At 39.1% G+C, this 72,089-nt stretch overlaps 1 protein-coding gene across 1 annotated transcript; it reads right to left on the reverse strand.

Annotated features, from left to right (window-relative positions):
- Positions 1–47,069: 47,069 nt before the first annotated feature.
- Positions 47,070–60,396, reverse strand: RBM46 (RNA binding motif protein 46). The gene is made up of 6 exons (XM_030947969.1): positions 60,366–60,396; positions 57,919–58,080; positions 53,887–54,354; positions 51,942–52,727; positions 48,422–48,481; positions 47,070–47,095 (listed from the first exon to the last, which is right to left on the reverse strand). The coding sequence occupies exons 1-6, from the start codon at positions 60,394–60,396 to the stop codon at positions 47,070–47,072; spliced, it is 1,533 nt and encodes a 510-aa protein (XP_030803829.1).
- Positions 60,397–72,089: the final 11,693 nt, after the last annotated feature.

Consider the following 72,089-nt stretch of genomic DNA (forward strand, 5'->3'; position numbering starts at 1 on the left):
TGTGTAAGCCAAATCTTCTCCATTGCAATTAAAGACCAACATGTCTTGTTCTACCCTTAGCAGAGACAAGACTAAAACTTGTTAGTAAAACCTAGTTAGTCTCTTCTTATTTACTGCAACCCCTCATATACTGAAAGATGGTTTTCACATCTTTTTTTCTCTTTTCCCTTCCATTCAGTTACTCCTGACAAAAATACACCCTCTAAGACACTGAGCCTCATCCCTCAGAGACTTTGCCTCAGCTTTGTACAACTCATATGTTTCTTACATTTGGACATTCAGCAATGAGCACCCTTGTTCACTAAAAGCGCAGTGTGTGCTGAATAGAGTAGGATTCTTCCACATCTCCATAGATTATACCCTCAGCTATCCATTACCTTGTGGTGCTTGCCTTGCTCACTGCAACACAACGTTGGTGAGCCATAGTTGATGTGAGAGTCAGAGTAAGTTGCAGATCTTTTCTCTAGACAAAAGGCATTTCATTAAAGCAGTGAATGGAACTGCCCTTTCACAGCAAAATCTAAAGTAATGATAAACTTAAAATTACCTCTTCTTAGACCTACAATTTTGCACATGGAATTTTGTATGCAAAACCAGAAGAAAGAGTAGAAACCCCTGCATGTTTTTATTGAGTTTTGAATGGGAGTGTTTCTGAAAAACACTACTGCTTGAAGTTTTGCTTTTACAGGACTACAATCTATGTTAAGGCAAACAGCCTTAACAATCAAAAGTCCAAATTTCAACACTGAAAGTCTTGCCTAGCAAGTACCAAGTCACAAACTTTGCCATTTCAAAACTGATCCACAAGGAACGAAGCTGACACATTAGGGGTGTATGAAGGCAGGGAGAAAAAGACAGGGAGTTAGAAATTATTAAATGGGTTTCAGTTTGAATGAAGTTCTTACTAAAAGGAAACAAAAAATAAATATGCTGAAGGCTTGGAAAAGGATCGTGTGCAACTCTTCAGCTCATCTCTCTTGTGTCAGCAGTTTTCTCTTTTGGAGAGGTCTGCTCATCCTGCTGCCAGAAGGTGCCTTGTAGATACTGCCAAGATGTGCAAATCACATCAAGCCACTTGAGTCAAAGCATTCTGACAGCCCCACTGCTTCAGCAAGGGAGCTGAGCAGGGTGAAGAATGAGGGGCTCTGCTCTCAATTGCAAACACACTTTGCTTACAAGCTATGTGCTCTTTCCTGATCTGGGCCCAAATAAATTCCCCATTGGCTCTCTGATGGAAATTTTAACCAACTTGCAAAATTTTATGCTGATTTTCACTTGTTTGTCTTTATTACTTTAGTAATAAAGTAATAAACACAGGAGGTTTATTCCTAGGGTCATCTCAGCAAAAAGTGTGTAGGTCTGTTCCTAGAATCTATTTTTTCATTCACTTCAGGTACCTCTAGGAATAAAAAGTTGAAAACAGACTTCAAAAAAATTAAATAAGAAACTTAGTAGTAGTTCCTGGAAGAACTTCAGTGGCTGATAGAAACAATTCCTGAGCAATCAATTAATTAATCATATTTCAGAAAGGGAGTGTGATTTTTTTTTTCTGATGCTTGCAGAAATGATAAATAAATAATCCAAGGACTAAAGTCAAAAGATGAAGAGTTGTTTATCTGAGCAGTGACAGCAGCAGTGGGAATACATAAACAATTCTAATAAGACCCCTGACTGCAGAACGGCTGTCATAGTGTTCCATAAATATACCATAACTGTAAAAATTCCTTAAGAATAGTCTCTTCTACTAAAAATTTTCCCCAGCATTAAAATCGCGCTTTTTTTGTGGGGCTTACCAAGAGGCATAAAGCCCTCTAATTCAGTTCTAGCATTACCAAAAATCTGGCACACAAAAGTTTGAAAAATGTGTTCAATAGTCACGTTTTCAGGGCTGAGCTGTGCAGAGTCTGAGACAGTGAAATCCCTGATAGTTTTAGGAAATACAGGAGAATAGAATTTGAATTTTCAGAAGAGATCCAGCTCAGGACAGGCTTTCTGAACTCATTGGGGCAGTCAGATTGCAGGAGCAAGCTGGCAGTCCGTCTTCTGTCACCCTGGGCTGCCAGGCATCCATCTGCCCCAGCTCTGCTCTGTGCCAGCTCTGCTCCCTATGTCTGCTTGTGCCAGTGGGTGGGTGTTGCAGGCTACAGCCCACAGACAGGCCCAGACACCCAAAGGGGCACATGGCCATGTGTGCAAAAACATGTAGCTTGTGATTAAATCTGTCTGTAGTTACAATAAAGGCACTGGCCAGACCACCAAGGATAAGTGAGTTTCTGTGGGTCTCACCAAATTCAGTGCAACAGGCCACAGAGTGAAGCTGTACGGTCACAATTGCTGAGACTTGATGGTAAGGAGAAGATAAGTTAGCAGATTAATGGGTCTGCCTTCTTCCCAGTTACATCAGTAGGTGTCTTTAATGCTCTTTAATAACCAAGGCTTCTGCTCTAGGAAATCACAGAGGGTGCATTTGAAGAACGATTTCAATCTAGAACTGCTCTGAAAAGTCAGGACAGGTCCTAAAGCTTTAAGGTGTCTTCTTAATCCACTAAAGAAAGAAGAAAAACTCCTAAGTGCTTTCTAGACAAGGAAGAAATATTAAATTACTAAAGGTCTGTGTTACAAGATTTTACACATCACTATGTTGTAGCAGCTCTGGATTTATGAGACCATATCATGGACAGTATTGGCATTAAAGCATACATTTTCTTTCTTGTGTCCATCTGATTCTTCTTCTAGATCCATAATAATAGTAGTAGCAATGGTAATAATAATAGTAAAAATAATTCTTAAATCATTATTAGAAAGAGGATGAGCAGCCTATCCATTTGGGATCAGGACATGAATAGTGATGGGAGGCTTTATAAAACATTTCCTGTTGTTATTGCACCCACTCAAGCTCCAAGGAAAATTATCTCCAATATTGTGTACTGAACAATTATTGGTTGCTTTGAGGACATTGCTGTTTAAATTTTTTAACTACAAAATTACAAATAATTGAAGATCAAAAGAATTATATTAGCATGTAGATTTTTCCTTACTGATAAAATTAATAATAGCAAAGATAATTGACCTGCTTATGAAAGATAGTTGCCTCTGAAGAAGAACAGCTAATGCTATATTTATTAAATAGAGAGACTAAGCACACATAAGGATTTGTAGGGTAATAAGCCATATATGAACTGGTATTGTGAGAAAGTCACATAAACATGCTGTGTTCATTTTTAAGATTTCATTTTTAAGATTTCCAGATTTCTGTAATTGAAAAAAATTTAAATGCATGTTTGTATAATAGTTTGAGCATATTTTATTGGATCTTTCATATTTGTACAACACTTTTATTTATTAATAATAATCTTAAATAATTTGTTCTAAAATCAGAGTTTTGTCTTCATCAAGGAAGTTCAATTATCTTCCACTTGATCTTGCTGGAAGGAAGGAAAACTGGTTCTCTTGAAAAAAAGAGAAAGAACTTAGGTTAGGAAATCCATCCCATAGGCGAAAACCGCAGTAAGAAAAAAAAGAAAAAACAACTTCTAGTGTGCACCTTGAAAAGAAAGCCTATTATTGTAATGAAAAGCAAGAAAAAATTAGCAAATGTCTGTTCTTCCAGAGCTCATTTCCAGCCTTGCCAAGCTCGCCATCCCCGCTGTAACCCTCTGACCGCACGCAGCAGGCAGAGCTGCTAGGGAGAGCGGCAGTGTAAAATGAGGATAAATGGCTTACATGCAGCCACACTGGAAAGCATTTCCTGCCAGCAACCATTTACAAAGGACAGGGCTGGAAATGGGCAGAAGGCATGTGCTTTTGGGAGGAGTTCTGTAAAGCACTGCCACACAGCTGAGGGCAAATTGAGAGCACCTGGTGCTGGGCCTAGCAGGGAGTTCATAGGACAGCCACCATCTTGCTCAAAGCATGACATGACTATGAAGCTAAAACTGACACATTTCCAGGGCTTAAGATGGAGCTGTGTCTGTGGGGCCCTCGGCACCATGCCTGGCTGTGAGTCCCAGTGAGGGGAAGCTGTGTCTCAGCCCTTCACTCCGGCACTCGGGCCTCCTGCCACAGCACAGCCCTCAGCTGGCTTCTGTCAGCCTTTCCACGCAGACAAAAGCACCATCTTCCTTCTGAGGACAGCGAGCACAGCTCCTGGCATGCAGCTGTCTGTCTGTCCAGGTGTGCAACTGTGCGCAGTCAGGGGATCTTCCAGCAGGGAGCACAGGCCCCTGTTAGAGGAGCCAAAGAGGTTCCTGAAGGAGAGCTCTGTCTCTAGGGAAGCTCATGCATGGCTCCTTGCACCTGAAGCTGGAGATGTCTTGCCTCACCAGTCTGTTTAGAGGTCTTCTAAAATGGGTTCTCCAGAAGTGGCATACCTGCCATGTATGGTGCAGCCAGCAGAAGGGAACTGCTAAGCACACTGTTTTTCCTGGTTTCCAAAAGTCTTGTGACTGTCACCCTTTCAGTCCAGCTCACCGGGAGAGGAAAGGACAAGACCTTATGTGCAGTTTCCTGGTGTCTCATTCCAGCCCTTTAACCCCGTGTCCAAGTATCTCCTGTTATTACTTCAAATACAATCTCTTTTACCCTCACAAAACCTTTCTGATCTTCTTCCCATCCAACCTCACACTCCTCATTTGGTGCTGTGCTGCTGGCTGCTACCTCTGAGCAGCCCCTGGCACGATCCCATCTCCAGCATCTCCTGTTATACTTCAATAAAAGCATTTTCATGCCTTTCCTCATGCTGCTTCTCACTTCAGGAAGGCCACAGACACAGCTATGTTTTCTCCTTTAACTCCCTATTTAAAATTTTTCTTTGTCTAGAAGCTAACGAAGCAATTAGCCACAGTTACGGTACAAGGATGCTGTTGGCTGTCAGGATGGCTGATCTGATAACATTTTTACTTATATAATTTCTCTCTTTTTTCCATTCTCTATCTCCCTCAAGCACATCATGCATTGTCAGCTGTTGTAGATTTCAAGCATAAGTCACTTTTTAAAGTCCTGCTTTCTTTAGGTTTTGTTCAGTGCTTAGTCAGGCCTCTAGTGGTAGCCCGCTCTCCTTTACTACTAAAATACAAATTATTCTATTTGGAGAAATGTTAAAATACACCTAATATTGAAATAATTCAATAATACAGTAATTAGCAGATCTCCTTCTCCTTTCAGATTAGTTATATTATTTCTCAGGAGCCTGATAAGAGATGCTGATGAGGTACGACAGAAGGTAAACCCATCAATACTTAACCCACACAACAACACTGTAAGGGAGACTTGTCAGAATACCAAATATTTCTGTGCTGTGGGAATTTAATTATGCCTTGCCTGCTTCATGGGAACAGTAACCTAGATACAGAGCACAACTGATAAACACAACTCAATATTTGGCATGTTCTGAACAACTGTATTTCAGAGGAAATTATTTGAATTCATTTTTATAGATCATAAGCTTGAAACTAAATTATAGCCACAGATTTTGGCACAGCAGAGTTCTCTGAACTGTAACAGCAAAGTCTGAGATAGGGTCTGGGGTTTTTAGCCTTCTAGAAAATAGAATGAAACTTCCTTTTCTTCTTATAACATCATCCCAACCACTGTATGTTTCACCCGATAGCAACATTTTTAATGATAAATGCTATTTTTCCATAAATTTGGACTAGGTGAAAAAGTGCTCCAGGTTTAAAGGAATTGCTACAGGTTGGGAACAAATGATAAACAGTTTTATTCAGTTATTTTATTTGTCTACAGGAAAAAGAAGAGATTCAGACTGATTTAATGGGAATATGTCCACTGCATAAAGATTAAATGTGACTGCTTCACACTTTGTTTCCAACCACTCGAGATTTTCTGATGAACATTAAACTCCAATTTTCATGAGCAAATACAACTGGTAACTCGAATTGTAAAAGCATACCTTCCTTTTTTTTCATCATTCTTGCAAGGAAAGTATCTTCAAGCCTCTATGATTGATAAATTAATAACAAATTTAGCTCACTGTGACTCAGCAAAGGAAAATACACAATGTGAAAATCTCAAAAGTAGTACTAGATTGTCAAATCAAATATAACCAAGACAGTTTCCCACATACAGATGCTGTAGATTAGCACTTGGGCCACATACTTATCTTGAGTATTTACAACTTCACAAGCAAAATAGTAAAAAAGCAATCTAGATTTGAAACTGTTTTTATCAATCATTTCTTATGCAGAATTACAGCACCACAGGAAAAAGGGACTACACCACAGAGGCACAAACTAGTGCAGAAAATCTGTGCTGCATTGCTTAAAGTTTTGACAGTCTGGCACAATCTTATTTTTATTTCTAAAGGTTTGTGGACTTCTGTGTGCCACTGTACCAATAAAACCCACTTTATTCTTAACTGATAATTAAATTATTTTAAAATTTAACACACTTCCTTTATCAAATTCCTAAATTCAGCTGCGCTGCACTCAACACTGGGCTTGCATGGAATCAGAAGAGAAAAATTGGTTTTGTTGTTTCACCTTTGCTGTGTCTCTGAGAGTTGCAAAAGTGTCTTTCAGAGCCCACTCATTTCAAGGTGCTTCAGATTTCAGCTGTAACATGTTTGTTTATCCCCAGTAATTATACACTTATCAGGCTGACTAAAAAATTCAAAGAAAAACTTTGTTCCACTCTATTAATGAGTTTTCAGCATATCTGATACAAGTTATGTAGTGATAAAAGCCATATAATCATGCAATTAATTATTTTCTTTTCTTCCATAAATGATGCATAAAGTTTTATTACCAAGAGAAAGCAGTAGTACGTAGTCACTGAAACATTAAAACTATTAGGCATTTAGGTGAGAAAATGTGTACTTAATTAGGATTACCACTTGAACTTACAAAATACAAGATATTCCAATAGTTAGTATCTACTATAACCCATCTGCAATTTTTTTTCTTGTCTGATCAAGCCCAAAATAATGCTATTATTAACTTTTCATTTCTGGCCTTTATTGCTTTTTATATGCAAAGGTAGTATGCCTTGTTTAGCTTTAGAATGAAACTTTACATAGTCACTTGTCATCTTTCTCCACATTTTTGCTTTTTTTTCAAATGACAGGTCTTAAGACTGCCAGGCTTACACCTGGGAGAGGGTGGTGAGTGAAAGCTGAAATTTCTTAGGGGTGGTTACCCCATGCCACCCAGCCTGGAAAGGCACAGTAGTGCTGGCTGCAAGGTAGAAAGCTGTGTGGGCCTGTGGGACTGCAAAGTTGTACTGTAGGCTAGAAATCAATTCTTGTGCTGGTATCTACTCACAAAAATTCACCCTCTCTTAAAGAATCCTCCATTTTAGTGTTTTACTACTTTGACACCACATTTGGTAAGATTTTATGTATCCTTGTCCCAGTGTCTTGCCTAAGGAGCCTAAAACAAAACATCTGGAAAGAAAGGTAACTGCCCAGAGTTCTTCAATGAGCACAGAAGCACACTTTGCTTCCTACTTCACAAGACACTGCATTGCTTTTGCTGCAGCAGAATCTCATTATTTTGTACCTCATTATTTAATATATTGGGTAAGCCTCACAAAAGCCATGAGAAAGTTTTCTTCCCACATCCAGTAAAACAGCTCAAAAGCAGATGCTGAAGGGATGCTTTAATTGTTGCTTTTGCAGAAAGTAAATCATTACTTTTGCTGAAAGAAAAGTCAAGGCTTTCACTTGTCTGCTAATAATTAAAATTAAAACTGAATTGCCACTGTTAATTAAAGCTAAATCACAGATTACACTTTATTTCAAGATAACTGTACAGTTACATTCCTCAAGACTGCACTTTCTTTTCAGAGAAGCAAGAGCTAGAATGCTGCCAAATAAATTTCTTCACCTTCCATGGAGAAGTATGTAAACAGTGAAATGGAAAATGTTATATAAAAAGAAATTAATCAGCAGGAAAGATTTTTTTTTTAATTCATCAGCATGAAATTATACTAATTTGGAATCTAATCAAGTCTGTGCTACGAGCAGAATTAAGGGTCAACACAGTATCTCCTTCAAGTTGGATACATTTTGAGTGTTTTCTGTTTAAATAATTCATTCCATTCATAGGATCCAAGGTCAGCATAAAACAACTTTTCTGAGTAATAACTAAGCAGAAATAAATCATATATTGCAGAAACAATCTTTAATCAAAGATATAAACATTTATCCAGATATGTAACTCAGGTTCTGAAGAACTGTTTTGAGTTGGTTTTTGTTAATTCATTTGAAATTCAGAGCAGCCTTAGCCTAGACTAAAAATGCCAAATTGAGAATTAAACTAACATTATAGAAAGTAACAGATGGGAAAAGGAGAGGTTTAAACACAAAGCTAAATGCCACTGCTGGAAATCAAGCTGCACCAGAAAGAACAAAAAGCAATTTATTCAAAGGATAAAGTCCAGCAACTGAATGGCAAGAAACTCATAAATCCTTCAGTACAACATTAAAAATTAAAACATCTGCTTTACTACAATTATTACAAACATCCAGGTTTAGTGCCAGTCATTCTTTTTATGTATAAGGCCATCTCTCTAATCAACACAGAAGCAGCTCTGCAGATGTGGTATCCACTCCAAAGGTTTTGTGCAGTTTGAAATCTTGCAGAATTTTCACATACTTGATTTTAGTTGTTAATGAATATTTGGGCTGTTGCTTTTCATCCAACTTCTCTCTGTGGCCATGCTTTCATATAGGAGGTTTAGTGTCAAATTAAGGTCAAATTTTTAGTCTTGCAACAAAGCCAAAGACAGAGGCAGAAAGAAGATACCAAATTTAGGAAATTTTTTTGTTATGGCTTGTTTTGGTATTTTTTAAGTGAGTGGCTGAGCTGTCATCACTCAGGAGTAAAACAGGTCTTCCTAGAGAAAGAAACTCCCTGCTGCATGATGGGCACCATCCCGCCTACCCTGGGAAAGGGAACAAGCTTCAGCTCAGTGATCTGTTCCAGTGGCCCTTGCCTGTCCTAGCAAAGAGCAGAAACAAACACCCAGCACAGCTGGTAACTCCCAAGCACTGTTCTCTGCCCCAGGGTAGAGCAGACCCTCCCTCACTGCAAGAATCAATTTTAGGAAAGTGTAGCAGTATTAAAGAGGACTCACACAAAAGCCATCAGTCCAGTGTCACTTCTGTGTGCTTTACACTTTTCTGTCCTTATTTTGATATATACCAGATGGACATTTTGACTTGCACTAATCAATTATGACATCATAAATTAGAATTAAAAATAAAGTGCAAAACATAAATTATAATCTTGCCTACAACTGGCTAAATAGGGGAACATGATCTGGAAAAACTGCATGGAGGAAATCAAAGGAAAACTGGTGATTCAGAGTGAACCTAATTTATCATAGGGATGTGTGCAATCGTCTACAGTTCTAGCATTTAATTAGGACTCTTGTCCTCAGGAAAATAAATTGAAAAATATTCTTAAGCCTTCCCTTTAGTAGACAGGAAAATAAATGTAAAAATATCTTTCAATTTTTTAACATTCAACTTTAATGTATAATTTAGTAGGGCAAATAAGGCAATTTACATTGAAATTTTGCTATACATAATAATTTAAGAAAAAATAATTATGGTATTAACATTGTTGCTATTTAACATTGTCAAATAAATTTATTATGTAGTTAGCTACCACCAGCCAGTTTTCTATCTGATTGGGATTTCTTTGAACATATCAAAATTAAAATATATAACACAACTGGGACGATAAACTTTCAAAGGCTTTCCTTAGTCTGGAATATATCAGGAAAAGTACCAGGAGAGTTTCTCATCACCAAAAGTCATTCAATACCTTTTAATCCAATCAAAGGACGATGAGACTATTCTGAAAAAAAAATAGCTTTTTGAGTGTTTTTTTTCAAAGAAGGATTTTAAATTGTCCTTGTTTAAACCTATTTGCCTAAGCCAAATTAAATACCTTTTCAGCTGTCTTAAAAATCTCAAGTCCCTCTTCAAACCTTTTCACTGTTTTTCTTTCATCCCCTGCATTAGATTTTATCTCTGTGGATGAATTCCCGTTCCATACACACACACATGCAAGTGCTCTCTTCAGTGTCAAGAATTCAGCTTTAGCTCAGTCTGGGTGGTTTAATCCTTTCCACAGAACATTTACTACCAACATATAAGTCCTACTTATGTTCTTCTCCTAGCTTGCATCTGCTGACCATACCCAACCCTCTCTTTCCAGTTTATTATTTATTTAAATATGCTTTCCTTCTCTCTGAAGAAATAAAACAATAAGGTCTATAACAAAACAATGAAGGTCTATAATAATCACTTTTATTAGAACCACTATTGTTTATATGGTTACACCTACTCTTTCCAGCTCTTTAGTCCACAAAACCCCTAAGAGCCACAACTCAGCCAGGAGCCATTGGTTGCATTCTCAGGCTATGAGATAGCCTTGGGTACTGCTGATCCAGTCACCCATCAAAGGCCCAATTCCTGTTGGCATCAGCCACAACTTCTTGACTTTGCACAGTGGATTTACATCAAAGCATTATCTCTAAATCAATGCTTCATACTTTCTATGGCAGGAACTTGGTGAACATTTTGACATGGAAAACAGATGCTGGACCTCATTAAAACAGTAATTGCATTTAGGAACAGTGCATTCATACATTCCCACACTCCAGATAATTGGTAGGTCTGTCAGAAGTCTTCAGACTCAGTGTGACAGGCACATGCTACTTTGTCAATGTATGTGAATTTCCCTTACTACTATGCTCCAACTTACTTGTGTGGTATGCAAGGCGCATGAACGCTGGCTGCTCTGTACTTACCACAGCATTAATAAGGCTCTTTCCAGACTTGGATCCAAAGATTGGAGGCTGAGCAGCGATTCCATTGCAATGAACCAATTTCTGTCACTGGGTCTGCCACTACTGTTCCAGGTAAAGACATTTGCATGAGGGCAAATGTGCTCATGTCTTGCCTGATACCAAAACTGGTTCCTGGAGGCAAAGGACTGTATCAATTATCTATTTATTTTAGCAGATGGATAGTGTTCTAGTCTATCTTAGTATTCAAAGCAGGTTTACTTTGCTTGCTTCACAGTTAACTCAGAAAATGTGTGCTGGTGGGTGATTTATTCTTGCATGTGACTGAATAACCGAATCCTTCATTTGAAAGAGGTTTTAGGCTGTTAATAGGGAATATGTTTTCTATATAGTCAGAAATAACACCTTTTTTCTCTTTCATACTTGGGCTTCAGCTTACAGTGCATTGTGTTTCTTGATTGCATCTTGTTGTATGTTGGTATTTGTGAGACTTCACAAATGAAACCTCTTGCTGTGAGGTGAGTCGCTGTTCAATTACCGAAAAACAGTTTTGCTAAGTAATATAAACCTTTCCTATTGTTTAGCTTTTTAAATTCAATAGTTAAATTCTACATCAAAACATCACAATCCTCTGTGATGTGTCATATTTGTTCCTCTCGAATTCAGTGCACATTCTTAACCCTTTCACTCATAAATATTTTCCACAGCCACAGACTCCTTGTTCACACTGGCTGAGATTCTGCTGACTTTCCTTGTGAGAGCACTGTAGGCAGGGTAGCAGCATGCAGTGTGTAGACCCTGCTCAGCTTTGTAGAGGACCTTTGTTCTTTCAAGAGTGTGCAGGTTTTCTTCCAAGGCTTCATCGCACACCCAGTGTCCCTTGGGAAGCTGCTGCAGGGACTCCCAGAAGTTTTCCCCTAGGTGGACTCCTTGCTGTCCATTTTGTTTCCTGGTGTGATTTCTAAAAGGTAGCCATTGCATTATCCATGACATTGAATGTGGGTCAGTTTAAAACAAATTTTTGTAACAACCAAATTGAAATGTAGTCAGCATTTAAAGGAAGGGGAAAAAACCCCAAAAGCAACCCAAATTCATTTCCCTTCATTACTTCACACACCTGTGTCCCCTAAAACCAAAACCAAAACCCCAAATAACCAAAACCAAACAACCACAAACAAACATGTAAGAAGATGTGTAGGTCCATGGTCCATCTATGCCAGGGGTGGGTGGCAGGTGAAGATTGTGGGGAAATGAAAAGTGGTAGATGGCTTGGATGAGGGAGTCCATTTTCATTTATTGAATGAAAGTCCCTGCAGCTGAACAAGGTCTGTCCTTGAAAGTATTTCTGTGTCCAGTAAAATATGAGAAAAATGTATCTGTCTGTGCTATTCCGGTTCCCACACTGACCTTCTAAAATGAGATTTTCAAAATATCACACTTCTAAATGAGAATAAGATGTAGCAGCATAAAAAGGCTTTCTCTGAGACAGAGGGAGAAATGTAATGCATAAGAATTTATGAGTGTAAATTGGCAGTCTAAAATAAAATATAGCACAGATATTTGAATTTCTAACACAGGAAAGATTAAAACCCAAAATACCACCAACTTTTTCTAATAAACAGTTTTTATTTGCTATTCAGACTGCCTTTTAGGAATCTTCAGAACTGTCGGAGATAAGCAGTTATTTCCATTGGCAAGTACCTTGCAAACATATATTCACTACAAACTGTGAAAATAACTAATCCAAGTGACATCTACCTCCCATTTTTGTCAAGCACCCAGATTGGCAACTTTCATAAAGATCAAGGAGCCAGACAATGTTTAAGATTTTTGTTTCTGTGTGTGCACATATTTTCCTCTTTGGTCCAACACATTTCCTACAAATCTCAACCTTAAATCACTTCTGTTAATGAACCATAGGGTGAAACTCCCCTACCAATCCTACAGCTAGGAAGCAACAAACCCAGTCTGGCACAGTGAATCATAATACTTAGGATAACTAAAAAGAGAGATGTAAAAGTCAGAATCACATTTATAGACATTTCCTTCTCCTGCTTCTCCAACTGCACCAAGTGCGAAAGGATTTAAGGTCAAATCCTCAGCAGGCAAAGCAGTGTATGCTAGTGCAGCATGAAACCACCATCCTTATTATCACAGAACTCACAGTGAAAAAATGAAAAATTTTAGTAAGCACAGCTTTATCAGAAAAAGAGCAACTAATTCTAAGAACATTCACGGCTGAGTGGTGCTGCTCTAAAGATGATAACAATGCCTCCACAGAAGCAATGACTCCTTGGATCAGTTCATTGTCTCCCTTATCTGTTACTTCGAATATCTTGTTATTTACTGTCAAATATTACCATTTACTTTCAGCCAACCAAAAATTAACTGAAGAGTAGGTCTTGTAACCAGTAAGTATGCTCACAAATGAAAAGTTTAGCAATAAAACTCTCAAAAATGTGGAAGTCATCATTATTCTGAGGGTATACAAAGGAAATTTTTTTTTACCATACTCTTAGCCATTATGGATTCACTGGCTTTTTTTTTTTTTTCCCTCTGAACTCTTTGCTCTCAATCCTTCTGGGCTTTGAGGGATCTGTGTGGATGTGAAGAGCATGCACACCCCTGGCTGAGTGCTTACATACACTAGCAGTACACATGAAGGAAGCAATGAACTATGCCCATCAGCTTCTCCAGACCCTGTTGCAGAAGTCTTTTTTTTTTTTTTTTTATGTCAGCAGAAAATGGTGGTTTGGGCAGAATAATAAATTCTTCAACTTTGTGACTTAGGACTGAAGCATGCTTTATGAAGAACTTGGTCTATGTTTGAGATTTATACTCAATTTTTTTCTACTCCAATTTTCTAAAACTTTGGTGTTTGAGAACAAAATTCAGGTCCCCTCCAGATCTAATATTAATTATTCATAACTGGTTGGAGTGCTCTAGAAGGAGCCTGGGCATTGTTGCACCTCTGTCTATGCCAAGAGCTGAGGAGAGGGGTTCTGGCTCTGACATTTCCTGGCAAAAGATGACAAACATCTGCCAGCTCTACCAGTTGGAAATGTGCTGGAACAGGTTGCCTGTTTGCTTCTCCAAGCTGTTGTCCGGCCACCTCACACACATCAGCATTGGGATACCTAGCTGCTGTGTCAGCTGGGGCACCCAAGGGGGCTGACACACACCCCCAAGCCTAGGACCTTCACTTACACTCTCCAAGAACCATGAACTGTTTCCAGACCTGTGGATTAGCATCTCTAAATTGTAGAAGGAAATAAAGTGTCTGAGTGAAGCTCAGACTCTGCAAACTCAAGATAGACAGTGGAGGTTCCAGGATGTTTCAAAGGATCTGCTGCTTCAAATTCTCTCCTTTCTTGCTATGATCCACACCTCACGGTAAGAATGAGCAGCAGTAACATCCTCAGTTCAATCACTACTCATTCAGGGGAATGGCCTTGTGAAAAATTTATTTTTGCCACAATATGCAAAATTATTGTAAATTATATTCAATAAAGAAACAGTGTAATTGAAACAAAAAGAGTGGTGTGATGCTTCCGTGATTAAATAAGGCTGTATCATTTGGAGTTAATCCATTTGCCCTAGAACACCTTTTCAAAGCTAACAGCTGGATTTCCACATTCAGAAGTTTATTATTCTTTATATGATCAGTGGATTGTGGTGGTTTTATTTGATTGTTAGCTTTATAAGTGAGAATTCAGGGTATTTAAATAAAACATGACATTTTATCTATGGGAAGAATGATGTTGCTTTAAAGATTAACCTGAAACGCTTTCCTACTCTTTCATTTTTGTGGAGGGGTCAGAGAGTCAGGCTCATTTGAAAAATAATCCTGGACAAAAGAGGAATCCTAGAGGTTTAATTCAGTCTCTCCTTAACTTCACTGGTACCAAGCCCTGTCCTAGATGAGCCATGGAAGCAGATCCTCTTTCCATTCTTGTGCCTCCAACAAAAGCCTTAATACAAGAGATCAGCATCAGAGTGTCCCAGCACTAGTTTGAGGACAGAGAAATCCTGCATGCTGCTGGTGATATCTATAGGCACAAAAGATGTAATAAAGTTAGGGACTGTTGTGCAATGCACCTACAGGGACTTGTCTTTCCATGAATGCTGTTTATGTGGTTCATGCAGTGATATTCATTAAATGTTCTGAAGGCTATGAAAGGGTCAAAATTTTTCCTGTTGTTTTATCTTGCTTTCACATGATTAATTACTGCCTACCTGTTAGAGTGTTGGAGTGGCAGCAGCTCCCAAGGGAAGCCAGCCTTGACTGGTTGAATAAGCACTTTCCCAGACTCTAGCAAAGTGGCAGCAAATTGCCTCTGCAGCAGAAGTGCCTTCTGACATACCGGCCGCCTTCAGACTGAAGAATTTTGCCTGCTTCCTCCTCCTGAAGTGTCAGGCTGCCCCTTCAGAAAATGTAGGTAATAATTAGGGCAAAACCTAAGCAGAAATGGTCCTGTTCTGAGTCAATACCACTCCACTCTGAAATCCTTGTAGCCACCCCTGTACCTCACCTCAAAGGCTTCTCACAAGGTTGACACGAGAGGCTGCCCAGATTTCTCCTTATGGGCTCAGCTCCTTGATCTAACATGGGAGAGGAATGCAGCAAGGGCAGTAAAATGACTTATGCTGACACGGTAGCATTGCTAATAATATCTGAACATGGGTGTATGGTTTTCAAGAGAAAAAAAGAAAGAGTGCCTTTGGAGGCTAGAAATACTTCACAGGTTCTGCTAATTTCCTTTAGAATTACACAGTAATCACAGCACCTTTTTATTGCTTTGAAGATATTTATCTTAATACTACTAATTCTTGCATAATGATTTTTTTATTGAACAAGTGTTTGTCTAAGTTAGAATCAACACCATGTATTAGTAAACACTAATGCTACTCAACTTTTAATTACAATACTGCATTGAATAAATTAACTCATTGATTTTTTTTTTCTTAGTGTTTATATCTAGGATCTCAGCCCTCCTTGTTGCTACATTTTTAAACAGTTACTAAACCACATATGTGTATATGTGCACATGTATTTTTACATGTAACAATTAATTGATTAGAATTGCTGCAATTAACAGCCTACAGTGATGGCCCACACGGAGGAGACAAACATCACTTCCACATCATAAAAGTAGTCACTTAAAATAACAGTAAATGAAGGACAGGTCAACTGCTGACCAAATTAAACACCTCAGAATGATCAATGCAGACAAATCAGTGACACAAACTATCCCTAATGCAGTCTTGGAAGAGGTCAGACAAGCCAGAGCAAAAGCCACTCCTTTGAAACATTTCATAAATATCAACACTCCCCTAAGAAAAAAGAAACCAACAAGACAGCAACAACTGGCTGAACACTATGTTTTCTAGAGGCAACTTAATTATATAAACTTTGGATTAATGTCAGGAATAACAACATTGACAGTATCAATCATTGCTCCAGCTTCTTTTGTGCATTTTGCATCAAGAATAGGCTTTCTAGCATTAACCTCAGTGAGAGCTTGCTGCTGAAATCCATGTTCCCAGTTAAAAAAATGTCAGGTGTGAGAAGAGGAGAATAAAATGCTTACAATACCCTCGTGTCTCTCCTGATGGAGAAACACATTACAGACCCCAGTGGCAGACGATTTCTGCCTGAGGATTTTTGCTGACAGCCAGTGCGTTTATTGATTACCACCACATGAAGCTCAACAAAAGATTTGATAACAGACTACTCAACACAAAGCCTGGGGACCTATCTGGATGCTTAAAAATCTAGCACAGGTATTTGGAAAGGATTTTTCAGGGCTCTTGGCTGCTTCTGGTGCTGTGGGGCCAAGTTCTGCCATGGTGGCGATGCCTGGCCCTGCCTGCCCTGGCTTGACCTTGTTGCTGCCCTCTCCTCCCAGCTTGCCTTCCCCTGGGGAGGAGCCCAGATTTTGCTGCACCCCTACAGAGTTGTGTAGGAGATGATTTTAGAATATCTCTTCTAAATGTCAAACCACTTTCTCCAGCTGAACGTGTTACATGGTAATGGGTTATTTCTTGGCCCTTGGTTCAAGGCCAGACCATACATTTTATGCTCAGTGTGGGAAAAGGAGGGAAATTTTTTCCTGCCTTTTTTCCGTTCTGTTCTATAAGCAGAGCAATTACAGTCATACACCAAAAAAAGGCTTTCCAGCTGTGGAAAGTCCCACAGGAGAAATTTTGAGGAAAAAATTGCCTCTGGAGTATTTTGCTAGAGGGTTGATCTTTGCTTAGTGCACTGCCAATGCAGATAACTGATCCTCTGTGGAAAGCACTACCAGACAGAACTCCAGATGTGACAGCTGGGGAGGATATAACAACATTGGTGACATTCACATGCCATCAAACACCTGACCCTCAGGAATATCACCTGTCCCTGGATCTCCAGGGGAAACATGATACCAGGTCTGGCCACTCCCCAGGGTAGATCACAAGGAGGTCCAAACATAAGAGAAAATACATGGTGCTAAAATGGTAGAAATGTCCTAAAGATATTTCCAAGAAATCCATTAAATGCTCAAGATGTGTTGGGCTTCTGACAGCAGCTAGCCACATCCAGATGAAATAGAACTGCAGCTGCTAGAATACAAGGACTGTGTGATTTACAAAATTATTTCTGGGATGTCCAGACTTGGGCTCCATATTGATTCACTTTCTGTCCTGGACAAAGAGCAGTGCTCAGAGCAACATGTGATGCACTTTTCTGAAGGCTTCTTATCGTGGGACCAGGCCAACTCTTATTTAGGATGTTTCCAGTAGGATTTGCCCAAAGCCTCTGTCAAAATATCTCAGCACTGCTCTCAATAATGATTAGAGATATTGAGAGGTTTTTCATGCATATATAGATACATGAACAAATAAAGATACATCATCCAAATTTCTGGCACTTTTATCTTTGTATAGATTGCAACATCCTGTGATAGTATTAGATAGGAGTAATTTGATACTCAACACTTCACCTTATACCTGCACCCATGTCCTTAATCCATGGGACCAGCCATGGACAGCACTATGATTCTCAAACCATTGAAAAAATTCTAGCAGCACCCATCCCCTCCAAAACCACAATTTAGCAGAATTACATTTTCTTCTTCCTCTCCAGATGTTCAATTCACACACGCTCCTGGACTTCCCTTCCCTCGCTACCTCCTGATGTGAAGGCTGGATTCAGTCCAGAAGCAACAGGACAGAGAAGAGTTACTGACTGAAGTGCAATTTTACTCCAACCTTTCTACATCCCTTAACTCCACACTGAAACTCTCTGTCCTCTTATTCAGTAAAGGGCAGTGCTGGAGGCGGTGGGATACCAGCAAGAGGAGAGGAAAGGCAGGGGTAGGCAATGGTGTAAGCAGGACAGACGCAGTGAAATGTCCTAGCTCCCACCTTTCTTTTCTGGCTCCAGACACAGCTTCAAAACCTCTGAGGCAGCAGGAAAAATTCAATTCAGCAGTAATTTGCAAGGGAAATACAATTAGTGCATTAAGATTATTTCACTAAATGATTTCTTTTGCTCCATCACAATAGTGCCTTCTCTGACTGCTGCTAAAATGGTCTGTAAACTCCACAGGGGACAGCCTGAAAAATACCACCAAGAGTTACTTGATGGCTGGCTTTTTGCACAGAAGCTCTGCTGGAGTCCTGTGTCTTTGACTAAAGCATGTGCACCGTTGCCACATGCTAAACCTTTCAGAAAGGCAATGGAGAAATAAGGGTTGCCACTGGGATGTTAGATATGAAAGCACTTTCTGCATCCCAGGGATATGGAGGACATTTTTCTCTTTTTTTCCCCCTTTTTGTTTTTTTTCAAATCAAATTGCATATTATTTTAAAATCTTTTATTTCGAACTAGCAGCATGAGCACTTTTTAGTTTATCTAACTCTGACATCTAGTGCCTAAGTCCACACCACTTATTAACAGCAACAAAAGCCTAAAGCAGCCCTAGAGACAAAGACACTTAACAAAGAGAATATTGCATCAAATCTGTGTTGTCTTGCACAACAATCTTGCACCACAAATCTGTGTTATGGTAAGTTTGTTCCTGAGTTCACCTCACGGTTACACCAGTGGCTTTCTAAACGCAGTATGAATTTCAATGAATTAAAAGATGTCTAGTGGAAAGAAAGTTTCAAACTTCGTGTGGGAGTTCTAAACATTTTAAGGGAATGTCACTTTTCAAGTGACTGTGTTCTTACAAAGGACATAACTCCAGCCTGGTGGGATCCCACCTGCCCACAGATGGGATCTCTCCTCTGAAAGGACAGGGACCTGTTGGAGCAAGTCCACAGGGGTCGCCTAGCTGATTAGAGGTATGGAGCACCTCTCCTACCAGGAAAGACTGAGAGAATTGGGACTGTTCAGCCTAAAAAAGAGGAAGCTTGGGGTGATCTAATTGCAACATTCCAGCACCTGAAGGGAGCCTAGAAGAAAGATTAAGAGAGACTATTTACAAGACTCTGTCGGGGCAGGGAAAGGGGGAATGGCTTTAAACTGAAACAAGGTAAGTTTTGATTAGCTATTGGGAAGAAATTCTTTACTGTGATGGTGATTAGACATTGGAACAGGTTGCCCAGAGAGAGAAGCTGTGGATGCCTCATTCCTGGCAGTGTCCAAGGCCAGGTTGGATTGGGCTCTGAGCAACCTGGCCTAGTGAAAGGTGTCCTTGCCCACGGCCAGGGGTTGGAACTAGAGGATCTTTGAGGTCTGTTCTGACCCAAAGCATTCCATGAGTCCATGACAATGGTTTTCTTGGCACTACAGGTACCAAAACCATTTTTCTTTTTGTGTTGATAATTCTTTTTCACAGAAATGTTGGAAGAATCATGGAAGAAACTGTTTGAAGAAGTTCATTTGCAGATACTGTCATTATAAATACCATTCCAGCTGTCCTTTATAGGATGCTACACACCAGCATTTCCTGGGACTGGCATCTGAATCTGAGTTTTCTTCAGCAGTACTCAAGTTTTTGACATGGCTTTTTATGTGATCAGTTTATCTTAACTTTCAAAGTAACATATACTAACTCAGCTACTCAGACTTATTACAACTACCTACCACCTCTTCTTCTGATGAAACACCAAAACAGATGCACCTTAAAGGAGAAAGGAATTCCAGCAGAACGAACATGAAAGCAGAAGACAAGCTGTCCCCAGACACAGCCATCTGTGATAGGCACAAAGCCTTAGTATTTAATGTATTTAATACAGATGTATTTTTACTTAGATTATATTTCCATTTCTATTTATTGTTACTGTTATTCTAATTATCGTTATACTTACTTAAACATTAGTGATTTTAAACCATATCTTTATTTAATCATTATTTAGTCTAAGACACAAAACCTTAGTATATCTGAGCTGCAATGAACACTATGCCCCTTTGTTGCATATTTCCCATTACAACTAAAGTAAAACATGAGTTAACATGCAGTCCCTTCCTGCAATCCAGTGCCAAAGAATCTGTCCATCCATCCACAAGTCCCTGCAAGAGCGAGTTAGCCTTTTCACTGATCTCATGTCACAAATCCACTGACGGGAATGGTTCAGATAAACTAAATTACAGGATATAACCTGGAGGGCAAAGAACTCCCCACACAACAGTTTATGACCAGCAACAGTGACTGTAGGAATTCAGCCCTTCTTACCTATGAAGTCTGAAATTCAGAAGAGGGAGAGGAAAAGAGTGAGGAGCAGGTTGCATGCCTTGCACACACCATTGGGTCAAGAGCATACTCAAGCAGTTACCAGGGAACCACTGCAGCCCCATGTTTTAGCTTGGATTATGATTAGTGCTCACATAAGACCTGTTGCTAAAACAACAGGTCTTGGGGTTGGGCTCTGCCTATACCTTGGACCAAGATGCCAAAACCCTTTGCTTACTTACACAGTATCATATCAAAAGGGCTGACAAGACAAGACAAGAAATTTTTAAGAGTTAACTTCTGTGGAATTAAAAAGTGCTAGAAATAAAATCCTTTTACCAAAGATGGAGACCACTTTTCAACACAACTGCTGATTAATGACCTGCTTTGGTCAAATATTTAAGCCATTCTTGTCTAAAGTGCATAAAGATAGAAAAAGACTTATTAAAAGAGCTCTCTGTGTTTCTTGGCAACAGTTTGTTTGGTTTGTCAGAGTGAAATGCATTTTCATAGGACCTCTGACGGAGCTTAGTAGGAAGGTAACACACACAAAAGTAATTTGACTTGGCAGTCTGAACTAAATTATTGCAGAGTGATGAATAATAACACTACATTTTCATATTTATGTGGTATTTATATTATTTGTATAGTACCTTTTAAAAATAGTAGCACTTCTAGATTTTCTGTAACAGAACCCAAAGAACTTAGAGTACAGGAAAGGCAATTCTGTGTTCTGCCAAAATGGTCAACAGGGACTTAGACCCGAAAGGAGTCAACCTTCCCGCAGGCTGCAAGATATTCTTAGCCTTTCAACTATGTGAAAATCTGGGAGACTACAGGAAACAGATTTGTGCTTCCTCTGCATTTCCTCCTCCCAGTTCTTGGATGAATAAATTGGGACCAATCTTCCAAATGCTACAAACACAAGAATTCACTGCCCTTCCCGTGCTAATGATACTGGGAGTGCATGGTGTAGTATGGCACAGAACACAGCATGTGATCATGGCTATAAACACAGTGTGAGCACACACACAACTCTACACATGGCCACAGCAGCACATCCTTGAAAATTAATCATTCCTTATGTAATGTATACTCCAAATAAGTCACTTCCAGATATTTGAATATGAGTATTTGTGGTGTTACAAGGCTTTATGATCTCCTACATTTATCAGTAGCTCATTCCAAGAGCACAGGACTTTGAAAGAAATCCAACCTTTCGTTACAGAGAGGAACTCAGCTTAGATGGTCCTTAGGTCTTCCCCAACAATGGACCTTAACAAAGAGACATCACACCTTAAGCAGACAGACAGCAGGCAAAACTATATGTTACATCAGTCTTTCAGATTTTCAAAGTTGTGGCTGAAGATGTTCACCAAATACAACCTCTGTTAAAGGCTTCATCTGACTTTAGGACCTTGCTTTTTAGCTCAGCTAAGCAGCTCTAGCAATAAAAAGCCAAAACCTGCAAGCAAATTCTCTTACTTTCAGGCAAACTGAAAGCAGACAAAAATGCATTTGGGGTCAATCCCAATGTTTCCCTCATCAATATTTTGATGTATTTTTTCCCCTTCTTAAACACCTTGTCTCAGAGGTGCTACCCCCACCACTGATGAGCTTGGCCTTGGCCAGCAGTGGGTCTGTTTTGGAATTGGCTGCTCCACTGGACATAGGGGAGCAGAAAGCTTTTCAGAAAGCTTTTCTTGCACCCCCTCACAGAAGTCACTTCTTCAGCCCCACCTCCACTCCCCCAGCTATCAAAACCAGTGAAACACAACAGAGATAAAGAAACCTTACATCTGAAACCTTTTTACCAGACTTTAAATACTAGTCTAACTAGTATATTAATGCTGATTTTCTAGAAAAACACATTTAAAATTTAAATGTTTGAAGTTTAGGGTTTTTCCACTATGTCAGAGAAGATGGTGACGCTTTCTCCCCCAGAGAACCCAAAATATAGCTTGTATATTATTTAAATTGATAACAAATTACATAACTAGTAGAAGTAATTTTACAGTACAGTCTGGGAAGGAAGCTGGAAATACTGATACCTTAGGGGAAATGCAAATTGCAAAATGTAATTAGTCATATTAATTTCTGGCCAAAATAATAGATTTTGTATCTACATACTTATTAAAAGTTTTACTAAGTGACAACAACTGGCAAAGACTTTCTAATTGTAACCAAGAGACAGCAATAATGATGCTTGGCTGTTGCACATCTTATCAAGCAGTGCATTTTCTGAAATGTTGAGGAGGCTTTGTGATGGGTCTCAAATCAGGTCTCAGGAGAAAAAATGTCTTTTGAAAATCCAGGATTCATTCTTGAACCACTTGAACCACCTGCATTAGTTTGACTGATTTGTGATATTTAATTTGAATGTGTGATCAACTCACAGCAAGGGAATAGAAGCTCTGTCATAAAAGAAGGGAATATTGTACAAAACTGGCTCTTTTCAGTGAAGATTCACAGCACTCTACAACTGACTTCTGTTTATACTCAGAACCACTCATGGTTTATCCAAAAATTGGATTTCATCTGAATGTAAGAAACCACTGCAGAAGTAAACCTTGCTGGCCACTCACAGATAGTTTCAGATATCTCCCACTAGTGATGGTACCAAAGTGCAGCTTGGCTCTGCCTCAGAGCTGATCTGCTGAAGCAGAGGTTTCACCCCTCCTGCACACCATTTGACACCTCTGCAGACTGCAGAAACCAACACATGCCCATGGTCTGGCTGCATGGGGCACCTGGGGCTTTCTTCTCATGCTGGAAGATCTTTCAGACTCAGTGCAGAGCTACTGAAACCTCTGCAGCCACCAGCAGAGGTGTGATAGCCCTGGACACATCTTGGAGCTGTTTCTCAGTCTGGGGGAAGAGCTGGGAGTGTTTGTGGCAGAGCTGGCAAACAGCTTAGACTAACAGAACACTTTCAGAGTTAATTTCTTTCTGAATTTGGCACATTTCTCAATTTTCATGCATTTTCACGTAGATTAAGACATTAAGCAACTGTTTTCCTCTGTAACAGATGCTGTGAAGATAAACTCCCTGTATCAACACTGGTAGGCATCATCTGCACAGCAAAAGACCTTTAGTTTTTCCTTATTCAAAGACTACAGGTCCACTTACCTGCTGAGTCTTCATCAGACCTCAATGGTACCATGTTGATACATCTTACCAGCTTCATTTTTCTTCCTGTACTTCTTCCACATTTTTTTCCAAACTGAAGCAATAGCACTGAATTCAAAGGCAACCTGTGTAGTTGAAAATACTATTTTTAGTTGTACTACAAAGAAATAGACACTTTCAGTGATGCCATCAGTATTAAAAGTATACATATATATTTATTTTGGAAAAAATCAAATATGAATATACTGATGGTGCACTTCAGGGCTAAACATCAAAATGTGTAAGACTAATTCAGGCATTCAGAAACTGATGCATTGTTTCATCTTTATTTTTCAGAAATACAACTCAAAACCCAGCCTTAATAAATGAAAAATAATGAGTGCTCCTCCAGAATTTCTTGAAAAGTTCTCATCCAGAATAATCAGACTGAATTTATCTCTTAGAAGAAAATAAAATTCCCCCCATATGAGCAGAAGCTTTAGTCAGTATTACAGAAGTTTTAGTATTCAGCATTAGAAGGGTTTAGTCAGTATTACAGGATTTCCAAACAAACTACAAGAACAGCTAGCCTTACCAAGTAACTCTCTAGTTTTTCCATGAACTTGGACCAAAATCCACAGTTAATAGTCACTCTTTCCCCAGCCCATAACTCTGGGCAGCAGTACTACAAGATACTAATTTGAGCTAACTCTGCTACAGGATTTCCAGAAGAAAGGTTGTTTTTTTCCCCTTCCTTTGGCAGGTTATTTTAAGGTGTCAATTTGAATTTTTGGCACTACATCAAATCTTTCTGCAGAAAAGCTGTTTCTATTCTCTACAGGACTCTTAAATGCAGGAGGAATACACTTAATTCTCCACAAATTGTAATTTTTTTCCATTATCCTATTACTATAATTTTCCACAATGGTCTTGACAGTCTTCTTGGCTCTGCCTTACCAGAAGAAAGGGGTTTATTAATTTGTTTTGTCTTGATAACTGTTTTACCATGAAGGAGATGCCAGCCTGTTGTACACATGCCTTGCTTTGCAGCAGAAAAGAGAAGAGCAGTAGCCATGGCTGCACTGTGAAAACATATCTATTTCACAGCTCTGTATTTCATGGGAAAAATAAATCTAATAACTGCAGCAATTATAATCATGGCAATGATGTGTGCAGTGACATTTTACAACGCAGGAAAATTTTCAGACCAACCTTGACTGCAAGCATCCCTGTGTGACAAAAAATGCCCCTGAATAGTCCCTGTCTGAAATGTCCTGTGTAGATGAATAAGGGCCCATATTTTTTCTCACAAAGGCTGCCATCTTACTGCAATAAATCCCTCTACCAGCATGTCTCTCTGTACTACAGTGTGCTCCTAAATGGCAGTCACACTTCATAAGCCCAGAAAATGGAGAGTATTAAGTAATGTAGCAACGTAAAGAAATTCACTAGGAAAATGCACAATTCAACAAATCTGTTCTCCCAATTTTAGATGCTTCATTGCTCCATAGTGCCTTATCCCAAGGTCTGAACTGCAGTGGTACTTCAGGTAATCCCAGTTGGAGCAAGGCACTCAGGGAAAGTGAAGACTTCTGACCTCAGCTGCACAGCATTCAGGCTGTGTCCAGGAGTATTTCCTCTGCAGTGTAAATTATTCTTATTGTTTCAGCTCAGGACACTGGGAAAGCAAAACATTTAGAAACGGGATATCACATTCAACTTACCATCATAATTGTTTGGGAGGAGAGAGACAACTGCTGTGCTTTTTCCGCTTAGCTAGGAATGAACCTGCCATTTTGGATTTTAAAACCAATTAATCATGGCTCCAATCAGTTTTGATCAGTAAGCAAATGTTTCATTCCATTCCTTGTATAACTTTATTGAAAGCAGGGGTCAGTTTTTTAAGATTTTTTTGCTTGTATGTTTGGTTTTGAGAGCTATTGCCTTCCAGAAACAGCGGTTTAAGAGGTCAGCCTGTGCTGGCAGAGGTGAGGACAGCAAAACTCCCAGGCAGTGAACTGCAACATCCGCCCTGGGGAGATGGCAGCTCTCCCCATGGAGCACAAAAACATCCTACCATTGTTTCCTTCAGCTTTCTAGTCTCAGAGAAAGCTTCAAACTGCTGTCCTAAAAGAGGGCATCCCTTGCCAGAAGGCACTGAGAGAGATTACAGGAGAGACTGGACTCTCAGCTTGAAGGACATTTGCTGAACTTCCTACAGTCAGGGGGTCACAGCTAGTCTTGTGCAAGGAGAAGGTTTCAGAGTGTTTTCTTGCCCCTGCACAGGATTCAGAGCAGCTGGTAAGATTAAACACTTACCATTCCTTTTCTGCTGCACCAACATTTTTTGCCATCTGTATGCTAACAGCCTTAGCTTTATAACATTCAGTGATATAATTGTCTCTGGGAGCTGAAAGATGACTGAAATATAAGCTTTTATAAAATGAGCATTTTCCAAATCACTGCACCATGAAACAGTCACTTAAGCTAACTGGAGAAAGAAGATACCAGTTCAGAAGTTCAGGTGAACTTGAAAACAAAAGAGAAAAGATCATACATCATAAGATCAAACATCTCCTTCTGTTCTGTTGAATCAGTACTCCAGTGGGACAAATGGCTCAAAACTGTCCTAGAAAGCCCCAGAAAAAAAAATTCTATTCCAGACTCAATTTATACCCATACTAAGCCTGACAAGAGTTTGCCTGATCAATTAGTGCAGGTCCTTACCAAGCAGGCAGCTGCCTTGCCGGTCCTGCAACAATGAAAGCCTGTTAGCCCACCTTGAACATCAGGTGTCAGCAGAAACAGCTGCATGGAGAGGCCAAGAGCTCCACAGACTTGCAGGGTGAATGGAAATACTCAATTTCACTTGCATTTGCAGCACAGCACCGCTGAATTTAAGTCAGTCCCCAGTTCTTAAGGCCTTGAAATAACTGTGCAAAATTGTAGGGTTGTTATTAACACTGCTGGAGAAAGTAATGCTGTAAGAACCTCTCAACAGGTTCATCTGTTCTTTTCTTCATCTTCTTCCTGCTTTAAAAAGGCTGATGACAAACAGAGGATGATACTCTTTTGCCTACTGAGAGATCCTGTGTATTGAAGCTTCAGCTCAATCATCTGTGAAGCTTTTCAAAAATCTTCAGCACTGCAGCAAAATTTAGCATGGATTAGCTTCCAGCTGGGAAAATAATAGGTAGACGTTTTGTGCCTTTATTCATGGGAGAGCAAACACATGGATATCTCTACATGATTTCTGTGTATAAATAATTGACAAGAAGTTGATGGTGGGGAGGGTGGCAGTGATTTTGAAATTCAGTCCTGTACCTGCAACATAGTATGCTTAAATCTTTTGGCCTTATACCTATATTTAGCCTTACTCCTTCAACCCAGAAGAGCAAAGAAATTACTACAGTGAGCATTTTTAATCTGAAAATTTACTTCTAGGTTGCTTCAGCATTTGCAGCACCTAAAGTTAAAGAGAAACAAGAGCTTGGGATTTAAATTCCATGGCCTGTTACAGTCTGTTTAAATTACTGCAGATTAAAACCCTATGTAGCTGCTGTGAATTACATTGGAAAGAAGCAAAACCTGTGATTGCCTTGCCCAAAAATTTAAGCTGATGCCTGTAACAGTTTCACAGAGTTTTTGCTCAGGCTAAGCATGCTTAAAGTAAAATTATGCACCTGGTGCTCCTACAGGTCAGGCCCAGCAGCCCCCTTGCACAGAGCCCTTTTGGAAACTTTGTGATAATCTCAGAACTGTGCTGCTTCTTTTTCCAGAGAAAAAGAGCACTATGCCAGGTCCTCAGCGCCAAAAACAAAAAATTAAGTTCCCTGAGGGACCTACAGGACAAGCTGCCCATTTCTGCCAGCTGGGGCTTGGGCAGGTCAGGACCCGGACAGGATCTGACAGGACCAACAGCTTACAGCTGAGAGAGGGGGTAGGCAGGACCCTGCATTATTGTGTTCCTCAAGGAAAAGAAGCCACAAGAGCTCATTTTCTCATTGCTCTTGGGGAGTTGTGATGGATGTGCACTTTTGAAAGGTCTGTCAGGTAAGGGAATACCATTTTTATGTGATTTTTTTTCTGAGGTAGCTTTGACATTCCTTGTAGAATGTTAGTATGGTTTAAGCACCCTTCCTTCTTGTGATGACCAGGTTTTACTGGTGCTCTAGTTTCTACCTATATTGTGTCTCAACAAGTCAGTTCTCAAAGGCATTGTCAGTGAAGAGCATTTTAACCAATGCTCTGGTCCATGATATGGTTAAACTGGGGGTTAAATTCTGGCTGCAGAAATCCTGTTGGAGAAGGTGAAAAAAACAACTTATTTGTAGCTGAATGGTTTGAGCACAAAGTACTGGCTGTTTACTTGCTATGTAAACTGAGAAATATGAATGCCTGAGGTCTGCTTTTTTTCTTCCATGGTTGTACTTTTTTAGCTGTTTTGCCAAGCTCTTTTGCCTGCACCTAACAGGTTGTACTCTAGTGTAGGAGAAATAAGTCGGAAATGTTGTCCCAGAATATCCCTCTCTGTCAACATTTAGCATTTTCTTCAGTAGGTGCAGAAAACTTCCCTGTTGGGAAGGAGAGCAAATGGTCTGCCCTAATTTTTTTTCTAATTGAGGGAAACATTGAGGGGAAAAAAGTGCTTGTGCAAAGGGTATAGGGGGGATGGGGAAAAGTAGGGAGTAAAACAATTTATGTATTTACATTCTGGGATGAGGAAATGAATGATACTCCCCAACACTCCAGTTGATAGTACCACAGTGGTAGCTGATTAGAAGAGGAAGCATTTATGTTAATGATCTTATTTTGTGATTCAATTTCTTTCAAATTCTACCATCTGTTTTAAAATTCATGTTTCTCTTAGGACGCTAATAAGCACACGTGGTTTAATGCTGCATGCTAGTCACCAGTAGCTCTTGCTGATTTAAATGAAAATTGTTTTTTGCCTGAATCTGGTCTGCGAGATTTGGTCCCTGTTTGAATAACAGTTTCTGGAAACTGCTGGAGAGAGAAAGATTTATAGCAAGATATGTTTGCATGTCTCTTCTGCTTTATTTGGAAATGGTCTGTCAAAAATGAGACTGAACTTGGTAATGTTTGGAATTGTGTTTTGGGCCAGGGGACTCATTTATGGTAGGCCAGTGTCTGGCTTTCTTCATTAGCTGCTGCTAATGGCAGTTTTCATGATTAAAAGTGGCACTGTTTGGGTATTTGTTTTATAAGTGAAAATTTATCTGGCTATTACTAAACACAAGCCATCCAAAATGGGAAGACTTGTCTTTAGCAATAGTCAGATAATTAATTTGTTGGTGAATGTGAAGTTTCTTCCCAAGCAAGGAAGTAAGTCAGTGGTTTTGAACAGTTTTGTGAAACTCTTATCAAAGAGGTGGTGGTGAATGCTTTGCATTATTCAGGCTTTGACAAAACTTTTAATACTTAAGACCTTCGATGCCTATGACACAAAACTAGTCTGATGGTGGAAGTTTTCAGCAACATCACACCCCCTCCCTTGAATCTAAGAGTTTAAGTTTTCATTTAAGGCTTTCCTGCAATAAAAGAGCTTGTGTGAATGTGTGTGTGAAGCATTTATTTATGCAGCTGTTCAAAGTGATGACAGGGAACAGGAGCAAATATGGGGTCCTCAGCTCAGCCCCACAACAGAAACAGAAATAGAAACTTTTTTTTATAGCCATATGAATGGCCATCACTTTACTCTAGAGCCTTCAATAAGCAAAGAATACAGTCAAATGCTGAATTTGGCTGGTTCCTGCAGATCTCTATGACTCACCTCTGCTAAAATTAGCTAATCTTCATTTGTAGCTTCATGTTGTAAACACAGTTTAAAAACCCTAGAAGAACCCAATCAACATCAAGGGAAGGTGACAATGTTTTTTTTATCTTGAAAGCAAACTTGAAAATTAATGCCATTTACTGGTGTCTCTGATAAGGCAACAAGATGGACTGTGGATGAGCAAGTTGCAGTATTTTTTATCTCTCCCTGGTGTCATCTCAGACTCACTGCTGCTGGGTCATGTGTGAGAAAATAGAAACCCTAAACAGGAAATTTTGCTGCAGGTTTAAATCCCAGTAGACAGTACCTTTGTTCTATAGCAGATCGTGGCCAGAGTAAAAATGTAAAAATTAATATTAACCTTGCCATTTGAACTCATAGTGACAGACATAATCATTATTAGTTTAACCAAACTAAACAAACTTCAATAAATATATATTTCCAAAGTTTAGGCCTTTCTTTTAGTTGTTTTTATGTGAAGCCTTTCTCTCTTTGAAGATGATTGCTGAGACAATAGTTTTTGCATCTGAAATAACCGCTAGCCAAGAGACTTATAACAGGTTTTGTGCTACAGAAAAATAGACACATCTTCCCAAAACTGTGAATTCTTTTTCCTAAAAGTGTGACCCTTAACTCAATTTTAGCTCAGTTCAATTCGTAGTTGGACATTAATATTAAGCAGCTGAAGAAGATCCCTGGATTTGCATTTTTGTCTTTTTTTAGTACCAAAAAATCATCATAAGTAATTTCATTTTGAATGTAGTAATAAAACTTAATCAGAAATAACTGTCCTTAATTCTGAATGCTAGAAATCATATACAAGTCTTACATCTTAAAAAAACTCATTTGCAAAGAGGATTAGATGGGATCTTCTAATTCTCATTCCATTTAATCTGCTTTACTAATAAGGTATAAATACTCATTTGAATTATGTCAGGCTCACTCTGTACCTCATCTCAAGAGATGCTGAGTGTCTGGGCCCATGTGGACCACCATTGATGTCCTGCTCCAGCATCACTCCTGCTTTCTGAGCTGCCTGCTTTGGCCAGAGCTCTTCTGCTCTGTCCTGGCTTTGGTTTTATGCAGTCAGTGTTTCTTCCAAGCTGGCCTCCAGCACACTGCAGTTCTTTTGATGTTTGTGCTAGAAAAGGATGCTTTAGCTGCAGCAGATTTCACAGGGCATCAAGGCTGTCTGTACTTGGGTTCCTACTTTGTGTATTCACTTGGGCCTTACATGTGTGCAACTAATTCTGTGTTTCAGGAGGCATTGTATACCATGAAGTGAGACAAAAACTACAGGTGTTTGTGTCCTGCTGGCAGTCATGGGTGGGGACAACGATCACATGCACAGAAAAATCTGGGATTTCAACACCAGTACTGAGTGAGTCATGCAATGTAACTACAGCAAAAATTTGGCCACTCGAGGTGTCACCAGCCCCCACCATTTGGTAATGTAGAATGCTGGTAGAAATGGTGAGAACTCTGCTTTGGCATGTGTCATAGTCAGGGGTTTGCAAATTATGACTAAAAATGCCACTATGAGGTGAGACTTGAAATGAGTGTGGGTGGGGAAACAGAGGAAGAGGACAATGTATTGGGGCACCCAGTGCAAATGGGACAGCGATGGCATGAAATTGCTGCTGCTGCCTCTGCAATGAATTCAGCGAACTGCACTTCCATACAGTGAACTGGAGTAAAGAAACAAGCTGAAAAGCATATTTCAGGTAACTCCATCCAAGCAGTTTTCCTTTTAGTGGTTTTTACATCACTACAGTGCAGCACTGTACCAATAAATGAGATTGATGGCCGGTCTTCTGGAACAAAGTGCCTCAGCAATTATCCAGAATAGCTTGCCAGTTTTCCTGGACCTGCTAGAAATAGGCTCTGAGCCACATGTGGCACCTTTAGAGCAGCAGGACACCCTGGAGGCATCTGACTGTACAAACACAGGGGCACATCCATTCATGGAGTGGGGAAACTGAGGATGTCATGAAGGAAGAAAACAGCTGGAAGTTGTTTGCACTGAAGGCTAGCTCCCCTGATATATCATTACCATCAGTCTCCCCTCGAGATTTTCCTTAAGTGGGAACCATTGCTTGGGATGAGATGGGCAGCATTGCTGGACAAAGTCTGGTGTATCATATTCACATTTTCTTGAAAAATCCCTTTGCCCAGGATTTTTCTCCTGGGAAGCTGAGAAGCCTCAGAGAAAAAGGAAAACAATATTATCTCATTTGCTTCTCCTCTGTTTTGCTCATGTGGAATGTGTTTGGAGATTGTTTATCCAACAGGCGATTGTTTCATTGGTTTCTGGTGTGAGTTGTTTTCACTCATTGGCCAATCAGTGCCAACCTGTGTCGGGACTCTGGAAAGAGTCACGAGTTTTCATTAATATCTTTTTAGATTCTGTAAGTATCCTTTCTGTACTCTTTAGTATAGTTTAGTATAGTATTCTTTAATATAATATAGTATCACAAAATAATAAAATAGCCTTCTGAGAACATGGAGTCACATTCACCATTCCTTCCTTCGTCTGGGGGCAATGCAAATACAATACTGTTGGTGGCCAGCTGCTCTCCCTTGGGACAGGCTGAAGGGAATCATAGGTTTGGAAAGTCAGAAGCAGTGCCCTTGCTGACTGGGGCAGGTTGAGCCTGGGAACTTCCCTCTGTGTTTGTGTGTCTCTGCTGCTACATTTGACAGATGGCTCTGCTCAGACAACATGTAAAGACAAATAGAAACAGTCTTGGAAAGGTGGGAGGAAAACTAAATGGATGAAAAATACCCACAGAGTCCTGTGTTCATCAAACCATGCACCTACCGCAATATTACAAATTTCTGAGACACCTCAAATTGCATTAAGATAATACAGCATGCTTGATAAAATTTTATTTCTCTTCTGGTATTTGAGATGCCAGAGTTCTCCTGAGGCATATTTACAAGTTTTCTTTGTAACTAGTTCAGTAGGAAAACATTCCTTAATTGGTTAGAGAGGCCTTTATTTTTTTTAGCTTCAGTTGCAAAAGCTCAAAGCAAACCCCATGACAAAAAGTTTCAACATATTGATAAAAGCTAGTGGTGTTGGGGTTTGAATCAATTATATATGTATTAGGAAAAAAAAAAGTTAGCCCTTTTTTTTCGTAAAGGGGGATAGGAGCAAGATTACTGCCTGTGAACTTCAGTGAACAGACAGCTATGTAAACTGTCTCAGGAACAGCACAGAGGAATAAAACTGGCCATAATTAAACCTTGGTTGGAAAATGTGAGAAAGTCCTAAGTCAGAAGCACTAAACTCTGGGACAACCCCTTGTCATGGTAACTGAGCAGTGGTGGTCAGCAAGAGGAAGGGGACTTGGCTCATGGAGGGAACAGATTTGGGTTCACTCCCTTCACTAGCGTCCTTACGGGGTTGTGGTCTTCCTAAAAAGAGAAACCTCTACTGTGGCAGCTCCCTGGTGGTGCTTGTTTGAAGAAAGCAAAGAGCTGCTAAATCAAGTCAAAAATATTTCAACTGTCTCATTTTATCTCCATAGTAAGAGATTGAAAGTTTCCTTGAGATGCAAACCAATAATGATCTATACAGTATTTAACTAGGTATCTAATAAAAGACATAATTATGTTTGTTAGATTGAGTCTTTTGTTAGTGTGCCCCACATCATGCTGGGATGTGATCACGCATGATATCAGGAGATGTGAAAAAGACAGATGAAAAATATTTTTAACCTGTTTAATTCTAGCTTGTAGCTCTGCTGTTGTTCTGTGTTTAAAGCATTAAATACTTCACAGATTTCTTTTTTTCTGGTCATATCAAACAAATATTCTTTGGTATAGCCTGTGAAAGGAGAAAGTGGATTTCAGCTATGCTCTGTAAATGAAGACTTGTACAATCACTTGCTACAAATTTGAGTGTAGTAAATGCAATTAATATTGTGATGTGGCTCAGAAGAGACCTTTCCCAGCCTCCAGCACACGGGCTTGCTCTCACAAATGTACTGCTCCAAAAAGCTAATGTACTGCTCCGGAAAGCTAATGTGTGTGCTGGACACACTAAAATGAAAAATATTAGCCGGTTTCTCCTCACCCCAAGCTGTCACCAAGCTATAACAAGTTATTACAAAAAGTGGTGCAGGTCTTTGAGCCTTCAGGCTCAAAGAAGCACTTCAGAAGCACTTCCATGTTGCCAACTCTGCAACCCTGGAGCACTTAGTCAGGAATGCAATTGATACCTTTTTGGATACATTAGGAGGAGTACACAAATGCAATTTTACATGGTGTATTGATTTTAAACATTGTGAGACTCATTTTCATTCAAGCCAGATTAAGGTTAAAGCAAACAAATATTTTACTTATGAAACTCATAAAGTTTACAGAGGTTTTTGAAGATGCAGGACAAAAAGGAAACTGCATGCTGTCAAGATGTCACATGAGAAAAATTTTAAGGTTTCTCTTCCCACAGCCCAGTGAAAAGCAAACTTACTCCACATGCATTGCCAGGACTCCTGCTGTACTGAACATTCTTTGTCCTTGAGAAGCAACCTGGAGAGGAATCTCGAATGGGAGGCAAAGGTGTGCCTGATGGTTTCCCTTCCCGTAATCTGTGGCTTGAATTGAAGGGCAGGATGTAAGGATATCCTTCAATCTCATGCCTTTCACAAATGTTTTATTTCCAAACTTTGTTACCTTCTAGAAATGCTGGCGATGCTGGTCATGGCCAGCCGTTGCTATCCTCCATCTGGATAACCAACGGATTTTATTTGCCTTTTCTTCTGCGTTTGTTTTTTTCCTGCGCGGACTCATTCAAGTTAGATGGGAGCTTTGCAGATCTGTAATTCAACCTTTGCTCGAACAAGACCAACATCTAAGTCAAATCAGGCATCAGGATCTTGTCCAGGGGAGTTTTGAGTACCTGCAAGGATATATTTGACATGTTCCCCAGCCATCCTTTTTCATCCTTATCTGGCTTCCCTGGAGAGAAGGAGAAAGAAACGTTAGCTAGAATTTCCCTTGCTCCTGTCCATGACCATTGCTTCTTGTGTTTTCCCTGTGCACCTCTGAGAAGGACTTGCCTGTCTCCTGTCCAGCCCTCCCCATCCTAGCGCTGGTGGCAGCCATCCCCCAAGTCCTGCCTCAGGCTGAGCATTCCCAACTCCCTCTGTGGCTCCTCATGCCTGGAGTGGTCCAGCACTCAGCCATCACAGGAGCTCCCCACTGAGCTCCCTCTCTCCTCTGCACACACAGACAGCGTGCTGCAGCTACCCAGCAGGGCAGCTGGTCTCCTGTTTTTTGTGGAATCCTCTTCCCCACGTGCTGAATCCCTTTTTGCATGACCCACATTTTCCTCAGCCACGCCCTGCATTGCTGTGTAGGCAAGATCTGTGCCTACATCTTGATGAGGGTGACACTTGACAGAAGAGAAGTACTTCAGAGTGATACTGGGGTAATTTGGGATGAGTGAGCTCCTCCATCTTCTTGTTGGCATTCTATGTGTAAATAATATGCGTTTGACCTACCATTCTTGTAAACACTGGTTTGACGATGTTCCCTCAGCAGATCCAAAGGCTGTGATTTAATGTCTTTCCTAATGTAGCCAACGTTTGACAAGTTATTGCTGAGGATGCATACTCTTTATAGTTTTACTTATTGTTTTACTATTTAGTTCTGAACTCAGGGTGACTACTGACAAAAATAGCACTACTTTTAAATGCTCTCCAGTAGGCTTCTCCTAATATTTTTTTTCATGGGAAGTTTAAAACAGTTGCTTTTTTCCTTTTCGGTCAGGGGCAAAAAAACACCAAAGAGGAGATTTCTAATGCAATACCTCTTCAAAAACTATTAATAATAAAATTTCAACATTGAAATATCAGCTCACTGAAGTCCATGACAGCAATTTTCTTGCTGAACTTTTTTACACTCCTTTTCCACTAAAGGAAGGGGGCTGAATAAGTCAGAAATGTGTGTCTGTTGCCTGTCAGGAATTTAGTTTAATTCAGTGAAATCCTTCCCTGTGACAGAATAATGTCTTCCCTCCTCTTTTGAACCCATTTTTTAGCCTATTTCAATTGCATATATGATCTGAGTTTATGCAAGTGTGGTATCAGAATAACACCTCCACAGTGGCAATACTCCTTAGACTACAGGGTGCTTCCATTAACAAACTTGGCGGTCACCACTGGGGTGTTTCCATCAGGCTGGAAGGATCTTTTCCAATTCCCTTAATGAGTTACAGGGGATTGTCTTGAGGTAGAGAAATAGTGCAGGATGGATCCTGCCACAGGAAGCAATCTTACTCCTCTTTCCTTGTTGCTTGCATCCCATGAGTAAACTCTTCCATGCTGTAGCAGTGGCTGACTTCTTCCACAACTGGATGGACTTCAAGCCTGAGGAGAACAGGCTGTGGACTGGGGAAAGGAAAAGAGGCAGGGGTAGGCTTTGCCACTCAGAGTACAACAGCTTGGATAAGTCTTTGGTAACCTATTTACAGCAGACTACACTTGTAGAAGGGGAGGTAAATTATTAAGGGCACAGAGATACAACTCGTCAAGACTACTTACATCTAAAGGCTGAATTTGCAGCATCTGTGCTAAAACTTATCAATCAAAACCTTTTGGCTTGGGCAAATATTCCTTATGAAATCTGAGGGGCAAGAGACACAGGAGATGGTGCTGATGCTGTAGGGCTATCCCTTGGGAGTTGCTTCCTGCCCCTGACCAGAATAAGCTGGTGCTTTGAGCACAATGGTATCCTGCCCAGCACCCAGGGTGTGCCTCATTTTTCACATCCCAGGCTACTGCAAAATTACAGTTCATCTGTCTGGTTCAATTAAGTCTGATATTTAGAAGGCTGGTAGGTTTATTTTGTTTTGTTTTGTTTTCTTGGTCAGATGAATCTTTTAGCCAAAGAGTTAGAATTACTACTTTTCACATTAATCTTTTAAAAGTTCATTTTCTGTGCCTGTGTGTTGAGACTTCAGTTCAAAGCAACAGCAGTGTAATAAGTTGTTCCTGCTGGAGAGAAGCCAGGGGAGTTATTCAAAATGTAGTGAGAACTGATAGAATCTGGCTGCCTTAGTGCCTTGAAAGGCAGTCTTAATTTCTTTTAAAATTGGAAGCTAACCAAATCCCTACCTTTTGAGCATTCATTTTGCAGTTGTGAGGTTTTGCATATTTATTGTCCCTGGGGCTCCCACTAAGGCAGGTATTTCCATGGAGCTGCCTTTGGCTGCCTTGGAGACCTGGCAATGGCAGCATCCCCAGACCCTGCTCGGGAGGGCAGCACCCTTCTCTGTGCCCTGGGTTTCACCTATTTAAGGATATTGCTGGCACTGTTCTTTCCCTTGGCCTTTTCTAGTAAACTCATCTTCAACAGAAAAAAAATTTAAAATTATAAAAAGTCTTCAAGCAAAGCTTTGTTTCTTTGCCCTTTGCCTGGATATTTCAGGGTATGGAAATGTAAGCATACGTCTGAGGGTTATTAGGTGTGCACATTTTTCAAAACCAGATATTATTTTAAACACTTGACATGGAGTTTTGGCTCTGGAGGTGTTCTACTGTATGCAGGCTCTGGTCCATCACAGATGAACAAAACCATGCGAGACTTGAGACTGATTCTGTCATCCTTTAGGGTTAGTGAATGATAGGCATTCAAACCTGATTCAAAACTTGTTAAAACTGATGAATTAGTTGTAGAGCAGAGTGTTTGTCCAGTGAAAACCTGTTCTGAAATGTTATCACAGTGTCTTTGATTATGATAAGTACTTTGTAAAAAAAATATAAGCTCATATTCACGAGTCTGTTTCTTGAAAGCCTCTAAAATTCTTCCTTTAGTATCAGGTATTGCAAAGTTGGAGAGAAAAGTAGCCAACATAAAAAAAAATAGACATCTTTCATTTCATAAAGCTGTATGTTAATTGAATAATCAAAGTTTTCATCGTCTCCCTAGTTTAAATTACCATTTGTCATCCTGTCACCATTGGCTGATATGAGTAATGCCTGTTACATACTGCTCTGCCTGGTACCTTGCAGGTACAAGGATTCATTATGGTTCCATGTTTCACCTCTCACATAACTACTGCTTTTAATCCTGCCACTGAGCTTAGCTACCTTCAAAGCCTACTGAGGTACCTTCAGAGCTACTGACTTTTTGCCATGATTTCCATCAGGACTTTTTAAAATAGGAATAGTGTAGTCATATCAGAAATTCAGTTTAATGGTAACAAGGTTTTGAAAGCTATGCTGATTGAAAAAACTAAAAGATAGGCTTTTCCCCTCTCAGGCTTGCACACACATTCTTCTCAGCTGAGGTCTGACATGTTTCTTCAGCACGTGGTGTGAAACTCCTAGTTCCAAAAAAAAAAAAACCAGTAGAAATTTCTGGAAGAACCTAACACAGAAGTCATGAGCAAGCCTGTTTTCTAGGTTTTTTCCCCCATGTTATAGGATAATTGCTCAACACTTAAGGACATGATTCAGATGGGACTTTAGAACTGGCTTTCATGTTTTGATGGGATATGTAAGAAATCAAAATCAAAATCTTCATTTTGTGCTCCAAAATTTTGATGTGTATCTACTGGAAAAGATAGTTGTAGAATTATCACTTTATCTCTTACTAAATCAATGCTTAGGCAAACATTCATGCTTAGCTTTCAAAATCTTTTCTCTAGTCCCTCTAGAACTACCACTCCTTTGACACTTTTCTCCAAGCTATTTATGAATGTCTTTGTTTTGGATTATTTTTCCTCAGAGGTAACATTTTCATATTTTCAGGCCAAGGCATCATGTTACTGTCTGTCCTGCAACCTTAAATTTTTCTCATTGATGACTGGAACATTTCCAGGTTGAGGGCATTTTGTAGCCCTAATAGTGCCTTTATTTTCCCATTTAAGACAGGATTTTAGATGTGTGTTACAAATAAACATACCCAATATTTACTTCTGCTTTGGGATGATGCTTGCTTTAAATCTTGCTTGTTTGCAACGCTTTTGGTTCTCCACTGCCTAGCAGAACAATTACAGAGGCTGATCTACCTTGAGGGCTGGCAAGGGCTTTGCTGGCCCTCTGTTATCTCTTTCAGCAGGGGATCTGGAATTATCACAGCTCCTTGACACCCTGTCTTTCCTGCAGTCAGATACTTGAAACCTCTCTCTGAACTCTGTGGTGCATCACAGACTGTGCTTAACCAGATCTGGGTAGTCCAATGCCTCTGGGCATCAGGAAGCACCAGGCATGTCCAAGAAGACTGGAAGCTAAAAAAGAATGAAAATGCAGAGGCAAAACCAAGCATGTTTTAGTGTGTATTGAATTCTCAATTTGTACATTAGAAATAAAATCCAGCTCTAACTGACTGGACATAATGCAGGAATGGATGTGAAATAGCTCAGAGGTAGAGAGTGTTGCTGCTCTCACCCAGGCTAAGCAAGAGACCAGAAGAGGCATTTACACTGTGCTGGGCACAGCTCAGGCAGGTGAAGCTCTGCAGGATGAAAGGGAAGTCTGCAATGAAGGAAAGGAAATCACCACCAAGCTTTCCCTCTTCCATAACCAGGAAAGATCTTGCTCTACTGTCCTAACCCTGCATCTGCTTTTGAAAAACTTCGATTGACTATCACTTAGAGGCTGATTTTACAGGAGTAAAGTTCAGAATATAAAACTAAATGGCAATTTCTTTCTGTTACAAATTATTTAAAGCCTGACAATCCTTCATCAAGTTGGTTTTCTGGAGAAGGGATTTCTGTTGTGCAGCAAGAGCTCTTTAGTGAGAGGAGCTAACCTGAACATTGTGGAAAACGGTGTGTTCTGGGTTAGGAAATGCAGCCTGTTAGCAGTGAACTGGACTTGCATGGTCTCTGTCTTTCTGCTTGAAATCTCATTTCAGAAAGCTGTTCTTCACTTTGGGATTTTTACTCAATACACCTCTGCCACTGGGAGACCAGTTTAATGATGAACTTTCATATACTTCCTCTATACCTTGATTATAACTTCTTGCAATCCCCTACTTCATTTTCAGTAGAGACATTGGCTGCCTTTGACCCGAATTTGTGTTATACGTTCCTTCATCCACTCCTTGTATCTTCCGGAACTGGCCAGATAATGAGCACTGAAAGTTCATCGGGTGCTTAATCAATTGTGTTTGCACACTCAAAATAATCCTACAGACACTGTGCTACCACAGTACCTGTTTATAACATACACTAATACAAAATATATGCAAAGATCACGTGGGACTATTTTTCCACTTACCAAAGACTTACAGAAGTGGTAGATGCATTAAGCTCTCCATTTGTAAAACAACATCTGTAAAAGATTATTCACCATGAGAATAACTAGATTACATCCGATATTTTGCAGAAATTTGTAATGTAAGCTTCCAACGGCACTCTGTTGCAGGCTCTCAAGGATATGAGAAAACATAACAAGCAGCAGGCACAGCAGAACTGGCAGGAGCCCATGTGCTAGTGATGCAGAATTCATATTCAAAGATATTCTGGTGCCTTATCGCAAAAGCACTCTTAAAGATGGACATAGTCTGAATTAGTCTGAGAGAATATTTTGATATGAAACAGTGTAACTAAGAGACATTGACACTGGTTTAAGTAAAAGAATCAGTATAAATATGCTTGAGAACTGTGCTGGGGTTTGCTTTTCTTTTTAAAGAAAAAAACAATGTCAGTTGACAAGGGAAAACTATCAAATAGTTTTCACTTAAATACAGTAGTAGACTGAAGCCTATTGTGAAAGGGTAATTAAGGATCAAGGTCAGGCTGGATGGGGTGCTGAGCAACCTGATCTAATTGAAGATGTTCCTGCTCATTGAAGGGCAGGGTGGACTAGATGACCTTTGAAAGGTTCCTTCTGACCCAAAGTATTCAATGAATCTGTGACACAGAAGATATCTGAGGGGGGAAGAAATGCCAGGAAAGGCCCACAAAATTATGAATAGCAATGAGGAGAGGTGAATTTAGAGAAAGCTGATCAGAAAGGCAGTTTGGAGTTCAGCCTGCTGAACTGTCTTGGTAATTAGGCCAAAAGGAGAAAACGTGCAATGTAGTGAAAAAGCTGATCATAGTTCAATTTCAGAAGCTGTAATATATCCAAGTCTTACCTACACTGACTTAGATAGTTTGGGTAGGCTATTCTCATTTATAGTCAAACACCTGCTTTATCCTAGCATTATGAACCCTAATAATCCAACAGGTTTTCAAATGTTATGAAATAGTTATCCATGTAATGCAATTAAAAATGGCTAGTGGTACTGTAGATTTTTATCCCTACTCTTCTCATATTCTCTGCAATTCCCTCTCATGCAACAGTAATTAATTTTTTTAATTAACTGTTAAACTACCCAAGAATATGAGTGAGCTTTAATTAAAGTGGAATTTTTAAAAATGTTTCCCAAAAATCATTCATAACATTTTTAATACCATACTGACATGAAGTTTCCTTGAGTTACATTGGTTGTTCTCCTCAGGCTGCTAGTACGTATATTTTTCCTTGATTAGATGCCTCCCCTATCTTTTCTGATTCCTGTTTGACAAATAGTACACTAGGATGTTAATACATAAAAAAGAAATCTTTTCACTCTGACAAAAAAGGTTTTTAAATTACTGATGGTTAGCTTTTAATAATGAAATAATGAGGCTGTTAAAACCTTGTGGGGTGTCTGATTAGGTTGTCCTCTGTACTAAAGGCTTTCACTATCCAGAATTGTCTGACATCTCCCTATCTCAGTGGGTTCCTGAAAACTTAAAGAATAGCTTAGAAAAAATGAAATCATACCTCATACAGGAGAGTGACTTCTTTTCATTACAAAATGGTGGTATATCAAGCAGTTGAAATGGATTTAACAAGCTCAAATTCAGCATGAAATGGAACAACATACTTTTCTGGCAAAGAATTCTAGGGTAGGACAGCAAAATTTAGCAGACTATTGCAGCAAAAATCTTCTGCTAGCCTTACAACCGCCCTAAAAGCAGCCATGCCTGCTTGATTTTATCAGGGTTTATAACATGGGTGAAGAAAACAGGAAGCTGAGCTTCCAGAAGACTGCAGTGCTAACCCATCAGCCAGCTGTGTACAGAGGCATTTGAGGGTTCACTAAATGCCTGCCCAAACTGGCACAGCATGCACTGCACCTCCCTCACCCCCTAGTATTAGAAGAGCCTAAATAAGAATTGTTTACACAAATGACAATATCTGAGCTCTTAAAGAATTCTTCTGCATTAGGATGAAAATATTTCATATTCTTAGATATTTTAATATATGTATTTGTCCAGATGACTTTCTCAGGCAGCCAGACACAGTCCTGTGAATACCTGTATCCACATTTATCCTGAACTCTCCAGTGAGAGCACCTGGCTTCATTCCTCTCAGAAACCTGAGACCAGTGTTTCCACCAGCAGCTCAGTCCCTGAGGCCTGGTAAATTGGAGGCCACATCCCTCCTTCAGGTGAGAGAAATCAAAATCAGGAGAGTAAGCTCTGCTAACACCCACCTCTCACCAGGACCAGCTTGTGAACTCTGCTGAACAGGTTCACCAGAGCTAAACAGACTTGAACTCTGCTCCACGGCTTGCTAGAATCCCCCTATAGTGCTATTAAGTCATTCAGTAGTTACTTATCTAATATTTAAGTGCTACATGTAGTGGTGAAAAGAAAAGCAGGAAAATACAGCTATTACCAGTATGTAGAGCTACTGGCACTAAGAGGTGGTTTAGAAAATGTCTTAAGCTCAAAGCCAGAGTGCACATCAAGAGCTTAGGAAATACCCTCTGAATGCTGGAAAAATCAAGTATTTTTGCAGTAAAGTACTGTACCTGTTTAAGTTAGGACACCCCGATCCAATTTATACTGCAAGACTCAACTCCTTGTGGACTTTGATGCCTTTCTGGAAGCTGTGCTTTCGTCGGCTGTTACTGAACTTGCTCCTGGGCTGGATGTGAAATGGGATGGTGTGTTTGGAGTGCTGGACAAACTGGGTGATGTGACTGTTTCCTCTGGCCTCACTCTACTGCTTCCATAGCTTAAATTCTTGACTCCAATGAATGGATAAAATAAGTATGATTTCATGGTAGCTGAAAACTGTACAGATTTTTTAAGGAAAAATATGTAGTGAAAGTTTCATCAAAATAGATGACGCCTTAAAGAATGTTCAGGTAGTTTTCTCTCATGAATGTTGCTTTAGATAGCCAAGGGGAGCTTTTTTTAGGATGTGGGGGTTGCCTTTTTTACATTTTTGTCTACTTTAAAGAAAAAAACAAACCCTTTCATCAGTGCTCCTATGATCATTTTTTTCACCTTAAGATTTTGAAAGCGGCTCACCTCCCCTCCTTACAATGCTGGTGCTACAAACCAGCTCTTAAACATTTTCTGACCTACCTCTATCTCTGGCATAAAAAGAGCACATTAAAAGCCAAATATTTTAGATTCCATGAAGAATATGACCTTCCATTTTCTTTAAGAGTTACCTGGGATTTGGCACTTAGACTTTTTTGTATGGTCCTCCAAATCTGCTGTCATCCTGTAGAGATCCTGAGATGGTTTGCTGTTTTTTGCTTGCACCCAAGGTCTTCTTTGCTATCGAAGTTTCTGAAGCATCTCCTCCTCAGTCAGAACTATTTAATTCCTGGAAGATTGATTGTGATAGCTTCCTGCTCTCAGTCCAGATACACTTTCCCCAGAGATGCTATTCTTCCTTAATTATGCTGAAGTTGCCAATGTTAAACTAGGCACCTACAAACAACAGAATATCTGAATCCACCCTCCTACTCTTGTCTTTCCTAGTGATGTGCTGCAAATACTAATACCTGTGAAAAGGTATTGGGAAATGGGAAGAATTGTTTTTCTCCTCCCTTGCTGTCAAATCTGTAGAGCAGAGACAGAAAGGCCTGGCCACTGCAGGGGACCAGTATGAATTTGCATGAATTTTGTTTTCATATACTAGTGAATACTTCCCTCTGCAGGAAGCTTTAAGCTGATAGCAGCCACAGCCTCTAGCAGTGTAGAAAAGAATGCTCAAAGCCTGAAGCGGGATCTTATAGAAGATATTTGTGTTCTTATAATTCTTGAAATTTCACCCACCTTCAAGCAGTACCTAAGATTTTCTTTCCATTCCCATGAGCAGCCACTCATATTCTAGGATCCTAAAAATTCGACCTGGTTTGACTGTTGTTGCATTCTTGAATGCTTCACCATGGTAGCTGTGCAGCATCTGTATTTTTGGAAAAGGCCTGTCCTGTCTGGGTCATTCCTGATAGCAGGTGCCATCCCAGTGGCTTGAGCACTCCTTTCATGGCAGCATGGGCCTGGCTCCTGAGGAGGTTAAGAGTTACTGATGCAGTCTTTGATTAAGCCATTTCACTTTTTCTGTCTCTTAAAGCTGTCGCAGACAGCTTGGAATGATTTTTAGCCCTGGGGGCTCCTTGTTAGTACGGTGAACAAGTGGCTGGTAGAGAAAGGAGCTCTCAACGACTGCTTTAAGCCTTCCCTTTGCCTGGCTGTCCAGGCTCTAAATGCAGGAAAGCTGTATTTAGACTGCTGGATCATTACCTGTTTTCTTTCCTTTTGTCTAGGTTGGACACTAAACAGCGTGAAGAGATGATAAACTTGATCATTCTTTGTTATACATGGCAACTGCTGTCAAGAAATTTGTTGATAGACAGGACTTAGAACAACTGACTTCTTGGGGATTGCTTTTACCTCAAGAGTGTGCATTAACCCAGTATCTTCCAGGTGACTTGCTCTTTAATGCTGTTTCATATTTAATGTTTTTTAATTTCCATTAATTTACTAACTCTTGTTGGTTGTTATACAGAATGCTAACTTTGGTACCCCTATCCCGAACAAGATAGTAATAATATTAGAGGGAGGAGGAAAAAAAAGGCAAATAGATGACAATGGTAACTGTAAGAATAATGACCTCCATTTCTTATTTAGGGCAAGTTTTTGATGCAGTGGGTGTAGCTCAAAGTAACAGAAATTTGCTTCACCAAAGTCAGTAACCTCTACTTTCAGAGGGCTTTTAGTTTCTACACCAGTTACAGAACAGGGTCATACACCAATTTATTTTTTATATTATACAAAAGTATGTTAAAAAAAAAAGGCAACACTGTATTCTGTCACAACCTTTTTAGAAGAAATACATGGTGTTTTATTTTCCAAAGGTTAATAAGCTCCAGTGAGATCTTTATAAGCATGAAAAATGTTTGCAATTTTGCACACTGATTAGAGATTTCTAATGATGTGTTCTATATAAACTTCAAAAAGCCTGAATTACAGCAACTGTGTGCTACTGCTGCTTCAGCTGCTCACTCCTTTCACCACTGTTCTTAGTTGTAGAACACAGACAAATTCTGCTGGCATCAACCTAGCACTCATTACACTCAAATGCTTGATAATGGTTTAGTACTGCCATACATGTTGGCAATATTGAAAATAGTTGCCACAATAAATGCTCATATTAATGGCATTTGCTAGTTTGTAGCAAAACTGGGGAGGTTTTTTGACTCAGTTGGAAATCTGATCAAGAAGGATGTTACACACCTGAAAAAAGCAATCCCCTGGCTTTCTACAGTACTGGGCAGTACCTCCTTTTGTTCACTGAGGAGATACTTTTGTTTGCATCTCTTCTTCTGGTATTCACTGCTATTATGCAATCTTTGTGCACCTTGGTCCACAGTTCCCTTAATTAGCTAACAATACCAATTTTACCTCGGTTTGCTGGGTCCAGATTTCCATCAGAAATGCAAAAAACTAAGTCTTCATCAAGACACTTGAAAAATAAAATGAAGCTTATTTCAGCAGTCTGTAGACTAGAATTCTCAGGCTGCCAGGAAAATACTTTTAAATTGCCAACCCTGTATCTTATCAGCCTTATACTGTATAATTCTATCTCAAACTGATTTTTCTCTTGGCCTTAGGAACCACTTGGTTTAAACATGGATTAAACAAGTTCCCTGTTGCCTTTCCTCATGAGTTTTTCAAGAAATCCTAACCTTTTAACAATGTTCACATGCGATAAAAGCTAATCAACTAACTTGCCTTCCAATAATTACTTTTCTTTTTTAAGTCTTCACTCAGCCCCTTAATCACCCTTCCTTTTGTTCAGCAAAGCACTGGAGCTGTGGCCAAAGGTTGTTATTACAGAAAGCAAAGTGAATCCTGCAAAGTAAGTTTGTGAAAGTACCATGTCTAAAATAATAACTTATTTTTCTTTTACACACACCAAATATGAACAGCATAAATTTAATATAAATGTTAATTCGCATACAGAAGTCAAACACATTATTTCAACATTAGAAGTTGCAACATGTAAAAGAATTATTATGTAGCTAATATAAAATGCAAATAAAATGAAACTGCTGTAACTGCATCTAAATTAACAGCAAAAAGGACAATTTAATATGGTGATGAAATACACGGAACCAAAATACATAGTGGACCACAACAGTTGATTGCTTTTAAGAAAAATTATTCAACTTGAAATCTTTCCATTGCATTGTTTTCTGTCTACATAATATTCCTTTCTGGCAAACAATTTTCAGATACAACAGCTTTCAAACAATACTTGCATAGGTGAGGCCCTTAGACATTTTAACCACCTGGTCCATTCCTTGTCAATGAACTGAAACTATGTATAAAATTCCAAAAATAAGAATGGTCTACAGTATTAGTTTCAGATTGTCAAGAAGGTTAAAAAAAGGTTGTTTTATTTTGTCATTCAATAAATAAAGCACTTGACTGAGAAATGCCAAATAGTCACAATAAAAATAAAGATGGCTCACTTAAAATGAATTACGTATATCTGATTTTAAAAATCAAAAACTATTTCCAGTTTAATACTAAACAATGTTTTTTTAAGAAGAACACGGCCTGATTAGAAAGTGAGCAAGCTGCTGTTCCACACGGCTACCACAGACAAGCACAGGTGCTGGTTTCAAGGGACAGCCTGGATAAAAGTAAGGCCTTTATGAATATGAAAGCACACGTTTGTCCCAACAGGGAGGTGCTAACAACAGGAAACACAACCTAGTGAGCTGTACACAAAAGCACATGTAATCTGTATCTGTCAAGATTTTCTTTTTGCCTGTTTTTGTCTCCAAGAATTCACTAAGGTACTGAACCTCAGTGTTATGACTACAGCAATGTAGCCTGATGGTACATTCATGTAAAATTCTCCAAAATACCATTTTTCCATTGATGTACTGCTGGATCAGAAGCAAAGATTTTACTGGACATGTTCTTCCTATAAAATTTTGCATCAAGTTAATGGAAGCAAACTTGCAGATGGTATTTAAGTCTCATATTATGCATGTTTATGATTGCTAGAATGGTGTTCATTGTTTTGTTGGTGGGATTTTTTAGCATTTGTTTAAGATTTATTACATACAATAGAAGCTGAAAAAATTCTGTGTGAAAATACAAGAATAGGAATTGTGGCAAATTGTTTCAACACTAAATATAAATTACTGCTGTATAGGCTATTACAGGTAATAAAAATCTTTTAAACAAATTATATTTCGAAACCCAAATTTAATCAAACTAACCAAAACAATTTAACATTCAATTTCACTAATATTTAAATTGAAATGCTTAATACACATGCTTTGAAGAATTATTCATCAATAAACATGGAATGTGAATTTCCAGTAATTATGTATCAGTGGGGTGTTCTTTTTCTTTTCATTACAAGATCCAAAGCAATAAATTCCAAACTCCTCTTCTTCAGGGATATTCAAACCAAGTAGGGTGTGCAGTTGTCTGTGGAAAGAGAGGGGAGAGGGAGGAAAGAGACTTTGATTTCAGCAAACACACTGCATTATTTCCGTTTCAAGATGGACTTAACAGTCCATTACACCATCCATAATGGTGTAATGAAAGCATTCAGAGTCTTATACCAATGCTATGTTCTTCTCTTTCCTCTGCAGCACTAACACTAACTCAAAATAATTAAGAAACTGTTTAGTCAACTGCTCAAAGGGTTTTTTTCCTAAGAGCCTTATTGTTTTAAGAGACCCCATCTTCAGTACTGAATGTATTTTCTCATCATACACACACACACATTTTTAACTAAACTTCAAAATAATAACCCTTTGTTTCATCTTCACTGAATGCAAAATATTAATGCAGACAACCCTCAAGTGCATATTAGGTCATTGTTCTGAGCTATATTAGCTACATACATTATACATACTATAGCAGCAGTCATTCATATTGCATATTTACCACGAGATCAGAGTCTACACTCAACTAAGCACCAAGTTCTGCCTGATGTACACTGCATAGACAAAACCCAAATTCATTGTAATCATCAGTGGAGTAGAAGAAACCATGTTAATTATATCCTGCTTTGAAGTGACTGACTCTACAGAAGGCAGACAAGTTATTTCACAGATAAATAAAGTCCAACATTGTTGTATCTGTCTAACTTATTATTTTCCAAGTTCTCTTACATAGACCAAGATTTACAAAATCTGTGTTCCCTGTCCATTAGCAGCAGCTGAAAAATAACTGAATCTTTGGGAAATGTTCTGTGTGCCTGGATTAGAAACTTCCAGCAGTAAAGCTAACACAGAGCATGGATTTAATGCCATTTTCAAACTGCCTTGTAAGCTTTCAAAAACCATTCTCACACCACTCCACAAAAAAAAGAGGGAGGTCTCAGAAGTGACAGATATACATGCTTGAATTCATCTACAATAGCATATTAAAAAAAAAGTCAGAGGAGACAATAGTCTCTTTTACATGAAACTGTGTACCACTTTTGTACATAAATTTAAACTCAAGCTGGAAAGGCAAATAATGAAGAAATGACTGAAAAACAACTCAATATTCATTTTAGGAATAAAAACCATAACCTTCTTTGAGCTGCACAATGAACAAGAACATCAGACTGTGTGATCCATCAGCAGGTAGAGGGCAGTAGAGATATGGACTCCTTTGGAAAAAGCAACCGAGGATCTCTACAAGCCACCTTAGAGCTGTGTCTGTGAGGAAAGTACACCTTCTCTAACAAACAGTGCAGCTAAGACAATGTCTCTCAAAGGGTAAAAAGCCACAATGAACAATCCTGAGAGGCTTACTCACCTTTACTATCCCACCATGCTGCATTCAAGGACAGCAATGTTATATATGCTTGCTCAGGGGCTGTAAGAAAAACCATTATGTGTAAGTTATTTGATAAATATTTCAGACTTCTAAATTCATACTGTTAAAAAACTTCTTATACTACATTCTGAGCCTTTCTAAAGATCACTAAAAACCTCCAAACCATGAATTACCACTTATCATCTGTATTTGCTAAACAATGCCAGCAACTTCTGTATTCTTTTCAAACATCCTACCATTTGTGGCTGTTGATTGTTCCAAGAGCAATATAATTAACTTTGATAAAGCAAACCAAGGCAATATTTAAGTAAATTCCTATGACAAAACATGAAAACCATCTCACTTGACCTTTAGGTTTGATGTCCAAAATCTAGAAGAGCAATCTGGAGATACATTTGTTCTGAGACACAGATACTAAATAAAGACTCTTGAACTAGCTTATGAAAGTTTTATCCATGACTTGTAAATTGCTACTGCATGCAGTACTTAGTATGTTTAAACAAGTGAATTCATAGTAGTAAGATACAATGCCTGCTCCACCTATTTCAGTACCATTTACTATAAAACTTATATGAGGGAACTGGAAGGAAACTATTATTTATGTGCTATAGGTAGTTATTAAAAGGCTTTTCCTTGAATATTTGTAAGTATATTTTTCTTATAAATACTTTAAAAAATACTATCTAGAAAAATAATTTTATAAATCGTGTCTCAGGGAGATGTAGCATGAAATAGAATGTGTGAAAGTGCAAAGAACACCCTACAGTGGAATACCCATTTAAAATCTCGCTGAAACATCTCCCATTGTTCCCTATCACCCTTAAGTCAAACTCAGTAGGGAATTTCCCAAGACTCAGCCTTTGCTTAAGAGTGTTATCTTAAGGACTAGAAATAGGTCATGGTAGAAGTATTAATTCTTCTACAGGACATTCAGGTGTTTCCCTATTCCTTTCCCTGTCTCCCCACTCCTCCCCCTGACAACATTCACCTTCTGAAATTTCAACATGAAGTTATGCTCCCTTTCTCATAAATGGACACCCAGACATGTGATTTTCACACATTTAGCCAAGCCTGAGCATTTTCACTCCCTTGATCTGCTGGTGATTTATCTAGTAACATTAAAATATAGCTTGTGAATCTTTCCCTAACAGCATAGTTTTCTGTGTTTTCTAAAAACCATCATTTTCAAAATATTCAGGTGACACCAAGTGGTTAGTTGTTGTACTGCTGTCTGCTCAGGACTGCTGCGTACCACTACTGTATACAATACTGTAAAAACCAAGTATTCTGTAATGTGTGAAAGGAAATACGGAAATACATACTACAAAAAGAAAAGAAAAATTTAAAAAGCCAGAATGCCTTGAGATTATTAATCAAAGCAGCCCTTTCTCATTTACTTACCTTAGAACAGCTATAGTCTTTAAAAAGAAAAGTAGCAGCAAAACTCAACCTGTACACATCATCAAATATTAAGTGGCCAAAAAATTAGGTTCCTGTAAGAGAAGTTACTTACCAGAAAGAATTAATCCCTATGTCATCTTTGTACACTTATGTTTATAGTAAGCTGCTTCCAAGAAACACACTGAGACTTTTCTCAAATCACTGCTAGTTATCAAAAAAACAACCCCAGACAAAACCCCCAAACCCCAAAGAAAAACCACAACCCACAAATCCATCAGGAGCATCAGCATCATTCAACACTTCCATAAGAAGGAAGGACTGTCACATCTAGCAAATCATCTTTACCTGAAGATATTTCTTTCAACACAGAATATATATTGAACTGGAACAGAAACACCTTCTTTCAATTAGACAGGGAAAAGAAATTGTACTTTTAGACTCCCTAAGGCTATGTTTCAGCATCACAACAATGCCAAATCAAAAAGGGGGTTTTTAATCAATATGAAAGCTGTGTATCTTTCAAATCAGGGCTCTGTAGGCTCTTTGCAGGCCCAAATCCTCACAAACCAGAATGCACAGAGGCCATCAAAAGAAAAAAAAAGTGTTATTCAAAGATAACAAGACAGCATTACTAGCACTAGGCCATTAGGTAGACAGCTGTAAAAAGCAAAACCTGGTATTTGGGAACTCAGCTAAATACCAATTCACATTAACTGTGATTGTATGGCACAATCAAGTGGAAAAAGCTTTAGAATTCTATTAATTTAAATCCACTTTAAAATATTTTCCCCACAGTTATAATTTGGAATTATAACTGAGGAGATAAAAATCTCAACACATACTTTCTTAATTTTGTTTAAATAGTCTGCATCAAGATTTGCCCACAACTGTGAATAATCACTCTTAATCTAACTTTATTGTTCCCTTGATTCTTTCCCAGAGAAGTACAGGAGAGAAAATAACTTTAGGTAATGAAAGAAGCAAACTGGGCAGGTACATATGATCAAGCACAAAACCTGCAACTGTCCTTATTCTTCTCTTAAGGAGAGCCTCACAACACCATTTTGAGTTCAGTACCCTTTTTATCTTTGTGTTTAGGTCTACATGGGTTATAAAGGTGTGGCCCTAATTTTCCTACTAGAAAAATATGGAAACAGACACTCAACTAGTTAAATGCTGTGTGTACAAAACCAGACACAGATACTCAGCCATTTATTATTCAAAATCACTCTGGCCATCTGAAAGCATCACATTCTAGAGGTGTCCCTCTAATACAAACCAAGCACACCACTGCTCACGTGGACACAATGTATAAGGCTTTGTGCTTCAGAGGTTCTTCTTCCTCTAAGACCTTTTGGCCATGCCAAATCCAAACCCAAGAAGAAAGAACGTAAGCAAGAAGAAAAAGCTTGTTTACATTTTAGTCATGCATTGCAACAAAAAACAGGCATCACAGTCAAGCCTAAAATAAGTCTGCTATGAACTCATCCAAAGGAGAAACCTCACCACAGCCTACATACAACTCAAGAGACTTGAAGAACAAGTGCTAAGTAGCAGTACTAGGAAGAGAAGAATGTTAACACTATTTTAACAGTGTACTGCAATCACTTTCCCAACTCACCAGAATTAGAACAGGTGAAGGAAAAACCCCAACCAATGAAAAAAATACCCCCTCCCCCATTTTATAATAGAAAAAGTTTCCTCTTCTAGTAGCGGCATTCTGATTTTTAAAAAATGCAACATATATAAATGAAGATGCTAGATCAAAGACTTTCAAATAAATTTTCAGCACCGTAATCATCTCACAGATGACCTTAAACCGAAGTTACTTACATGTCATCTAATTCTTCATTATACATCATTCCAGTAGCTAAATGTAAGCAAAAATTACCCTGGCATTGGACAGTTTATATACTTACAGTGTTTTCTCAGTGCTCTCATCTAATGGGCCAGATTCAACTGACACAAGAACCAAGTCTTCTGCGGACTACTTTATACAAAACACACATGTGCACCAAGATATGTATACCAAGAACCATTTAAAAGTAACTTTTCCAGCTCCAGTTCTTCATACATAATCAAAAATGTTTATGCTTACCTAGATGTAGAAGTGTGAACTGTGCTGCCAATTCCTTTGCATCTTCTACTGTTGTACAGAGTTTTTCTGGCATGAAATAAGTCTGGGAATCATCTGCAATACTAGAAATAAGCACCTTGTACACCAAGAGTATTTTCCCATCTTGACTCGTGGTTGAATACAAGCAGTATTCTGGTGGTGCCCAGCTATTTTTATGGCAAAAATAATCCAGATGCATTACTGCAGAACTGAAGTGACTCAGCTTTAAAGAATACATACTAATTGGAGTAAGCTTTATTCCTGGAAAAATGGGATATGTACTTCTTTCAACTTCAGGAGGGCTTGGACTGTGCTGACCATTCAGACGAACTGAAAGACTTGCTGGTTTCCCCAAGGATTTTTGAGTACCATCTTCTTTGTTAGGAAACCCTAAGAGGTTTTCAGAACTGGGACTTATCTGACCATTAAAATGCTGCTGCTTCCAAGAACTTTCTTTGTTTACTGGCTTTGCCAGTGTTACCTCAATGCTGGCTCCATCAATGCACTTTCCATTCATTATAGACATAGCAGCAACTGCATCTTCACGGTGGAAAAAATGAACAAAAGCATAGTCCCTCAACTTCTTCACACGTTCAACTACTCCTGGCTTGAACTTGTTGAATTCAGCTTTGATTTTGTCCTCTGTAGTAGATATCATTAGATTTCTCACATACAATACTTTGACTCTCTGCATAGTTTCTTCATCAACTACTTTCTCAGGATCTGCCCAGTCTACTTGAATAGTATGACCCCAGGGCTGGAATGTTCCTACAGCAAAGAAGCATCATATAAATAAGACATGTGCAAAGGAAAGCAGAATCATTCTTATCACCTATCTCTACAAACAGAAAACATGATGCATACCACTAGAAACTGGGTTTTGTTGCCTACATCTACTAAATTTATCTGAAATTGTTAAAGCAATGAGACTCTGCAAAAATGACAAGTGCTCTGTTACCTCTGGGTTCATTAAGCAGCATAAGCTGTCAAAACAAAGACTCTGTGACATGCACATAAGAGACACACAAAAGGAGACCAAAAGTAATGTATTTAAAAAGCCACTAAACACAGCCTCTACCACTTTAAAAAGCATGGGCAACACCTGGAAATAGTAATCTAAATGTACAGCTTCAGCACAACCCTTACTCTATGTTGCAGCACATGCCAGAACCCAAATTAAAGAAAAAAAATAAAACTAAACTTGCTTTGTTACTCAGGTCAACCCATCATTTCGCATATCATACTGGTTTATTTTTTATTCAGTGATCTGGAGGTATTTCACCCACCACTTTGCAGATATATAGATAAAACATATCAATTACGTTGAATATATTACATATTATTACAAGTATTATATTGATACTTATTATATATTTGATATTTTATATTGTATATACTTTTGCATATGTATTTACTTTCTTTTTCTTTCAAAATTATTTTCTAGTAAAATATTAAAGACCTACCTTTTTTTAAAATATGAAACATTCATGTATTTCATAGTGATGAAAATAACATTACTCATGACAACCCACAGAAAATACGATGCACATTCAAGGCATTATCCTTTCTAAGCTCACTTTTAAGAGAATTTGAGTGCTGATCCTTGTGCATGTAAATGAAAACTGAATGTGTGCCCATGCAAACACATATTGGCATAAACACCTAAATTACATAAAATAATGTGTATTTTTTAATTGTCAGAACTACCTAAATTACAGCTTCTTAAAAAAAATAAGTTTAAAAAAACCCCTGCAACTACAAAACATAAAAAATAAAATCATCCTTAGCCAAAAAGCAATACTGCAGTTTTGTAACTCTCAAAACGCCTTATAGAATGGAAAACAGAAATGATCCACCATCTCATCCCCCCACAATATGGAAATAGAAACTCTCCATAAAAATTCAGTTTAATTACAAACAGTTTTACCTGGGATTAGTCGCCTTCTAGCCATTGCAGCTGCTCTATGAGATTCATATTCTACAAAGGCAAAGCCACGATTTTTAGTTTTGTCGGTGGCATTTGGATAAACAATGACATCCACCACTCCTTCTGTAACTTTTTTCATTTCATTCAGTATCTCTTCTTTCTTCTTATCTTTAGGAATCGCTCCAATAAACAGTCTGCAGTTGTCCAAGCTTACGCAGACACCAATAAACTTCCCTGGACGAATTTCATAATTATTAAGAATCTTGATGGCCAACTGGGCTTCCTCTTTAGTGGTGTACATGACAAAAGCATAGCCTCGGTTCTCACCACTGAATTCCATCATCAGTCTGAGCTCATAGATCTTCCCGGCTCTCTCAAAAACAGGAACCAGTTCATCTTCATACATATCACGAGGAATCTTACCCACAAAAACTTCACAGCCACGAGGTGGTGGAGGACCTTCCCAACCTTAAAATAAATTGTCCAAAAGCAATCTTAGTACAAATGCACATTTCCCCCAGATCCACTTTGAATGTGGGAGTTATTTATTTTTGGTCTCAGCTGAAAACTAGCACATTCTATTATGTCTTATTTATGTTGTGTTTAAATTTTAAGAAATGCCAGAAACCCCCAGTTTGCATTTCTTTCAATTCCATCTTCTGAGTTTTTCCCAATAGAATCTGTATGACAATACACTGAACGTGTTTGTGAATACATTGACAGGTTTACCAAGAGCTTCTATTTCAATGGTTTTATGGACTTTACAATTATATTTCCGTTATTAATAAAACTGATATACCTAAGAAAGATACCTAGGTAAGAACTTCAGTTTTATTTTCTACTACAACGCTTTAAAGTTACAAAATGTTCTCTGCGCTTCTTGCCCCCATATTTTTATAAATTTCACTGAAGTCCCCAATGCAGCACTTTTTTTTCTTCCTTGACGTCATTCAAAAACTCCAAACATTTTGCTTCCACCTTCATTCATCCAATAAAATTGGACTCCCTAAGAAAAGCTGGATACAGAGCCAAACTTTCTGCAATAGCCAAAAAGATGGAATACTTTTACTCTAAAAACAGACCACAGTTTTCACAGGCAGTAGCAGATGACAGGAAAAAAAGAAGCAAAAAAAAATTTCCACAGAACAAGTCAGTCTTCGGTTGACACCCGAAAGCTGCAGAACATCTATGCTTCTCTCCTTAAACCAAGGACATTTAAACATTCTTTCATATCTCTGCTATATATACTGAAAGATATGTTCAACAGATAATGTAAAGGTGTATTTATGCATTTAATAATATTAAAGTCTTCAAATACAGCACTCCATTTTCCCAAAATAATAATAAAAAATTTAAGACGTTTGTTTGGTTTTGTTTCTTTTTTTAAATTAGACAAACAACTCAGGTAGAAGGTTCAAAGGCAGATGCTCAAATCATGACAAAAAGTTTTTTCTAAAATTTTGACAAGGAAGATTTCCTACAGGAGAAAAAGCCAGGAGTACAAAGATGGTAGAAAAAACTATACTAGTATGAATTGACAAAGCATAATGAGGCAAGGTGAAAAAATAATTACTCTTGACAAGCTAAGACAAGACGATAATTAAATAATGTCCTTTGGTTTGAAATTCAGAATAAATTTTATTTAGATGATTTTATAATTAACACTTTTTCCTTAATATATTGTCAGAGAGCCTGTAATTTACTTTTGAAAAAAATTAACAGAATTGAGAGATTTTTGCCTTCTCACAAAATCATTTTTCATCTATAAACTGTACAGAAAGAACTACATGGCACACAGGGAAGGTACCATGGCATCAGAATTGACGTGCATTTTGGAGTCACACATAAGCCAGGACTTATCTAGGAAAAAGCTTGGCTGTGTTCCGCACAGCATTCCACATTTTTATCATTTTCACCTTTATAAACATCTCTGACCATCTGAGATGAGGTGTGACTGGACATGGCAGCTAACACCATTTGCAGGCTAGTACTGCCATCACTCACATCATGCCAGTCCCTTCCCACATAAAAACAAAAAACCAACTGTACACCATTTAGGAGCTCCAAAGACAAAGGCAACTGCACACCTCAGCAGAGCAAAAAAATGTGCAGGAGTAATGAAATTAAATAACAATCTTGATTTATTTATTAACTAGATAAACTTTTACTGTCCTTCTTAGCCCAGTAACTGATTGAACAGTGATTTTCAATAAGCAAAAGACACCACACAAAAATCCCCCCTTCCAATTTTAAAGCTACATGCTAACCCAGCAGTACAGCACAATACTGCCAACTGGAATTAGCCTCTGACTTCTGACTTAAAAAAAACTGGTCTGTGCCGCATTTGCCATGAGGGACATGTACTTAGCAGAGCACACATGGAAAGTTAGTCAAAAGCATTCCACAAGTAGCTGACACAGTTTCCTTGACCAGGTACTTGATTCATTGCTGGACAACAGAAAATGGGACTCCTATTTTTGCAGCAGCTCAATCAACATTAGTCATAACCCTCCCACTGTTAGTGTCCATGTCACCTTAAACTTCCATGTAATTCCAATGACTCACATGCCTAGTGACATCACTGGGTCCACTGCTTAGATGGCAGCACACATAAAACTATGAAATCACTTTCAGCTTTTTTTTTTTAACACTGTACAGATACATTTTTCACAAGTGGCATACACTAAACAAGAACTGTATCAAATAAAAACGTGTAAATTTTTAGGGCAATTTTCAGCCACATCTGCTGAAAACAGAGCTGACAGTGAGATTATCCTTTGACAGCAACACAAACTTATAGAAATCACATCTTAAACAAGGAAAATTCATAGTGAAACCCTTCATTTATAAAGATTCTGTCATTTCCCACAAGCCATCTCAAACATTTAAGCCTCACCTGGCCTACAGCCATTTATAGTAACTCAGAGTACTTGCCAACTTTAAAAAAATGCATTTTCAATGTCCTATGAAAATACATGAAGATTTGAAGAAAAGATATATACCTAAACGTCAATGAAGAAATTGATGGAAGAGATACCTTGTCAAACTCATCTAGTTTCAAAAAATATTAATAAAATTAACTTTGCTGAACAAACACACTTAATACCATCTAATGCTCTAATTAAAAGATATAATTAAGTTAAAAATGTATAATAATTTAAGAACAGGCTGAAGTTAGAACTGTAGTTCTTTTTCTAGTGCCATTTTCAAGAGTTTCACAGGGTTTCCTTTTGCTATTTTATATAGGCTTAGTAAAAGTACAGACAAAATGTAAACCAGAAAAACTTCCAGAGAAATAGTTTTAATGCAGCTCTAACTTAAACTCCATACAGCAATGAGTAAATAAATTCATGCTTATGAACATAACTTATAAAGACATGGGATTACAGGCCACAAGTGAGAATGAACTGAAAGAGCAGCACAACAAATTTTCCATCTTTCTGCTTGTCTAAGTGCATAATCTGATTCAGAAAGAAGAGTTACTGTATTCCATGTCATACAACCAGGCTTAGTAGCAAAATTCTTGTACACTGCTGATGTCAGCAGCACTGGAAAAATTATTCAAAATAAAAGAAATATTTTATCATCAACCCTGAAACAAAATGAGCTAATCTTCACTGGTGCTCTCTCAGAGAACAAAAGTTAAAAAAAAATGCTTTGGCCAATGCAAGTGGTGAGGTGTAAGAGAAGACACTAAGTAGGTTGGGCCTCTGTCACCAAGTTGGTTTTCCCTTCTGTGTCCCTAAATGTTTTGAAGCATGTTCTCAGTCATATGGAGCACACTTGGCTTTGTGAATTCCACAGCTGTTGTGCTACCTGTAAATTTCAGGTGATTTTTAAGTCCACCAAAAGCAAATGTTCCACACAGTCTAGCTCAAGAGATCTAAATTGCTGGAAATTGTAAAACACATCAGGACCCTCCCCAGACGTGTTGTGTCTCTTAGACTATTTCCTTAAGCTTCTACCACTGGTCACTGTCAAGATACACAACAGGAGGCTACACCAATTTTCAGTCTCAAAAGAAGTGCTTACCTGGTGGAGGACCACCAAATTTTCTTTGCCCATTTTGCTGAACCATGCTGTACCCAGTCTTCTCCATCAGGGCAAGTAAAGCTGCCCCATTTTGAGCACCACTTCGGATCTTGCCGCATCCGTTTGCTGCAGCTTTATTCTCCTCATGCATATCTGCAACAGCTTCAACAGAACATTGCAAATATTCCAATTCAGCAAATTCTAAGTTGTTATGTGCATACAGAAGCTACCAAAATACAGAAAAGCCACTCAGACTATACTTGCCTATTTACTGCAACTTTGTTCAGCATGAAGCTTCAATCCTACACCCAGCCACTATCAGCTGTGTACTTGCTTTCAGACCATTGCTCTGTAGCTGGGATAATCTGGAGCTTTACCCAGCTACAGAAATATGTAATGTAATAGATTCTTACATGGTCTATACTCAAACTCTCTTAAGTACTATCACAGCTAGCACAACATAAGTAGCACAAGTATTTTTAAGAATGCTGCCCTTCAAGTAGAAGAATGAATTCTTTCATAAACTATGTCCTCACAGTTGTGTAAGGGACCCAAAAGCTATTTGAGGTGACAAGTTCCAATTTCTTATTATAAGAATACTTAATATAAGAATGCCAACTATTTCAAAATTGTATTTTAGTATTAAAACACTGGAGGAGCACCTCAAGTCCATGCCCAGTTACTATAAAGAAGTCAAACAACTCATGAACATAAATAATTTTGTTCATACCAGTATAAAATAAAATTAGGCAGAACAGTCTGGCAAAACTTAAGATTTGAAATAATCCCACCTCTGGGATCCCTGTTTTCATGGCTTTATCCATTGTCACAATTTCAAAAGCTAAACCTTACCAATATGGTTGCTGCTGTCGTATCTCCTATTTCTCTGGCATGCCAAGATGTCACCCAACAGCTTTAGGTTTCTGACATCCAGGTGATTAAAAACAATCACACCACTTGGCAATTACCAATTTTACTAGTCAAGCCAATAAAAAATTCTCAAGTCAGATGTTTCTTTCACTGCCTTTTTTAACTTCTGTAGTTTATTTACTCTTTTTCCAGAATTATCTGCCCTAAGGTCTGCTTAGGCAAGCAATCTTTCTCATCACTTCAATCCTTTGTCCAAATGCCATTTCCAAGCGCTATGCCGCTTCTCGAGAAATGCTGCCCAAAAAATCATCACCAGAAAAATAAAGGTACCACTGTTGGTTCTTCAGTGCCCCTTACATTTTCAGCTTTCTTCATCTTCAGGCTCAGGCTCCAAAAGACAATGTCCTGAGACATCAGCAGTTTAGTTTTTATAAGAAAAACATTTAAAAACAGCTTAAAGCTCACACAAACATTTCTTAACAACCCACTACCATTTGCTAAACAAAACTGAAGTTTTTAAATGTATTGCAGACCAAATTTATGGAGTCATGAAGTGCCTGTTCCCCTACTACATGTATGGATGTTATGCAATGATATTACTCTTGAGAGGCAGGGCTGCAGCTTATTCTCCCACTCATGGCCCAGCTTTATAATTTCAAATGTACTTTAAATCAATGTCATTACTTTTTTTAAGTGCATCTTTTTTTCACAACAGCCTTCACATGATAGACCCCACAAATCCTTCAATTAGAACAGTGTTAACAGTAATTTTTCCCACCCTAGGAAAAAAAGACTTTTAGTGGGGATATATTTTTTCGTCTTTTCATCAAGCCAGTATTCACTTTGGGGGAGGAATCCATGCAAGTAACCGCTCTCAAGAGTTTAAATTGTATCTGTCACAGGGCACTAAAAAGCCAGATTTTTAACAAAACTCCTCGCTTCATCAAAAGGAGATTCCAGAAAGCAGCAGGGCAGAGCACAGAAAAACCCCCAAACAAACAAACAAACAAAAAAAAAACAAAAACCACAGGCACAAGCAAAACCAGCATGGCTCCCACTTGCTAGAAATGGTGTCCCATCTCCTTTCAGCAAGTGAATTACACTTACTGTGTTTCACAGCCTACAAGCTGCACAGTGATTCCGTAATTAGGAAATCTTTCGGCAGCTTCAGGCCTAACAAGGTATGGAGATGACAACGAAGTTGGAACGAAGGGGAGGCAAACTGATTTACTGATTTTCCCTCTGTCGTCATTATCTGCAAGGGCAGCACCGCGGGAACTCAAAGGGGCCAAGCGGCCCTCCCTGAGGAGCTGCAAGAGGCCTGTGCAGAAGCAAACCAACCTCGGACACCCCTGGGGCACAAACGACACGGACGCGAGGAGCCACGGCTGCATGTGGGACAGTAAGGGAAGAGAATAAACTCAACACACAAACACACCCCACAACCCACACCCCGTCCCCCCCACCCCCGAATCTCTCTACACTACTCCCGCCGACTCGCACTTTCTCCACACCGCTTCATCCCTCATCGCGCTGCCTCCGCCTTTCCCCACGGCACGGCAAGGACCCGAACCCACCACTATCGCCAGGCAGACGAGGCCAGGGCATGACTCCCCGCTGTTCCGTCGGGAGCCGAACGCCACAGAGCACTGCCCGGCTGCCGGCGCTGTCAGCACCTCATGCGCCCGGCCCCGCGGGCAGGCATGGGGTTTCCCTCGCTCTCAACCCGCCCGGCCAATCAACGGGCGCGGAGGGCGGGCACGGACACAAATGACGGGTGGCACCAGCCAATAACAGCGGGGCAAGCGTGCCCGGCACGCGAGAGCTCTTTAAAGCGGGCGACGGTTGGGCGAAGCGGGGGACGTGTCCGGCGCGCGCGCGCCGCAGTCGCCGCTGGAGCCGTTGGGACGGCGCGCGCCGCTCCCGCCCTCAGGGCGGGCACGCGGCGCCGCCTCACGGCCCGGCGTTCCATTCCCGCTCCATGGCTCGTGGGGGCCGGGCTCTGAGCGCGCCCTTAAAGTTTTAGAACCCGGCTGGTATATCTTTCTTTGCGTCCTGAGGCTTTTATCTGCTCCGAAGCGGCATATTTGGGCCTTTAGGATGTGATCTGGCATGCACTCGTCCTTTATGGAATGTTTAGTCTTGGTCAGATCCATGTTGACAAGTAATACCCAAGTGAAGTATCACTGAATCAAAAACGGAAAAGACCTCTGGAAAAGCCAGATTTAGCCTATGAGCCAACACCATCATGTCCACTTGACCATGGCACTAAGTGCTGCATCCCGTCTTGCACAGGGATGGTGTTGATGACCTCCCTGGACATTCTATTCCTTTCCAATATTTGATCACCCCTTCTGTGAAAAAATCCTTCCTAATGTCAAACCTAAACCTCCTTTGGGTACAGCTCAAGCCTACGTTCTCTTGTCCTGTCTCCAGTTGCCTGGGAGAAGACATGTCTGATTTCAATCCCTGTTGGCTCAGTTAATGTTTCAGTCTCTTGGAAATGAACCCCATGAGCCTCACAAAACCTGCAGCTGCTCCAAGCCCATTGGGTTGGAGGCCCTGTGATTGTTGCACTGCTGTTGAACTCCCATCACAACTCCTTAGGTCTCATATAGCAAGGCACATATCAAATGTACCAGGGTTAATATGGTTTGTGGGATTAGCTTGCAAGTTCTTCAAGTTGTTATCATAATGTTGTGGCCGTGTCCCCCATCTAGCAAATTAAAGTCTTTCAAAACCAATATGCTTTCACCAAAAACTTCTCCCCCTCCCTTTTCCTAAGGTTTACATGCTCAACTGCACTTAGTAATAAGGCAGAGAATCCCTGAAATTTTACCTTCAGGACATGCAAATTCATCTTTATTATGAATATGTTCCAGAGCTTTTAGCAATCTCACTTTAAATCTGTAGTGCCACAGAATTGCCACATTGTCATATTTGACATTTAGTCATTTGAGTTTGCTTATTTTTCAAAGAGAATGCATGTTGTGCTTTTATTAATAATGGCATATTACACTCATTGTGTAATTTACAGATGGTATTTCTCCATTTAAAAGTTCTGAATGGCCAACATACCAAAGCTATTGCCTTGAAGATTAAATTTCACCACCTTTTCATTTCAGGTGTCTGTTTGGTTATTTTTTCCCCCCTACATCTAAATCAGCCACGAAGCCTCTATTAGGAATCAGTTTGGGGTATATTAAGTCAAATGTCAAATTTGTGACATTTTGACTGCAGCTGTGTGTCCCTGTTACCTTAGAGACTGCTCATTCCCTGGCTGAAAACTCCGTTTGTCTCAGCTGTTATCGGTGGTGGGAAATACTGAAGGAATGCAGGCAATCTCTTTTAGATGAAAAAAAAAACCCACCCAAACCCACAATTCCTCAGCATTTTCTTTGTATTTCATGTAAGTGACACCTCACTGAATAGGTTGCCATGTACAGCCATTTCTGGAGTACAGCAGAAGGTCTCAAGGAAAACACACAAATTTGCAATCAGGTTTTTCACTTTATGGCATGAATAAAAGAGAATGTAAAAATCACCAAAAAGTATTCCATGTTTATAATATCTTACTAAACATCAAAGGTGAACACAGGAGCTAAAGACCCCTGCCTTTCTGAAAGAAATTAATGATCCTTTTCTTCCTCTGTTCCCCATATGCTAGTTGGGTATCAGAGTTGTCAGTGCACCCTTGCCCACAGGTGTGAGCTGCTTTTCTTTGATAATCTGTTCACTATAATCAGGCTTTACTAAGAACAACTGTTTATAACCTGCACTTTTCTTGGATTTTTCTGTGACTCATAATAAAATCTGAGCTGAATATTTGAACTCTTTTTCCTAGTAAGACATAATTTACAGGGGAATGTAATATTTTTCATTAAATTAGGAACTATATCAGATAACTTCAGGTCTTCAGAAGAGATTTTACACAGCTGAAAGTTTTATTCACTTGTTTTCCATTAACTTTTATGAAAGAATGAGAAAAAAGAACCAGGCCCAAAACATGTTTTGGTGTTTATCACAGAATTTTTTTTTATTGCTCTATTGAATCAGTACCTTAGGACATAGCTGTTTAACTTTCAAATATGATAAACAGAAACTTATTGTGGGATTATTGTATAAGAATTACAGCATAATTTACCAAAAAGCATTTGGCACCAATTCTGGTTAGAAAATTACCTTAAATTGCAAATAATATACTGTTTGCCCCAAAGCTTTATACAGTTCCTTTTACCACTGAGTTTGTTTCCTCACTAATGTCTAGTTGAATCTCTCACGAATCTGATGGATGAGGAATATGGGCAGAGTCTTGCCAAGATTATGACATAGATTCCTTTGGCTAGATTTGAAAATGTGAAAGAGGTCTTTTTCTTACATATTTTATTTTATAGCACTGCACCAGACAGTGCTTTTCCTTCTAAGTTATTTTAGGTAGCTGTAACACAGAAGTCCTTGATATTTAACTTCTGTTTTATTGGAATGCTAGCAAGTCCCACTATATATATTCCTGGAGTGGGCTATTACTGCAGTTGTAATATACTTTAATAGAAGCGTTAGATTTTTGTCAGAGTAAATTTTACTATGGCCTGGAGCAGAAAAAGAGGGTATGTAGTATTTCTCTGCACTCTGACAGGTTTGATATGTAGGTAGGAGAAATACTTTAAAAGGAACCAGACGTCCTTTGAAGTTTAGACAAAGGTCTCTGTAGAAAACCTAGACATAATATGATTGTAAATCTAATTATAGTAAGCTGTCTGGAAAGACTTCATTTCAGTCAATCAGTCCATTTTATTTTGGGTTTCACTTTATCAAGCACTGCAGTTCTTGTTTATTAGGATCCTCCTAACCTAGGCATCCTAGTGCCTAAAGGGTCTTTTTTCTTGAAAAGCATGGTTTGTTCTCATTCAGCTTTCTGCCTTAAAACCTTGGAATCTTTTTTAATTATAAAATTACAAGATCTAATATTGCTGAAATGAGCATTTGGGAGGAACAGAGTGTCAATTGTAGAAAAAAAATATAATACAGAGTTCCTTTTTGAGAAACCACTTTGAGACACATACCACATGATTTTAACATGCAATGTTAAAAGATATACAATGAAGATGAAAAAATGGATCCTGGAGCAAGTTCTGTCTTCACTTTGATGAGTACAAATGTCAACAATTGCACTGATGTAAATTGAATTAAATCAACTTTAAGCCAATATTGCTGAGTGTGGAGTGATGTAAAATGTGCATTAACAAAGTGTATAAAATCTCATTTCTTGTTTTTCCCCTCATTACGTCCCGAACTATTGCTTTCTGTTCTCTCTAAAAACCTGGGCCCTTCACCACAAAAGCCATGCCTTTTGTCGCTGAACAAAATGGCAGTTTTCTGGCAATGCAACTAAGCCTGAGAGGGAAGGAGCAGAAGGGAACTGCTGAAAAAGTAACAGCACGAAAGGTTGGTGGAAAAAGTGGTCAATGTCAGGAAAGTGAAGTGAGGAAAGGACAGGAAGGAGGGAAGGGCTGAGGGAGACTCAGAAAATCCTGTCCTACAGCACTGTGGTCTTTTGATGTTCCACCATCACAGAGTGCTTTTCAGTCTGCTTTTTAAGCAGACATTTCAAAAGCATCCTGAAACAGAGATATATAGGCAGATGTTTCAAAAGTAGTCTAAAACAGAGATCTATCCTCTTCACCTTTGTGGAGGAGGAATTGAAGAGGATTGGCAAGAAAATGGCTACTGCCTCAACAAGCTTGAAACCAGAGTTTTCTTCACAGAAAGATGTGAAACACAAAGAACTACAAAGCAGGCTTCCTTCCTCACACCCCTGGTGTCTCAGTCCTCACCGAAGGGATTGGAAAGTTCAGACACAGTTTCACATTGGAAGTTCAGTTCAGTCCCTGCTCAGTGTTTTATGTCTGTGCAAATATTGCCAAAAAATACTTGATTTTTTGGCAGTTTCTATGAAAATCTTAGAGCATATCTCAGCACAGAAACTAAATAGGTGTTAAACTGTAAAGTCTTTAGTCATACTGGATCTGACCTAGACATTAAGTGGAAGTTTATCGGGAGTCTGAAGACTTTGCATATCACATTAGCTATTAGCTTTTGAATATTAAATAATTCTGGAAATAAATTACATTGAGTGCAACAGTGGGCAACAAGATTTCATTGTACTTTTCCAAAATTTTTAAAATATCTCTTGAGTAATTTGGAAAGTGGAAAGTGTTCAGTGTTTCTTTAGGTTGCTCATACTTGGCTTCAAATTCCTGCTTATACTGAGAATCCTAAAAGGCATTGATGTATCTAGTTCACATCCTCTAAATTTGCAGTCCAGCTGCTGTGAGCTGCTAGCTATTTTTTAAGTCAGGAAATTCTGGACTGTCAATACCAATTGTAGTTGAACAACTTACAGTGCTTCTGTGTAATTTTCTTTATTAGAGATATAGTGGTCTGCTTGGAGACACAATTAAGAAAGCCTGAAGCAATGTTACCTGTCATTTTGGGTGTTTCTTTCATTTATATATATACACATTTTTATATATTTGTCTCTTATACACACACAGAATACCACAAATTCTCTTTAAGGTTTCTTATGGTATTAAGTACAGCTAACAGAATGGTTTTTAATGCTTTTCTGTATCTAGCTATTGTCTGTCCTACAAAACCTAGTGACACAACCAAAACTGTGGTGGAAAACCCTAAGAATCACTAACTACATCATGGGCTACTATGTACTATAGTAATAACTATAGTACTAACTGTAAAATCAGTGTTATGCAGCTTAACTGTTCCTTCCCGATTTCTGGTTAGATGGTTCAGCAGTGAAATAGGAATTCAAAACCAACGTTTCTAGACCTACTGCGAAGTTATATCGACTTAGTAAATATCTCACTTACTCGTTCTTTAAATGCGGGTTCCACAGTTAACTTCTCAACTTGCTGGAGACGGTGCATTTTCCTGACTCTAAGAGAGCCACTAGGTGGGAGTATGTTATCTTAAAAGGCGCTTGGTCGGCCATGGCAGTTGTCCTTTTGGAGGAGTTCCACTCCTCTTTTCCTGGCAGCCGGGAGATGCTGCAACTCTCTTCACACCTCTTCAAGTAGGTGGTGATCAATTTGGCGTTTTTCGACGCTCATCTCCACACTGGACGCTGGGGAGACGCTGCCTGCCTCGCTACACCTCTGGCCCGGGAGGACATGAGCCGGGGCAAGCAAAGGCAAAACTTCATGGAATCACAGAGAATCCTGAGTTGGAAGGGACCCACAATCATTGATTCCAGCTCCTGGCCCTGCACAGGACACCCCAAGAGTCATTTTCCAAATGATTCTTGAACTCTGTCAGGCTTGGTGCTGTGACCACTTCCCTGGGGATCCTGTTCCAGTGCCCAACCACCCTCTGGGTGAAGAACCTTTTCCTAATGCCCAACCTAAACCTCCCCTGACGCAGCTTTATGCCATCCCCTCAGGGCCTGTCACTGGTCACCACAGAGGAGAGATCAGTGTCTGCCCCACCTTGTCCACTCATGATGAAGCTGTAGACCACAATGAGGTCTCCCCTCAGTCTCTTCTCCAGACCAACCTAAGTGACCTCAGCTGCTCCATATATGACTTCCCCTCCAGACCCTTCACCATCTTCCTGGCCCTTCTTTGGACACTCTCTAATAATACTACAAGTGCCACACTTCAAAAAGTTATCTCATATCCAGACAAAGAACACAAGCTAATTATGTAGAAAGCCCTGAGGACCCAGGTGAAAATAGATTCAGAGGGTCACCTTGCTAACATAAAAGCTAATAATAAAAACAGCTAAACAATAAAATAACAAAAATTTAATAATAACAAAAATTTTTAAAAGCCTTGTAAAATATATTAAAAGCCAGGCATTTGCTAGAGATAGAACTGAAAGGTGATAAAGAAAGGGTCTTTTGAGGAATAAGGCTATAGGGGGAAAAAAAAGTTGTAGCAATATTCAACACAAAAGAATAGATAGAGCAGTTTTCAACATATGCTAGTTCTTTTTTTAAAGGAACAGAGCCTCACATTAGTTCTAAACTGAGAATACAATAAAAGGTATTTTAGCACAGATGAGTAAATTCCAAGTAATGACTGAAGGATGTGTGTGTTCAACTCTAAAGATCCAGGATTATACTGTTGGACTAAGAAGTGTAATGTGTAGTAAATTTTGGAGAGCTGCCATGGTACTAGAAAGATGGTGCCAAATGATCTGTTTCCCAAAGTACAACTTTGTGGAAACAGCAAAAACTCTGATTTTCACATCAGGAATATCTGAGCTGTAAGACTGTAAGTGGAAAAAAAAGTATTGCAAATGATTATTTATTGTTCCCTGTAGTACAAGAAGGGGAGGGACAACAAATTTTTAAAAAGTGCTTTTTCATATATCATAATTTATCTTGCCATAGAACCTTTCAAAGGTCAGGCTGATCAAAACTAAAAATGAAGTAAGATAAGTTCACACAAGTAATACTTGTAAGTAATACAAGTTCACACGTATTAAACGTGATGAAATTAATGCAGGCTCTAAAGCTGTAAGTTTGTGAATTGTAAACATCTGAGAAAATATCAAGAATTCATCTGTACCTTTACCCTGTCCTCAAGTGTTCACTGTTACTCATCAGTGGAGAATGATACTTTGCTAAACTGACTTCCACATGTTGCCAAGGTCATTCCCAGTTTCCTCTGAGGGTAAAAATCTGGCCCTCATCTATAAGCTCAAGGTGATCAAAGGAAGTAAAGTTGTTAATAGTGTCTACTTGTCTTGCTGCAGCTCTGGATTGAAAGTCCAGTTTTCTTAAATAATAATGGGAGTAGATTTGCTCACAGAAAAAAAAACTCAGAAGCCACATGAAGGGTGCATTGCCTAGGCCAACAGAAAATTTGGTACAAACAATGGTGGCAGTGCAAAACCATCTGAAGACAGCTGCCTGTAAAGATTTGAAAAACTACAAAGAAAAAAAACAAAGCTGCAAAGTTTTTGATGTGTAGGATTCTTCGAATCATAATTCTATGTAAAGCTCATTATTACTAGGGGTTCATTTCTGACCATCAATATTAAATTTTCACAGATTTTGAAGAAGTCAGGGAATTGGTGGCAATATTTCATATTTAATTTTGCTCTCTATGAAGACAGTAACAAAGCTCCTATTGGTTTTAGCTGGAAGAAACATAACCCAGTGATGCTGTTGTAATAAGCCTGTAGTATTACTTAATGTAATGCTGTAACTTTTAACTGTGCAGTTCGCACAGTTGTTATGCAACATTTTTAAAGGAATTTCTCTTATGATTTTTTTTAATTAGGGTAAAATATTTTTTGTATAAATAGATATCTTGCTCACACCCCATGTTCCCTTCCTGCTCAGTTGTGTATTGTGCTCACAATTAATGTCACAAATCCACTCTCTTTCCCATAAGAACAGACTATTGCAAGTACAGATTTGTGTTTAATTGCTGCTTTAAGTACTGTCTGTTAGAGAACTTTCAATGCAAACATTCCACAAAATGAAAAATGCAAACTAGAAAATTACTGAGGGAAAGTAACTTCTATAACTGGTTTGGGTGGATATTTTCAGCTTACTAGTAAAAATCTCTTTGCTAGTCATAAAAACCTCATTATAATTTTGAAACACATCTCATGACTATGCATCAGCTCTACTGCCTGTGCAGTTCTCATCGTTTTAACAGTATTAGTTACTGGAATTGCTCAAAGACATCCGAAACAGAAATGCTCTGTTCCTTGCTGGAATTTCAGTTTATCAGCCAAGCAGAATTACTGCTTTCTCCAGGCAAGTTTTTGAAAAGACATCATACCATGTCTACGCCCTGTCTGTCAATACATGATGAAATTGTCAATCTAAAATAGTTACTTGTACACTGAAGTGGCTCTTTCTTGCATACCATGCAACCAAACCTACTTGCTGCCAGAAATTGGGAGTAGTAACTAAAAGAATACAAACAGCTGTCTTTACCACGCAATCATCTGTGATAAATGGCTGATGTACTGTATGAAAAAATGTTATTTTTACCTAGGTCAAGGTCATGTCCTAGTTTATTACACATTTGGATTTCCAGAGGAGCTGAGGTTTGTCTACATCCCAAGGCTAATGAAAAGATGAGTAATAGGCTGTAGTAACATGACTGTGGATATCACAGACTACATCTTCATGTATTCTTCATGCCATTGCAACCTTACACACTTGACAGTCTGAGATGATCTGCAGCCCTAAGTGAGACCTTCAGGCCTCTCTTCTAAAATTTGAAATACTTTGAAAGGGACTCCTGAGATACCATCAGAGCTGCCGGTGTAACTCACCCAGGAATAAAATGAGGCTTGGGATGGAATTGAAACAGTCTGAAGTGTATCTGCATGATTCAGTTCTCTTGCTTCAGGTGAGCAGGTATGACTGCAATACAGGACAGCGTCATGAAACATTACCTGCTCAGGCTCCAAAAGAGACAGAGCTGGGGTAGATGGTGCTGTACTGAACAGTTGCCTCCCCCTAGGGCTAAATGCACTGCTCCTTTTTTCACAGCCATGCTGTTTCTGGTTCTGGAGGCAACCAAGTCATCCTTGGCTCCAGGCTACGTACACAGTGCATTATCATGTCATTTAGACACTAAATGAAGTGGTTGAAACCAGGTGCCTGCCTTCTCCTGAATATTCACTTGGAGCTACTTACAATCCAGTCTGCAAATATAAATGGCAAGTTACTCTGTTTAATATGTAACCCTAATATTTCCAGCAGGAGGGCGGGAAACTCCTCATTATCTCCACATCCACATTTCTTCACTTTTGATTAGAACTAATTACTATTTTTTTCCTTCCATGTAGTAGTAGCAGACCCACCCCTCCCTCTGTTTATGTGCAGTACTAAATGGCATCGTGCAGGTACTTTCTGCAAAACTATAAGGAACATGGGTGCAAATCTCAGCCTATGCACAAACAGAAGGTGGCTTAGCAAGTTAAGCAGAGCACTACCTTTCATTTGAATGTATTCTTAATTCCATACTATAGTATGCCTTCTTAGCCTCACAGAACTCTGGTTTCACAAGCAGAGAAAATGCCTTCTGGGGAGGAACCATGCATTTATTAGGTATGTCCAATGCAAAAAAACCTACAACCTTATGCAAATATCAAGCAAGTCCTGGAAGCAGCCAGAAATCAGACAGATTATTATTGTCATGGTTATAGAAATAGGAAAGAGTTAAAAAAGAGACACTGTAGCCAACAGTTTGGGAGGTACAGCAGGTTATCTGCTTTAATTAAGAGGATCTGTTACAATGAAAGCAACAGTGCAGTAAAGAAGCAGACCTCTGATCTAACATAATAGTCTCTCTCTTATTTTTACCAGAAAAATTTTATGAAAATTTTATTAATGACTTCCAGAAATGTCCCAGTCTTAGCAGTTTCTGACTGCATCTAGAGATCTGTTTCCCATTCTGGATGTCACGGGGGCCAATAGACCATGACAAGTGACACCCTCCTTTGGAGATCCCAAAGGAGCCTGTTCCAACACAGAGTGGACAGAGAATCATTTTGCACTTCTAACTCAAAGTCACAGGTGTTGGCTGAGTTGATTAAAAAAAGAAAAAAATCAATAATCACTGTTCTAATGATGAGACTAAAAATAAAAAAAAGTGAAGGGTAGCCACCCCATAGCCTTATCCAAAGTCTTGTGAACTCCTGAAGGATGGACTGAGAAGGTCCTAGGAACAAGCCTCCCAAATCCCCAGAAATGCTGTACCCATCACATTTTTTCCACCCTTTGTAAATTGGTATTGCTGTTTGCATTCAAAGCGCTGCTCAGCCAGGAAGGGGCTCAAGGTTTTGGGTAACAAATGGGGGTGCCTACCTTAAAATTCTGGCCAAGGTTATCAGCTAAAGAAGGTCACAAAATAGGTTTGCACATTTGTACATGGTCATCCATGTTTGCATGATTCCTGCTGTAGCACTTGGCAGCTGGTGCTCTCTTGGAGCATGCCTTAGGTCAAGGCAGGCCGGGGAGGGTACTCACAGCCAGTAGAGGTGAAATACTGGAGTAGTTCAGCTACACACACGAGTCACAGTGTACCACCACACAGTCAGAAGATGGACCACCACTCATTTTATTTACTAGGTTAGATTACAGCCTATGGCATTGACGGCATACTTCAATTTAAAGGAAGACAAGTTAATCCTTTTAATCTCTGTGCTACCATGCAACCCCACTGCAAGCCTCCTAAACTCCAGCTGGGCAAAGGAAGGCAGACACAACACTGTGCCCTGCATCTGAGTCTTCAGGCACACACTTCTGCATTCACCATACTTAATATGCCCTGCCCTTGCAAGTAAAATAAACCTGCATTATCTGCCTATCACATTCCCACTGCTTTGATCAGACCAAGCATCAAGTTGTAGGTATTGTGATATAGTTGTAGGGGACTGCGCAGCTGATTTGCTCTGAATCACGCTAGCACAGAGCAGCCACCAACAGTTTTGCAGTTTACAGACACACAATACAGAAGAGGCAACTTCTGAAACAAAGCTACACGGCTAAACAAAGTTCTCTTATAAAAAGGGAAAACCTAAAAACACTACAGAAAGTCTTACAGAAAGTTTTCTACCCTGTGAGACACAGAAACAGTAACTCCAAATCCCCAGTTTTGTGACAGACAGAACTGTGGCACTGGAATCAATGTAATTCTGACTTAAGCCTCCTAAAGGTCTCCCAACTTGCCCCCCTTCTCCTACAGTCTCTGAGCACTCAGGACCATATCCTAAATGTTCTCTTGACTTCAGAACTGAAACTATATCACAGAACACACCAGAATAATTTTTTTAAAGAAATTATGCCTTTAAAAGTCTTCAAATACTTTTAGTGTTCCATTCCTGCAGGAGAGGAGATTGTTTATTCTACCAGAACAATGCTCTGAAAGATTTTTGTAAGGCTGACAAGAAACTGGAAGGCACTACAGCAAAGAGCTTCAAAACTGCTAAGTGTTTCTATCGTCACTTCTCATTGGAAAGCTCATTCATGACAGTTAAGTACTCAGGTGAATCAAGTCCAAAGCTATTACAAAGCATAATGAGGAAATGCTCCGAGTCACCCGAGAACTTTAATTTCAGTGGATAAAGGAGATGCTAACTAATGACTGTCTAAAATGGTTCTGTATCATCCAGTGGTGTGTGATGCTTTATTTAATGTGAGAACATGCAACAAATAATACAGCACCATATAATTTCTAGAGATCACAGTTCTGATGTTTCTTGTTGCTGCATTTTGCATTCTAAAACCTGTCTGGACGGTGTCAAGTCAC

The sequence above is a fragment of the Camarhynchus parvulus genome, chromosome 4 (genome assembly GCF_901933205.1).
Source record: "Camarhynchus parvulus chromosome 4, STF_HiC, whole genome shotgun sequence".
NCBI lineage: Eukaryota > Metazoa > Chordata > Aves > Passeriformes > Thraupidae > Camarhynchus > Camarhynchus parvulus.

Excerpts from the sequence above, each read along its gene's own strand:
- RBM46 (XM_030947969.1), bottom strand. The coding sequence starts at position 60,396 with ATGCCCTGGCCTCGTCTGCCTGGCGATAGTG. Across the intron at positions 48,482-51,941 it reads GTTCACACTTCTACATCTAG|CCCCTGAGCAAGCATATATA; the intron begins GTAAGCATAAAC and ends TTTTTCTTACAG. Across the intron at positions 47,096-48,421 it reads AGCATGGTGGGATAGTAAAG|ACAACTGCACACCCTACTTG; the intron begins GTGAGTAAGCCT and ends CTCTTTCCACAG.